Source organism: Populus alba, chromosome 15 (genome assembly GCF_005239225.2).
Source record: "Populus alba chromosome 15, ASM523922v2, whole genome shotgun sequence".
NCBI lineage: Eukaryota > Viridiplantae > Streptophyta > Magnoliopsida > Malpighiales > Salicaceae > Populus > Populus alba.
In genome coordinates, this window is record NC_133298.1 from 15,027,220 (window position 1) to 15,097,709 (window position 70,490).

The window sequence follows — 70,490 nt, forward strand, 5'->3', positions numbered from 1 at the left end:
TTAATTATTTAATTCCTTGAAGAAAAGTAATATATGAGTGGAAAATATTTTAAAATTACACACTAATTAACAAATAGACACTCCTAACTTTAATATTTATTATTAGTAATTAAATTGAAAAAGAAAATAGATAAATTTCTCCAAAAATATAGCTCTATTTTTCATGGATCTAATTTATTTTATATTATTAAGTTACTAATTTTAAATTCTATATTATTATTATTATTATCTTAAATCTTATGATAATATTTTAGGGATTCCTTTAACCAGTACAAGTTTTTATATATGAAAAAAATCTACTGGGACAATTAATCTTATTAATTAATTATCAGTATTTATTATTTATTTTGTAAGAAAAAAAACCATTCTTAAGAGATTAATTACCGAATTAACAAACATTACACTATATTTATTACAGCGTGCATTGGAAAGCAACCACCAATAAATGGTTGGGAAGAAAATCCCATGATTTACGAAACAACCAAGAGCATAATTAAAGGCGTCCCACTAAAAAGGAACGTAATTAGGCAAAGAAAAAAATTAATTTGATAGTGGGTCCATGCCTCTTTGGACCAAGAAAGCAGCACGATAACCTAGACGAGGACCCACCATGCCCCCAATTCTTTGGTAGCCAAGCCAAGTAGCCAACCCTCTCTAACCGCTTCGAATATCCGAATATAATTTGGATTTTTCAAAACGGTAACGTATGGTGTATGTCAGACTCCTTAGCCCTTCAACCTTCCTAGAGTGCTTCCGGCAGAAGTTGCTAATACCTCATGACATCCGTGTAGGTCCCACACTAACCTCAACACACTCCTATTTATACCCTCCGATTTCACCTAGGTTTTGTTTGAGAGACAGAGCAGCAAAAAACTCTCTCACCTTCTCTCTCTCCCTTTTCCCATCTAGAATCCTCTTTCTAACAACCAGCTTTCCTTTTCACTTTCACTCTCCGAAAAAAAGAAGAACATGGTGATGATTGACAGTAAAGCAAACACAAAAACAGAAACTCTCAAGTTTCTATGTAGTTATAGCGGGAAATTGCTTCCTCGTTCCAGTGACGGCGTTCTCCGTTACGTCGGTGGAATGACCAGAGTTCTTGCCGTCGATCGTTCTATATCCTATGCAGGTTTGTTATTTTTTTCACTATTCAACACATAATTTTTAGGTTAATTTTGATTTAGCTCGATGCTGATTCTTTTTTTTTGTACAGAGTTGATGGTGAAGCTAGGCGAATTCTGTGGATTTTCGGTGGAATTAAGGTGTCCATTACCAAACGGAGACTTGGAGACATTGATTTCGGTAAAATCGGACGAGGAATTAGCCAACTTGATTACCGAATACGATAGATCTTGTCCGGGTTCCAAGATTAGAGCTATATTGTTTCCTCCGAAATCGCTCAAGAAAATCTCTCCTCCGACCTCGAATGCTTCCAGCATCGAGTTTCCACCTACCAAATCAGTTTTTAATCATTACCGATCTGGCAGTTTTTCCCCTCCGATCGGACACAAAGGCCGTCGCTACAGTCCAAGCCGTCCACAAGAACTTCTACGTCATAATCATCGGTGTTGCGGTTATGGGCATTAGTACCTGAAGATTATATTAAATTTCCTAAACGCTGGAGTTAGTCAATTAGTTTATTTTTTTTACAGAAAAGAACAATAGATGATGATGACGACGACGACCGAGAAAAAAAGAGAGTAAATTTGTGTGTGTTTGGAATTATATAAATATGAGAATCAAATCTTTTTTTTTTGCCTCCACCACCAAATACTTAGTCGCCGGACAATATTTTATCCATGGCCTTTAAAAGAGAGGGAGGGGGTTCCGTTGTTTCGCCTGTGTGCCGTTTTAGGCACCGCCCGTCCGTCGGCCATTGAGGACAAATTCAATTTCTTAGTGGACCCTTTGACACGTACAGGTTGAGTGTGTTTTGGTTTGGGACCAATTCTTTGGGCTTAGGAAAAAGAGAAGAAGGTGTAAGCTACTTCCATTTTACTGGTCAAAAATACGCTGTTCTAATTAATTTATTCTTGTTTCTTTGAAGATTTGCAGGTCAAGAAAAGATGGTGGGAATCAGAATGTTTGGTAACTTTGATTGCGGAGCAGCTGAAAAATCACAAATCGACACCTGCGGTTCTGTGATTTCTTCCGCGTACGAGACGGGTAAGAGAACAGCTGGCTGGCTGGGTCATGGTTAAACTAAATAATTAAAATAAGAAACCCATGGACTGCCCTTGCTTTAAAATAATTATTATATTAAACCAACGACGAGTGGAGGAACCAGCTGGAAGGCGTGATGAGACGTGGGGTAAAGAGATTCACTCAAACCGAAAAAACGGGAAGCTTCTATTTAGTCCCTAACTAATACCCGTTCTCAATCGGCTCCCAAACTTATAGATTTCATCAATTCGGTCCCACCATATTCTATACTTCTCAATATGGCCCTTTTGTCGATTTCCCCCAACATTTCCCATATAGAGCGCATATTTATGCAGAACATTATGTGGGAAAGTTGATGAGCGTGAACTAAGGGATTTGTTGATAATATTTTAAAAATATCATGACCAAATCCTCAAAATTTATAATATTAAGGTATAATTGAGGATGGATGTATAATCTAGGGACTAAATCGAGGTTTCTAAGAATGTGATAAATTTCTTGGGAAAGTTAATGAACATATCACGTACCTAATTGAGAAATATTTAAGAACCCAGGGATGGAATTGATAGAATCTATTATTTTGCACTTAATCGAGAAAGAATATATAATTTAAAGACTAAACTAAGTTTTCTATAAAAATAAAACATAACCTCCCTTTTAGAGCCTCAAAAGGTGATATAAAAAGGGGTATTTAAGATTATAGTAATGTTTATTTTTTAAAAAGATATTTTTTATTTATAAATATATTAAAATAATATGTTTTTTTGTTTGTTAAAAATTATTTTTGATATTATTATATGAAAATAATCTAAAAACACCAAAAACTATTAATTTAAAATAAAAAATTAAAATTAAAATTAAAATTTTTTAAAAATACAAAAACAAAAAGACAAAGCTATTTTATTAAAAAATATTAATGTGGCCATGTCAGCATATATGCTCAATATAAAAGTCGTGTTGGCCTGTGGTGGTGCATCATCGTAAGCTCACTACGTTACCTTTCTGCCCTCACAAATGATTACCTAATTTAATTAAAGGAAAAGGGTTGCTATTATTTAATTGAGGGATTTTTTATTTATTTCAAGAACATTATTAAATTAGGTTTTTTCCCCTAATAAGTTGCAGGCTAAAAACTAGATCCTATCTAAATATTGTGATATATATATTCTCCTTTTTCTAAGATGAAGAAAAATGAAAATAAAACATGAAATTTATTATGATAATCATAAAACTCATTGGAAATTAGTTTATCATGGGGTTAACTGTTTATACTGTCTTTGTATTACAAGCAATTAATTAACCAAATTCTTGTATCAATCTAAGTAATAATCAAATCTCTTTTCTAAATACTAATAAAGTATTGATCTAGTTATTAAAATATTATTATATTCCTGCAAGAATGGAACACAAATTCAATTCCCAGAAAATATATTTATTGGAAGAAGCAGCCACAAACCACGAATGAAATTAGTTTTATTTTTTAAAAGAATTTAAAAATATCTGGATAAAAACAAAAAAAATCTCCAATTCTAAATTAATTTGCTTAATATGAGTCATTTGTTAATGATTTCACTAAAAGCATCAAGTAAATTGTAAAATCAAACGACTCATGTCTTTTGATTCCTATGACTTAGTTATTTTTTTTTTCAATTCTTTATAACATAAATAACTATTAAGATTATAAAGGAATAAAGAAATGAAAAAAAATAAAAACTACAGGTTAAATATTATAGAAATTCAAAATTTATTTATTTATTTATAATTTTAATAAGTTTTTTCTATAATAAAAAAAGAAAATAATTATTAATAGAGTCAACGAGCATCATGATGAGCTCTCTCGAAAAGCACTTACCTGATTGCAATATTTTCCAGATTTGGCCGACCTTACCTACTTTGTAAGTAATTTATTTTAAGTCTTGGGTTACTGTTTTTTTTTTTTCATGAAAAAATATCGATATCATTTTGGTAGATGTTCTGAATTTTCAATTGATAGAAAAACTTTGGGTACCGGTTTATTATTTCTTTTGAAGATAATATTCTAATATATAAAATAAATTTAATTATATTCATTTTTTACATATACCCATTATCTCATGATATATACTAGATGATTGATTCGTGCTATGTTATGAGCCATATTAAATTTTTCTTGAATATTAAAAAATATTAAATGTTGCTGATTGTTTTTTTTAATAGAAAAAAAAATTGTGTGAGGATTTACTTGATGTAATCTGGTTGGCTTTACTTGTCCAAAAATAATCCATACAACCCATGAAAATAATATTTGACTAAACAAAATTTTAAGATAATATTTTTTTAATATTAAAATAACAATATATTGAATTGACCTATAATAACTTGAGTTAATGTGTCAAATTCATGACTTCAGTTATGAAACTATGATAAATTATGAACCAAAATAGATAGTAAATCAACCTAATATTTAATGATGAAATTGAAAAAAATCAATTAAAAATGACCCGAATTAACATGTCAAACTTGCAATTCGGGTCATAAGACCGAGATAACCACAAATCCAAGAAAAACATAAAGAGAAAGAAGGAAAACAAAACAATAATAAAGAAGAGAATGAGACAACATACAACCAAAACTTTAAACCATTGGATTTTCCCTACCAACATGAGGTGATCGACACCATTGCTAACATTATAAAAAAAAGGAAAGTTTTGAAGTCTACGGGGTAGGTCACATGCCTCTTGCTGCGAACTATATGGATATAAAGATCTATTAACCCACAATGAAATACATAAACAACACAAAAATTCAAGTTGGATAAAAACCTTAACCCAAAGGTAACCATATACCTAATAAACAAAGGTATTGAAAAAAGAACTTTATAGCAAAACATGAACTTGCAGTATGAAAGACACCATAAGTTCAACTATACCTTAATAAGTTAGTAGCTAATTTTTATCCCAACAAAGAAAAAAAACATTGTTTCAAGCAAAACAAAAATTTATTCAAAACATCATGGATGTTGAATCTTTGCAGCAAAGAAAACAATATATAGTCTTCTTAAATAACCTTAATGGACCCTTATTAGGTTCCAAAAAAATAGATCCATGTTAATAATCAACTAACACAAGCCCAAGTCTTAAAACAATTCTAAAACATTGATTTTAGATCAAAACAAATCCAAACCCAAACGCAAGTCATAAACTGAGCGTTAATATCCAAATAATAAAATAAAACAACAAAAAAGCCTTACCCTATCAATCATTTCCAATATGGCTCTCCCTTTTCTATATCATATCCTCCAAATTTCTTATTATCTTATTAATCCTTTCCATTTATTTTTCACGACTTGAATTTAAAAAGCCTAATTTTCAATTGGTGGAGTCGTGTTGGTGTTCTTTGACATCTTTAGATTTGAAAAATACATTATTGATAAATAAAATTTTATTTTTTCATTTATTCCCTTACGTGTTTACACTCCTTATGTATTTCTCTAAATTAGACTTTTCTCTATAAAATTAAACACATGTTGTCTGTTTCAATTTTATTTTTTTAAAAAAGAGTTAAATGACGTGTTGTTTGTATTACCCAATTTCTGGCCAACGTGGTGGCTTGAAAAATAGGGCCGATGGTCTTTATGACCCAAAAACTGAATTTTTAACCCATTTTATTTACCAGAAACACTTAGAAAACATCATAGGGAACTTGATAAACCCATTTGTGGCCTTAAAAAAAAAAAAATAATCTAAAAACACATCCCAAAACTCGAAATCAACCTAAAACCAAAAATCTTGTCAAGATCAAACATGTTTTTCTTGGCAATTTCAAGGTAAAACCCCCGCTGATATGAGTTCCTCTTATAAAAAAAAACAATTTGACACTAATTTCAACTGTTTTGGTGGTTGTAATTAGTGTTAATAGAAATTTTTTCTTTAGCATTGGATTTCGATGACTTCCTGATCTCATCTCCCCATATCAAGGACCAAAAAATAAGAAAAATAAATTTGAGACCAAAATTGACTTTTCCCTTTAATTTTGGAAACTGAAAGGATCCAATATCTATAATTTGTAAAGTATAAGGACTACAATAAACATATTACCTAAACTCTTAAAGCCACTTGTTCCCTACATGTTTTTTATTTTGGTCCCATATATTTCAATCTCACTCTCCCCTAATAAATTGACCTATAATTTGGTTCAATAAGGGCCAAATTAAAAAAAAATGAAAAAAAAATAACATTGTGAATAGTCTATACATAATGTCATGTGAAAAGATTCATTATTTATTTTGCACAATAAATCCCTCATGCATTTTTTTTTTTAGTTAATAATTAATTATAACTAAAAGGGATCAATGTTTTACTATAGAGTGAATTATTGTAAAATATGAATGCTTTCACTGTGGATTGCATTGTTTGGTACTATAAAGTGAATTACTGTAGACTGTGAGGGATTTTACTATGGATTGCACTATTTGGAAGTACTGTAGATTGTGAATGATTTCATTATGGATTGCACTGTTTAGGTTTACTTTTTGCTAAAAGCATTGTGAATTGAAGTGGTTTAATGACAAAGCTATTCTTTTCATAGAGAGTTGTAAAGATTGCATGGGGGTGATGTTGTCTTTTTTGTTGGGAGAAAATTGTTAGTTTGGGTTTGGGTAGGGCTACATGCCCCAATCTGCAGACACTTAGCGTTGGCTACCAGGCCCTGGGCGCTAGGGCCAGACCTACGCGCCTGGTTGCAAACCTAGGTAAGGGGGTTTGAAAACTCGAGCGCCTAGGGCCAGACCTACGCGCCTGGTTGCAAACCTAGGTAAGGGGGTTTGAAAACTCGAGCGCCTAGGGTTTGTAGTACCGTGCGTTGGATCCTGTGTCAGGACCCAAGGCTCTTAGGTTTCTAAATATAATTATTTATATTATAATATAATTATTTTTATTATAATTAAAAGTGTTGATATAAAAAATATTATTAGTTGTCTTATGAATATTATTGTTTTTGTTATAATTAAAAGTGTTGATATAAAAAATATTATTATTTGTATTAGAAATATTATTGTTTTTATTATAATTAAAATAATTAATATAATACTTTTTAAATCTGAAAAAATATTATTAATATTGAAAAAAACATATTTTATTTGAAGGGTATAATTATAATAATAATTATTATTATTAATAATAAATTTGAAAAACTATTATTGCTATTGAAGAAAAATTATAAATTTGATTTAAAGGGATTAAAAACTTTAAAAACTTAGGTCAGACGAGTTTAATAATATTATAAATATTATTATATTATTAAATTTGAAATAAATATTATTACTATAAAAAAAAACATAGAATTGATTTGAAGGAAAAAAATCAATTATTATTATTATTAACTTGGTCAAAAATCCCCTTTCAGACCCAAGAAACTTGGGGTTGGAAAAGGGCGCCCCACCGAAGTTGCTTGGGTGTGGCATGAGCAAAGACTCAAATTCCTTAGATCTTGCAGCCTCGCCTGACCAAAGACTATGTATCATGCGTAAGGATCCAATTCTCATAGGTCCTGTGTCAAGACCCAAATCCCTTGGGTCAATCATTAAGACCCAAATATCTTGGATTTTACAGCCCTACTTGACCCAAGGCTAATTGGTCCTGAAGTCATAACCCAATTCTTTTGGGTCTTGCGTCAGGATTCAATTCTCTTAGGTCAGTCGTCTATTGGGTCTCAAACCCAAGAGAATTGGATCCCGTCGCCGGATATGTTAGCTTAGGACCTAAAACTGGATCCAAGCAAATTGAATCCCCTAACAAGATCCAATTCTCGTAGGTCAGCCTTGAACCTAATTCTCTTGAGTCCTAGTATCAGGATTCAAGCTTAGACAATGTTTGACATTGTGGTTGGAAAGTGTTTTTGAAAATTTTGGATTTTTTTATTTTAAATTAATATGTTTTTTTTATGTGTTCAGATTATTTTTATGTGCTGATGTCAAAAATAAATTTTTTTAAATAAAAAAAATATTATTTTAATATGTTTTGGAATAAAATACACTTTAAAAAATAACCATTATTATATTCTTAAATATGTTTTTTATGAGTATGGTGTCAAGAGCAATTTTTTTAGATTTATTGTAAAATTTAATTTTTTTAGTTCTTAAATTTTTATAATATTTTTTTATAAAAATAGAAAGTAAATTGGCAGCAGCTTAGCCCACGTAACTAGCCCACGTAACTAGTAGATAACTATAACTCGCACAGTAGTACTTGTACGAAACCAGGAGTGATCGAAAAGATTGAGGAAGCACCAAAGAACAACAAAGCTGAGATAACAGTTACGCAAAGGCTAAAGAATGGCTCGTCATCGTCATTGAATTCCAAACCAACCGCCTCTTAAATTTCTGCTTCCAATTTCCTGCATTTCCTCTTTCAATATTCTAACAGGTAAATCGTCTCGTGTCATATATCTCCCATGTCCACGTTTCCCTCAGCCTCGAACCAAATGCCATCTTCACAATATTCCTCCTCTTTTTAATACTAATCTCGCAAAACCAGGACCGAAAATCTTTGCTTCCTTCTTTCAACATTTGGAAACTCAAATCTCTTCAAATCCCATTTCAGTTCTCCACTCTCAAAGGAGGATTGGACTTTTAATTAAAGCCAGCCAGCCATGAGGTTATATGTTTACGTCTTGCAAGGCAAAGACTTGGCTGTGAAGGACACTTACTTTATACTTCAAGTTGGTAAACACAAGTCGAAGACTAGAGTTTTCAGAAACAACTCAAATCCTGTATGGAATGAGGAGTTTGTTTTCAAGGTTAATGGTAATAATGATCATCAAGAGTTGGTTGTCTCTGTCTTTAATCATGATGATGATGATGATTTTGGCAGCTTCTTTAATGGCTCTGGGGATTTAGTGGGTCGGGTTCAGATTCCTGTTTGGTCTGTTGCAGCAGAGCAGAATCAGACCTTGCCACCTACTTGGTTCTCGCTTGAAAAGCCCATGACTGGCAAGTTTATCAATATGGATAGTGGTTAGTGTCGTTACCTCCAGATTTTTATTAAAGTGTTCGTTATTGGAATATTTATTGAAATTGTGTTTGGTTTAAGCAAAAGATGAAACTTGCACTTGCTTGCGTGAGGATGAAATACTGAAATTTTGAGGATCCATTTTTCTTGGTGTTATGAAACAAGTGATGATGTGCATTGATGATGATAAAGAAGAATTTTATTATTTGAGTGAGAATTCCTACTTCAATTACCAACACATTGATTGGATTTTTTTTTTTTTCATTTTTTGGAGAATAATTTGTTGAGCCTGGACCCTTCACATAGGATTTTAGGTTGTTTCGTTCTGTTTTCTTATACATTGACAGAGACTGATTGTAAATTATAATTAAATTCATTTATTGATTCTCCCTAGGATGATTTTCCTTCCCTCCAGTGATTGTTTAACTTCAGATTTACCAGGCAATCAATTCTGTGATAATTTTTGGGTGAACATGATAGGCAATTTTTTCCTTGTATTTCTGTTTAGTCTGTTGAAATTCATCTAGTCTTGACGGTGGTGCATATGTAATTTTAGGTTAAGAATGCATGATTTGTCATGTTAGGTGCAATGGAGGCCTCAATTTTATAAATGACAATTTTCCTACGTGCACAGGGAAAATTCTTCTCGGTCTCTCCCTGAGCAGAAAATGCGACAAATCTTCTACAAACCACTTTGTTTATGAAAACTCAAATGTTAACGAGGACTATAAAGAATCTGAAGGACCATGCATATCATCTCATGGCATGCATGGCTGTAAAGCTCCTCGTGTCAAGATAGCAGAAGGGAAGAAGTTAATGAAGACCATCGTGAGTCGTTTGGAGAGGGTTTTCAATAAGCATGAGGAAAATTCAAGAACTGATGATTCTTCAGAGTTAACTAGTGCTTCTTCTGATTGTGAGGATTGTGATCATTCATCAAGTTGTAGTTTCGTAGAAGGATTGGAGATCATGAGTTCAAGAGATAATGAACAAGAAATGCCTGAAAACCTCCAGGGTGGTATTCTTCTTGATAAAATATATGTTGTCCCCTCGTGGGATCTCAATATGTTTCTTTTTGCACCCAATTCACTGTTTATGAAGGACCTAGAAGAGCTGCAGGGAACAACAGATGCTGAGGAGGGGCCTTGGAAATGGAAATCAGCAGACATGTCTCATTTGACGCGAACTGTTTCCTATACAAAAGCTGCAGCAAAGTTAGTTAAGTCCGTTAAAGCTACCGAGGAGCAAACCTATATAAAAGCAGATGGAAAAGAATTTGCAGTATTGACAAATGTTAGCACTCCAGAAGTTCCATATGGAAATACATTCAACATTGAGTTGCTATACAAGATACTGCCTGGTCCAGAAATATCTTCAGGAGAAGCATCTTCCCGCCTTTTAATATCATGGGGAATTAATTTCTGTAAAAGCACAATGATGAAAGGTATGATTGAAGGAGGAGCGAGGCAGGGACTGAAGGAGAGTTTTGATCAGTTTGCCAACTTGTTGGCTCAGAATTTCGAGACCATGGATTCTATGGATTCATCAAACAAGGACCATATGCTGGCAAAGTTGGAAGCAGCACACCAGTCAGAATGGCAATTGGCATCAGATTACTTTTGGAATTTCACAGCTGTGTCCACCATTTTTATGATTTTATACGTAGTTGTGCATATTTTTTTCTGTGAGCCACGCATAGTCCAAGGTTTGGAATTTAATGGTCTTGATTTACCAGACAGTTTTGGACAGCTCATCACTTGTGCAATTTTAGTCATTCAATTGGAACGAGTTTGTAACATGATGAAACACTTCATACAAGCTAGGATTCAAAGAGGTAAATCTTGTTCTACCTGCTTGTATCTTGTTTCAAACTTTTGTCTAAACCACCCTGAAACTGTTATCACTCATGTAACTCCATCCTAGGATTCGTTTAATTTGTTAACTATTTCATAGGCAGTGACCACGGTGTCAGAGCCCAAGGTGAAGGATGGGTTCTTACTGTGGCATTAATTGAAGGCACCAATTTACCATCCTTGGATTCGACAGGGTTGTCAGATCCTTATGTAGTGTTGACCTGTAATGGTAAAAGAAGAACAAGTTCTATACAGCTTCATGCGAGTGATCCCCAATGGAATGGTAAGGTGTTTTTCTTCTGAGGATTATTTGCGTATGTTTTTTTATAATTACATGTGCAAACCATGTTTGAAGCTACATAATGCAGAAATACTAGAGTTTGATGCAATGGATGAACCACCCTCGGTTCTAGATGTGGAAGTTTTTGATTTTGACGGTCCATTTGACCAGGCCACCTCACTCGGGCATTCTGAGATAATGTTTTTGAAGCACACATCAGCTGAACTAGCAGACATGTGGATTCCCCTTGAGGGAAAGCTCTCGCAGCCTTCACAGTCAAAGCTACACTTGCGAATATTTATAGATAACGACAAAGGTGTTGAGACTGTGAAGGAGTACTTAACAAAGATGGAGAAGGAAGTTGGGAAGAAGGTAAACACCAAAGATATCTGTTGGAATTACTTTTAAAGGGAACTTTCTCATCATCCATGTGTAGTTAACTGCTTCAAACTTGGATTAGAGAGTTTATTATGTCTCCTTGACACCTCATATCTAAAGTTCATAAGATTCTTGAGTCAAAGAGAGAAAAAAAACATGGTATAGGATTGCATTAATGAATCTGCATTCTTATTGCCTTTCATTTCTATTAGAGAAATGTGATCTAAATTATATCTCACATTGTCGCAGTTGAACTTACCATCACCTCACAAGAATTCGACTTTCCAGAAATTGTTTGGGTTGCCACCAGAAGAATTTCTCATCAATGATTTTACATGCCAACTGAAGAGGAAAATGCCTTTGCAGGTGCGAGTTACGGTTTCCATTTCTACTTCTTCACTCTTAAAAGCAATTGATTATTAGGCTATTGTAATTTAATTAGTTCGTTTTGTTTAAATATAATAAATATATAAGTTGGTAGCATGATGTGAAACCACTGTAAGATCGGCAAAACTGCTGATGACCTCTTTACTAAAATCCTAAAACGTTATTTATTTTATAAAATTTTCAAATAACACCTATAATTGCCTAACCTTGCTATTTATAATAGTAACATGTTAGATAAACTTAAAATTTATGCAGAACACATTGGATGATCATGCATACATACTAGGCTTGCTAATTTATTTCCAAAATACCTATGGCTTGATGCTGAGATGTCTCTTAAATGCAGGGAAGGCTTTTTCTGTCTGCAAGAATTCTTGGTTTTTATGCCAATTTGTTTGGACATAAAACAAATTTCTTCATTCTCTGGGAGGATATCGAAGACATCCAAGTGCATCCTCCATCACTATCATCCGTGGGGAGTCCCTTTCTGGTCATAATTCTGCGAATGGGAAGAGGTCTTCATGCAAGACGTTGGGCGAAATCACAAGATGAAGAAGGCAGGCTAAGATACCACTTCCAATCATTTATTTCATTCAACATTGCAAGCAGGTTCGGTGAGACGAATAATCTCTTGACTCGAAATGGTACATTTCTTTTATTGGAGCTGATGTGATTCACCATGTTGTATCAATAGGACAATCATGGCCTTGTGGAAAACAAAAACAATGATCCCTGAGCATAAAACACAACTTGCTGAAGAACAGCCTCGAGATGAAGAAAAACGGTCCATCATGCTTGAAGACTATGGATGCTTTGTGAGTGCTGAAGAAGTAAAGATGCCCAAGATTTTCTCTGCTGAACTTCCTTTTAGTGTAAGAAAACAATTCCTGTCTCATTCACCTCGCCATTTCATTTGTAACTATTGAATCAAGTAGAGGAGCGTTTCATCAGAAATTTGTCTCATGAACTAGCATTAAGACCACAAAACAGATGAGGATTATACATGTGGCTTCTCTTATTATATTTGCTTGCAACTTAAACTATAAGGTTGATACCTAGTGAGACTCGGATTAGGACTCTTCATGTAGAATATTTCTGATATGATGGCTAAGAGTTGACATTCAAGCCTTGTAATGATAATTCTGCATATACCTTTCAGAATCGAGTTAAGATTCAGCATTTATGTTTAGCTACTTGTGATACTGGTGCTGAAGCCTGTGGTGATGTTGCCAGGTAGAATCTCTGATGGAAATGTTTGATGGAGGAAAGATGGAGCACGAAGTCATGGAAAAATCTGGACGTCTTAGCTATGCAACTACACCTTGGGAGTCAGTAAAGCCTGGAGTTTTTGAACGGAAAATCACGTACAGATTCAAACACCATATTTCAATCTTTGGAGGGGAAGTCACCTGCACACAACATAAATCCCCGCTTGAAAATGATGAAGGGTGGACTGTTAATGAGCTCACGGTGATCCATGATGTCCCATTTGCTGACTACTTCCATGTATGATGTCTCCTTAGTATACAGACGTTAACGGCTAACACGAGTCATTTATTTGTTCTGGTTCTCTCCTTGATCTTGGTTTTCGTTCCCTGTCTGCAGGTCAATCTTCGGTACCAGATCGAGAAATCCTCCCTTGCTCATTGTGCATGCAAGTGTGGTGTTTATGTTGGGATCACCTGGTTGAAAAGCACCAAGTTCCAACAAAGAATCACTCGAAACATAACTGATAAATTCACACAGATAATGAAGGAGGTATTTGAATTGATCAAGAGGGAGAAACTTTTTGCGAATCATGATCAACATCCCTTTCGACACGAAGATGCTACAATGCGTATTTGATACTCTCTTTAATATATATTTATACATGGCTCTTTCTTTCTTTTTTTTTCTTTCAACTAGCACCAAATTCAAGGTGGCAAAAGTTGGACCTTGGATCATCTTAAATCCCTCTAGAGCTATGGATATGTCTAATCCAAAACAAGTATTATGAATACGGAATCCTAGAGTATGATGCGTCCTTGTCCTTCATTAATTAGTTTTTTACGTAAGGTTTTATATCAAGTAATAGGCATACTTTATTCGGACTATTTTTTTTCCTTAATCTCTCTCTCTATCGAGAATATCACCTTTTGTTTTTCACTAATACTATATTTATATAAGAGAAATAAATAAGAAAAAGCTACAACATTCGAATTCCCTCAGTTGTCAATCTAAAATAAATTAAATGTACACCTAACTACTTCAAAAAAGTTTGTCACTCATTTTAAATGTTTTTTAAAAACCTCATTGTTTATGTCCAGGGAAAGAACGAAGAAAGAAGTATATATATAATATATTTGTTAGACTTATTAGCGAAAGTGAAAACATTAGTGATGTTACGAACCCGAAGCATATCATTTTTATTTATTTATATTTATACTAAATAGGATCAACTCTAATTAGTTTATTGATATCATTATAATAATATTTAAATAAAAACATCATATCTTATGACATATGATATATGATTTCGCAACTAAGTAAAAACTCTAATTTTTCATTTAAGTTGTCATAATAATTAATTTTTCATTTAAGACACATTCAATGATGAGATATTCTTTGTAATACTAAATCTTTCTTTCAAGACCCAAAGATAGAAATTTTAATGTACTAGTATTTGCACCTATGTTGAACACTTGCTGATACTTAACAACTTTTAATAGTCAAAGAAAAAACACAACTAATGCAAAACCTTAGAGTTATTAATTATTAAACACTTAAATATGCTTTAAACCATGCGGTGAATTGTTCTTCTTGTAATTGAAACAATTGAGCTTTAAAAACATTTAGATTTTGACATAACAAAAATTGATATTACTGCCTTAAAGAAGTTATTGAATTAGTGCAATTATCAATCTTATAATTTAGTATAATTAATGAGAATTCCATATGATTGAAAAACTTACTTATTCAATAAAAAATTTTAATTCATCATAGTTAAGTAATATATAATTATGTGCTTGTCTAAATTCAAAGTATGTCAGCTATCTTCTCCTCACTGATTTTTTTGATAAAGTCATTCATGATGATAAAATATTGATAAATTCTCACTCAAAGACAATTCACTACCACCACAATTTCTGGGAATGCAATTGCTTCTTGTTCTCAAGTAAATCTCAAAATAACACAAGATAAATATAAATCTATTTAAGTTTTGTATATTGAAGCCTCAACATAATCTTTGTTTTTAACTTTTTTCTTAAAGTTGAATAAGTATATGCATAAAATTTATTAAAGATTAATAATTGAATGTTGAAAAAAATAATGGATAATTATTTAGGATGTCATCCATTACCTTTTGAATGGATACATTTATCTATATTACATATGAACTCTTAACTTTGCCTTGTATCATTTTAAGTTTGTAAATGGTCTTAATGAAGTTCATTTCAAGTTGCTCCATGTGTTAGGTATGAAACTTATTAAAAAATATATCTCTAAAAAAATGACTAATCTTAAGAGTGCATCATGTCACTTTGGTAATAAATCCTGAAAAGAAATATGAATAAAAATTTGCATAAACACATGGTAGCCATTAATCTTCATCCCATACAATATGCTTTCCTTATATTCATTAATTTAGAATTTTTTTTGCATAATCATTAGGAAATCACAAACTCTTTAGCCATTTATAGAGAATAAATTGCCTATTATTATCTAAGGTGAATGTGACTTTGGTTTTTACAACATAAAACCCATCATTAATCAACTTCATATTCTCATGATCACAATACGAAGGTAAATCCAATATAACTTTCATCTTGTCATTTTTTTTCACTTTCACTTCTCATGATCATGCTAAAAGTATTGTCAAACACATTCTTTTCAGTATGTATGACATTCAAATTCTGATAGATGATATTAATTTTTCAATAAGAAAGCTCCCAAAAAATATTTCGCTTGATCTAATTATGAGTTATACCAAAACTAGAGAACTTTTGTCTCCTTAAATGAAAAAAAAAAAAACAATGTCTTCATATTTAAAAACTTCATATATAAATAACCAAACACATTAGATACATCAAATATCAAAAACTTATGTAAAGTAAGATTTGGAACTAATAACTTACAAATACTAAAATGATAATAAAATATACCAATAGCAAATTCAACAATTTATTAAAAATAAATCACAATTAACCTACACAAACCAACTAATAATTTACAACATCAACTTAATAATCCATCATCTTTTAAATTCTAAAGTAACTCAATTCTTCCAATGTAGAAAAATATAATTCGTAATCTAATAATTATCAATTATTTTATAAGTTGAAACATACTTAACCCTAATTGTTATCAATTCTAAACAGACTCATTATATCTTTGCATTAAATGCAACTTAAGTTTTATTGATTTGATCTAGCTTTGATTAGGGTAAGTTAGTAGAGATGGGAGGGTGTGTCTTTTGAAATTCATCAGTTTATCTTTCCTTGGTAGGTTTTAATGAAAGAAACATTATGTATAATTCTATATTGTATTAGATTATGTAGTCATACAAACTTATCAAAAGTTATCTGATTTGATCTAAACTCTATATACAACTTGCTACAATCAATAAGAAAAAACAATCATCCAATCTCCATGTAAGACAAAAAAAGTCCTTTTTTTTAGAAAAATTAAAAAAAATACATAGTTTTTTCTCTTACTCATTATCTTCTATGATTTTGTTATTCTTTTCTTGTTTTAGTTGTTCATCTTCTAAAATCTTAGGCTTTTGAGTTTTAGATATATTTCTCTCATCCCTAATTACATCGTCCATTAAGTCTTCAAATGACTTGATACATGATTTTTTTCTCTCTCTCACCATCATTTTTAATTTTATCATCCTCTAGTTACCTTTATTTTCCTTGCTCATCTTTTAAAATATAAGGCTTATGTTTTTCAGATATAGTTTTCCCATCTTTAATTCCATTGTTCATTGAATCTTCAAGTAGCTTTCTCTCTCGAGCCCTTGGCCATATCAACTTGTTGTTTATAGGAATAATAAGTATAATAAAACATATCAAAATTATCATATGCAAGCTTAAACCATATAAACTCTCCATGAATAGAAAATGGATAATCAATAACACATTAGGCAAATAATTTTCCACCCTTACCACTTGCTACCCATCCTATTAAGAAAAGTAATATGTTTTCTAACTTTTTTTAAAAAAATAGAAACCAGGCTTGCTCTAGTTATCTATGCTTTTCCTTATATGTTAAATCTTTTTATTTTTTTCTATTACAATTATATAATATAAATTGTATCCTTATCTTCCTTTTAATATTAGCCTTCATATTTAATCAGCCCAACCAATAAATTTATGAGTGTGGGGATAAAATATATGTAACGGTGAAAATTAGAATAAGAAATTACTCATTAGATATTTTCATTAAATGAAGCTTGAGTCTTATTGATTTGTTATAACTTCGACCAAGATAGGTAAATAGGGATGGAAAAGTGTATCATTTGAAATTCTTCGGTTTATCTTTCCTAATGAAAAAAATCAATTTAAGTTGTTAAACTAAACTTGTGAACAATTCTCTATTATATTAGATTATGTAGTCATGGAGACTTATTAATAGTCATCTAATTTGATCTAAATTATTTATGCAGCCTTTTACTCTCGATAAAAAAAAAAATTTAATCTCTACATAAGGCAGGAAAAAAATTCATAATCCCCCCGTGAAATGGTCAATATAAAAATTAAAAAAATTAAAAAATATCTTTTCAGAAATAAAAAGTTATTAAAAACATCTTGAATCCCTGGTTGGTCGGGTCAATTCGTGATTTAACGTGATCAACCTGAATCTATCCTAAAATGTTGGCATTTCAAGATTTTTTTTTAAAATCAAATGACATTGTTTTGGAAAAAATAAAATAATTTTTTTTTATTTGACTTAATCAAATCTCACCAAATTTGATCGGGTCAATTGAGTCACAGGTTAGCCCTCTAGGTCAATTGGGTTTGACTCTCTAGGTCATGTTTGGCCCTCCAAATTATTTAAGTTTGATATGAGCAACTTTAAACCTTGTTTGAAAGCAAACTCGACACAAGTCAAGCTCTAAGTCAATGAATTGCTAGATCAACCCATAAACTCAGCTAGGTTTGTTAGCTATGTTATTTTTCATGGTTAACATAGTTAATCATAGCTTAAAGACCTAACCTGAGTTATGAGTTAGCAGAGTTAACAAATCAAGCTTAAACTTTATTGTTTTTTTATATATAAAATTCTAGTCCAAAACAAAGTCTTTTTAACACAATTTTCTTCTAAAAATTAAAACGATATTTTCAACAAAAATTTTAAAAAATATTTACCGGGTCTCATCTAAATTATAATAGTGTCACTTGGATCGCCTGGGTTTGCATAGGTAAACTACATGGACGGTCCAAAACAAAGCTCAACCTGGTCTGGATCCCAGGTTGATAGTACTACGGCTTGGGCTGGGCCGGGTTTTAGAATAATGTCCCTCCAGCAGGCTGGTCTGAGAACAATGGTTTGGGCATCTAACGTTGACATGGCAGGACATTATTTGTCCGTGACAATTAAATGTACAAGATGTAATCATTCTAGCCTTGCGGACCCCATACGTTTACGAATTATTTTGTTTTTGTTAAAAAAAAAAAACAGGAAAATAAAAGGAAGAAACGGCAACACCCGTTTTAGGTTTTGGTAGCATTTCACTGATACACAGATAGAACATAAACCCTAAACCTCCAAAGCTCCCCATATTTCTTTCTTTCTTTCTTTTTAATTTTTTTTATATAATAAAAAAATTATAGTAATTAGAAAGAGAAAGAAAAATGCAGCACGATGAGGTCATATGGCAAGTTATCAGGCACAATCACTGCAGTTTTATGGCCAAGTAAAACCATTTTTAAAATCTTTTTAGCATATAGTAATGTTTTGAATTTGAATCTGTTTAGATTATTATTAATTTGATTTTTTTTTTTTTTGGTTTTGTTTTGATGGGTTTGTTGTGCTTTTATTGTAGAATCACAACGGGGAATTTTTGTAGAAACCCATATAACATAACTGGGGTTTGTAATCGGAGCTCTTGCCCTCTTGCTAATAGTCGCTATGCAACTATCCGTGATCACGATGGTATGTTTTTACCTTATGTATTATTATTTTTTCTTTTTTAATTTTCAATTCTCTCAAGTGAATTTTGTTTGTTGGGAGCAATGTAGAGAGGATGAGTGATTATTGATAAATTTTTTTTCCGTTTTGTGTTGAAAATTAGAAATTTATACTGGGTTTTTCGGGGCATGTTGGAATAAGCTATTACTATTTCGGTTTCTGCTTCCCCGATGTTGGATTAGTAACTAATGGCTTGCTAATGAGGATTGAGTTGGTTCTTGTCAATTGCTTAGTTCCGATTTGGAATTGAATCCTGAGTTGGTTTTATGATCCACTTAAAACGGAGTCTTAGGTTCTTGTGGAGGTGTTGATCTTATTTGTAACTAAGCATTGGTTGGTTAGATGTATTATTGGATCTGGCGATGTGATTTATGTAGATACCTATCTAATTTGAGGTCTTGTCTGTTACAATTTAATAATCTTGTCTTTTATGTATATTTGTGAGAATTGGATGATGAATTTGCTTTTGAATTAGATGCTTGTTTGGTTCTGAACAGGTGTCTTTTATTTATATATGAAGACTATTGAGAGAGCTCATAAACCCAATGAGTTATGGGAAAGAGTAAAGTTGCCGAGAAACTACGAGAAAGCACTTGAAATCATAGACAAGCATTTGGTATTCCATTTCTATGTCTTCTGATGTTGGTTGTTTTTACTTATTTCTTGAACCAAAACTTATTTTTAACAACTTTCTATTGCTGATCTGTAAATTCTTTGGAACTTGAAGATGTACTGGCCAAAGTTTCTTGTGCACAAAGCTAAACAGCGCCTGACAAAAATGACTCAGATGCGTATACGTATGAGGAAGCTGGCATTGAAAACTAGGTTTTGCAACTGCCTTTCTTTTGTTCTTCTGTTCTAATATTAATTTATTTTGTGTGACTACTTTCTTGGTTCTAGTAATTATTTACAGTGTTTACTGTAGGATATTTCGTTAGAATTGGTTGCTGTCAAGTTTATTTATGATCTAAATTAGCAAGTTTCTTTCCTTTTTCTTTTTTTATTTTTGATACATTTGTTGGACAGATTCATTAAAATTGCCATGTAGCTTATGGAAGGCTTGACTCATTTGTATCAATCACATCACATTTAGTTTTTGGCCTACTTCTGTCAATAAGGCTTGACTTTGTTAGGCCTGGTTTCTAGTTTCTGTTATTATTTATTTTGCTGAATGAAATTAGTGATGCACATGTGGGTTTAATGTTGGATATCTAAAAGAGAAACAGTGTTCAAAGTGAAAACCATATGATTGGATGTGGTTATTGTGTTTTATCTTCATTATAGATGTTTAACACACCGATGTGAACAAATTCCTAAATGCTGAGATAGAGATATTATGACACTTGCTTAAACAAGACGAGTGCCAACATGTTTCTAACCAAGGTTTTAACCTGATAATTTGTGGAGTTTTTGGTGTTTCCTTGTAATTTTATGGTTATGTTACTGTTTGATGCCATTTTCATTTCCATTTTTCTTTCTGATTTACCCAAATATCAAATTCCAAAGCCCAGAGAGATCTTGTTTACCTCTACAGTTGATTTTGCATTAATTTTTGTTGCTAGGGAGAAGATAATGACTACACCCAGAAAAGAGATAAAGAGAGAATCTAGAAGGGAGAAAAAGGCTGAAACAGCTGCTGAACTGGATAAGGTTAAGATTCCTTTATTTGATATAACTGTCTCAACCATGTTGTGGATTTACATAGTTCTAACTGGTGCTGCTTTCAACAGAGTATTGAGAAAGAGTTGCTTGAAAGACTCAATGGAGGACTTTATGGTGACATACATAATATTCTACCAAACTATTTCAACAAAATTCTTGACGAAAATGAACTGCAAGCTGTCAGCGATGATGATGATGTAGCGGTATGTTTTTCTGGTAATTTTAAGTAGTTCATGTTGTGTGATACAAGAAGGCATTTCTGTTTTGTATACTAAGGAATTTTGTGAATCAGCAGGAACCTGAAATAGAATATGTTCAAGGCTATGATGATCTTGAAGAAGAAGATGATATAGAAGATTTTGGTGGTTTTGCTATTGACGAGTCTCTCAAGAATAATGGTAAAGTATTTTCTTTTTTTATAAAGAGAGTGGTGTGGTGTGGATTTTTCATATCCCCTTTCCCAGTTACTGCACACTCACTGCCATGAGTGCAAGCGCACTGTTTCCTGTACTTGCTATATAAAATTCCATTTATATGGATTGTGTTTGAAGTTTCATATGATGAAAATTTTTCACCTTAAAAGTGAATGCTAATTATGTTGACAATCATTGGTAGATGTGTCAATGCTAATTATGTTGACAATCATTGGTAGAAGTGTGAAGGTTTGATATATCAATTAATTTTTTCGTTTTTGCTGAAAAACAAGATTCAGCTCACTTGAGCATGCGATGTTTTACCATACTGATTCTTGTGATCTCATTCTGTGAATATCAAACCTCAGATTTCAGTAGGCTTATATATACATGAGGCAAAATGTTCAAATTTGAATTATATGTTTATGAAATTTATGCAGATGATACACCTGAGGATGAAGAGGAGATGGATACAGTTGATCATAAGAGGTTAAAGATTAGATCAGAGTCTGCTCGTCGAAAGGTGGAGGAAGATGAACCTAGAAAATTAAAAAAGAAAGCTAGGGTTCTGGTTGAGGTTAGTGATCAAAGATCTCCACTATTTTTTTAGATGTTTTTTTAAATGGGATGGAGAACATCAATTCAAAATTTATTTGATGTGTAAAATCTGAAATTTGTATTGGCATGACATGCAAATCTCTTGTAGTTGAAACACAAATGAAACTTATAGGTTGCATTAGGTAAATGTCTCTGGACAAAAGAGAAAAATACGGAAGGGACAAAAACATGTTTGGTTAGAGGGATGGAGGCATAAAAATAACACCATCTCTGGAACAGTTTTCAGTTAATCTCCTTTCTTTCAAAACAGGAAGGATAGGGGACATGTCCCTTCTATTCTAACTATTTTTGTTCTCCATCTCGAGATAGTAACCAAACACTAACCTTGAAATATCATTGACCTTCCCTCCCTGATGTTTATAAGTTGCATTAGCTGTTGCTGAGCAGTTGCATCTCTGCTTTTGTGTAAACATTGCTCCCCAATTTTAAAGATTCATTTTAGCGCCAAAACGCTAGTCGGATGGGTCCATCAAGTTTTTCTAAACAAGACGAAGTATTGATCTGTGCACAGCTTTCTTAGGGGGGGAAACCCAATATATACCACTAAAAATTTTCTTGCATTAGAAACTATGGTGACTGAGCATTGACATACCTTCACCTTTCAATTGTTTACCTTTTTATATCTGCCGCAAAAGATAAAAATGTGCACTTACTACTGTTTTTGGTGCTTTCTATCAGGTTGAGAATGAAGATGCTTCTGAAAGGCAGAGGGAAACCTTTTGAGAGGGTTTTAAGACATCTGCGTGTAAAATTGTTGTTCTTTACATCAATTTTGTAATTTAGGTTTCATACTTGGGAAGTTAAATCTCTACTAAAAGTTATCTTTTGTTTTGTCTTTTTTTTTTCCTTCTCTACTGTCTCTATTTTCTCTGTTATGAAATAATAACTAAAAACCATCTAAATTTATATATTATGAGAAGAAATTTGAAGTATTTTAAAGAGATTATTATCTGATTGCCAGGGTATAGGTAATAAATAAGGCGGCATTGTAATGGGAGATACTTGTTGCAATTAAATAATATTGTCACACACACATATATATATTGTCACATATAAATAATCTCTTCATTGTAAGCATCTAATTCAGCAATTACCTAGGGAGTGTTTAAAATCATAATATAGATTATTTTTTAAAGTTATTTTTATTTAAAAAATATATTTTTTTTAAAAAAATTATCTTTAACATATTAGAGTACCATAACAATCTAAAAATATAAAAAACTTCATTTGAAAAAAAAGCTTATTTTTTCTAGCTCAATTATTTTTTTGATCCGGGCGGGCACCATGGTGCTATTTTTTATATTCGTTTTAGAAGAAGAAATTTACAGTGTTTTACGACCCTCCAATAGTGCATTGACAAGTCAGTAATTACATCACCCGCATGTAATCTTATCAGATTAAGTACGAGTATCGGGATCCACGACGAAAATCCCCACCTTCTTCCCTGTCACCTCTCTCGTCTATAACAGATTCTAATCATCATCACAACAACTCTCTTACCAAGAGATCCAACAATGGACCCAGACCCGAAAACCCACCCGATTCTCTCTTACGTCATGGCCCGACTTCCCTCTCTCGGACACAAATCCCCTGGCCCCTCATTCGACATCGAGCAACCACCACAGCCATCACAACCACCACCACCACAATCTCTATTCCCTCGATTATCCGACCCGGCCCTCCTATCTTCAATGAGACGGGCTGTTGGCGATGTTGCCCAAACCCGATCGGTGCTCCATACCCTAGGCCCCCGGCCCGACCATGAAACCGTGGACACAGCGAAACTCAAACTCAGTGAAATCGAGTCCAATTTATCGAAGCAATTGGAGGATCTTGTGCTTTCTCAGCGGCCATGTGAGATTGATAGGTTAGAGTGGAGGGCGCATTTGGCTGAGAAAGAGAAGAAGATTCGAGAAGAGGCGGAGAAAGAGATAGGGTTTTATAAAATGGTATTGCAATTGGATGAAATGCACAGGGATTATGAGAAGTTGTTGAAGGAAGCGGAGGATAAGTTGGAGAAAATTTATAGGAAGGCGGAGCGAGGAGTGGAGGAAGATAAGGAGGAGGAAGGAGTGGAGGTGGAGGTGGAGGTGACTGAGGAGGTTGTGGGGGTGTTGAGAGAGGGGAGCTCGAAAGGGATCGAAAGAGTGGATTTGTCGAATCGGAGACTGAGGTTCTTACCTGAGGGATTTGGGAGGGTTGTGGGGTTGAAAGTGCTTAATCTTTCCAATAATCAACTTCAGGTTTTTTTTTAATTATTTAGTGTTTAGAAATGTAGTTAGGTTTCTTGAAATCTTTCATGTGCTGTGAATTAATAAAATCTTTTGTGTGATAATATAGATTTAATGTACGAGTTGATAAGGTTAGAGTGGAGTCATAATCTTTATGGTACTAAGATGAATTAAGAGGTTTGAATTTGTCACCAGTATTGAATAATCGGTACCGTAAAAGGATTTGTGCATATTAAATCTGTCATTAAAAGAAAGCAATGAATCTCAAAGACGTGCTCGAATCGGAATTTGCTAATTGGAAAATGTATCTTACTTGGGTACTAGCTATGCTTCTGATATGGGTTTGGTTTAGTTTAAAGCAGTGCTGGTGCATATGGTTGGTGTGTTTGTATTTTCAGCTGTAGATGAAAATGTTTATTTCAGTTAGATACACGGCATGCCATCTTTCAGAATCATATAGCTACTTGAAGTTACTGGCTGAGTATTCCTTCAATATTTTGCAATAGTTATTGTAGGATTTACATTGCCTGAGGTGGAAAGGAAGGGAAAATTCTCTTTTACACACCATATATAGGTTCTGTTAACGTGGTTAGTTATTACCATGTGGCAGTTCTAATGTCCAAAGCTTTCCCAGTAATGATCATACTGGTGAGAGTTCATAGGTGTAGGTGTGGTGTAGTTTAGGGATAAAACAGCAGTAAATCAGCAGAATTGACGCAAAAAACAAGTAGGGTAGAGGCTGGAACTCTATGTAGAACTTAGTGCTTAGGAAAACCTCAAGTTTGTTAGTTGAAAATAATTATACGATAGCTGTAAATCTGGCCTTAAAATCTTTCCCACTTTATTGTTCATGAATCCTATAATGCTGAGTATGAGATATGCAAATCATTGAGAACCAGCCTGACTTGTTAACTGCAATATGTAACTTCTCATGCTTGTTTTGCTTCGCGGATGGATATTTTTATTATGATAAATAAACATGGTGTTGTTTGTTTGCATTTGTGGTAGTAAAAAGTTTGTTCTTGGTGTAGCCCCAACTGAAATCTTGATGATTAATTTGTCAGTCCAATCCCATTTCTTGAATGGTTATTACTTGTATTATTTTTTCCTAGTAACTGAGTAACCTGTGTGAGTGAAACAGGTCATTCCCGATTCAATAACTGGGTTAGAAATTCTTGAGGAGCTCAATCTTGCTTCAAATCTCTTAGAAGCACTGCCAGATTCAATTGGATTACTGCAAAACTTGAAAATCCTGGATGTCTCTAGCAACAAGATAGAGGTCTTGCCTGACACCATTTGTCATTGCAGGTAATTCTAATTCATTACAAGTTTGTCCTTTGACCAGAAATCCTGTACAGTGGATTTTATTCATCAATGGTTCAGGTCATTGCTGGAATTGGATGTCAGCTTCAACTGCCTGACATACTTGCCGACTAATATTGGACATGAAATGTCAAATCTTCAGAGGCTTTCGATCCAGCTGAACAAGATTTCTTCTCTTCCCACATCTATTGGTGAGATGAGATCTCTGCGCCACCTGGATGCTCATTTCAATGAGCTTCGTGGCCTTCCCCCTGCTATTGGGAAATTGACAAATCTTGAGACCCTCAATTTGAGCAGCAATTTTAGTGACCTGAAAGAGCTCCCTGAAACTTTTGGTGATTTGACAAACCTCAAGGAACTTGATCTCAGCAACAACCAGATTTCTGCCTTGCCTGATTCATTTGGTCGGCTGGATAATTTGACCAAGCTCAACTTGGACCAAAATCCCCTTGTAATTCCGCCGCCAGAAGTTATCAAGGAAGGGGTCGAGGCTGTGAAGATTTATATGGCTAAGAGGTGGATTGATATACTGGTGGAGGAAGAAAGGAAGAGCATGCTTGAAGTACAAGAACAAGCACAGACTGGATGGTTGACGCGCAGCGCCTCATGGTTGAAAACTTATGCTACTGGTGTTTCTGCTACTGTTTCAGGATTCTTAAGTCCGAGAGTTTCTAGAGATCCTTATCTTGATCAACAGCTATGACTTCCCAGTCTCTGATATTTCAAGATCCATTTCTTCTCGACAGCATGTACATTTGATATGATTGATGAGATGGATTTCTTCTGCTTGCAGTTTCTTTTGAAGCTGCAACGATGCCAACTAGAAAGAGCTGCAAGTTCAGCAAATTTTGCTCTTCTTCCACTCAGTCCTATTCTGGTTTTGCCAGACAATAAACAGGTAGATTCTTGGCTACTCTGTTATCAAAATATCTCCTGCATATCGAATTTCACAACAGTTTCTTCTGCTGCTATTAATGTTTGGAAGTTGCTCATAATATCTTAGAACGTTCTTGAAAATGCATATAAGCTTTAGTGGTAGTTCTAGTAATCTCCTGATAACTCTAGCGTGAAGAAATGCACAAATGCCAGTCCTCCTGTGTAAAGACGCTAAGTATTGTAGGCCATTAAGTGAACTTAATGGTTTGGATTTTTGTGTGATAGCATAGACTTCAATGGTTTGGATTGGTCTGTGATGGCATACTTGATGGTTTGGATTACTTGCAGTTTTTGGGTGGACATTTCATTCATCAACACCACTTCACTAATGGAAGATAATGACACACTTGTCTCTCTTTTAACTCGCTTAGAACACATCATGAGCAATATCCACAGGAGTTTTGATGATAATTTGACTAGTATTAATGTATTAAATGCCAACACCACAAGCCAACCTCCTCCTCTCATCTTGCTACAGCTAAGTTCAAGTACGTGTGCTACCTCTGGTCCAGCAACTGTGTCATTAAAAAACAGCTCGGGCAGAGAGCAAGACCCCACCCTCATGCCGGTTTAAAACCCTCAAGGCCTAGATCATTCCTGTGTAGATTAGTGAAAATAGAACAATAAAATTAAGTCCAGAAAATCAAACAATTAAGGTGTTGGTAAACAATACGATTGTATAGATTATTTACTGGAATACTCTTGATAACGAAGGTGGTGTCAACTGTATCTGATCCTGAGGTCGTGTGAAAGAAATTGTAAGTTTGTGAACGTTTGTATGAACAACATGCATGTTATTTGGGTTAAAAAGGATAGGGGGGTAGAAGCAGGTTTGCAACGAAGTTGCAGCATGGAAACTCTAAAATGCATGGTGTTTTCTCGGTAGCAATCCACACTGATTTTTTTATATATATAATTTAGTTCTTAAACTTTATTCTCTCTTTAATTGCATCTTTTTATGTCTAAATTCACGATCAATTTATCAAGAATTGTTAAGGAGGGACCAGAGTATAAAACAAGGAGAAAAGAGGTAGCTGTTTAAAAAATGGGGAAAAAACTCACTTTTGCCCTTTTATATTTTAAATCACAACTTTTCAGTCCCTCAATATTTTAAAATGCCAATTGTGTAATAGAATTTTATTATTTTTACTTTTAAATCCTTGGTTTGAGAGAGAAGAAAGAAATTTGTCAAATTCTGATAATAAAAAGAGAGAATATTGATTGACATCGATTTGATTCATAAAAATTGTTGATCTTGATGTTTTTATTTAATAAGAGGAGCCTCACCTTGGTGTTTTTTAGCCTTTCAATCGTCTATAATAGTAGATTAGAACTTGGGGAGTTTTTTTAGTTTGTTTTTTGGGTTATTGGAGACCTCCACCATGGTTATAATATGGGGAAAAACAAGTGACGCCTTGCCTGGCTTTATTTAAAAAAAAAAAAAACATTTTAGAGTGAACAACATTATTCGTCCCGTTTTGTCTGCCTCGTTTCTAAATTTAAAAAAAAAAAAAATTAAGGGCCCAGGCGTACAGGGTCAATCCTAGCAGTACTTGATTGATTTATTTATTATTAAAATGCAAATACCCCTAAATTAACTTAACATTAACAAAAAAATAAAATAATTATGTTGAAAAGATAAAATAAAAAACCCTCCGTTTTGTTAATTTTGAATCTAATTAAAAATGATTCAAAATGTATAATTAAGTGATTTAACTTAATTAAAAATGTATAAATATATAAAAGCCCCTGGATTTAGCCATCAATCTTTTTAGTTCTCAAAGTATTTAATAATTTAATTGTTTATAAAAATATTAAAAAAACTAATATCCCCTAAATAATTTGAAAATAACATTGAATCACGATTAAAAAAAAAAAAAAAAAAAAACAATCTTGCCTCAAATCCTAGCTCAATGGTTTTTCAAGCTAGGGGCAAAATCATTCTAACACTATGCAATTATTCTTAGTCCAGGGTGTACGCTAATACCTTTTCATGTGCCAGCAAATCTTCTTTTAAACTTTAAACATTTATTAAAATACAAAAATATCCATAAATTAACTTGATACTACTAAAGAAAAAACCAAGTTGAAAAGACCATAAAACTCAGGGGAGATAGTTTTGTTAATTTTAATCCAATGAGTAATTAAATAATTTAACTTTAATTAAAAAAAAAGATATGAAAGCCCCTATATTAAAATTGAAAAAGTCTAATAAATCTTCAAATAATTTGAAAATAACATTGAATTGAAGTATTGTTAAAAAAAACATCTTGCCTCAAATCCTATCTTAGTTCATATATATATATATATATATATATATATATATATATATATATACGGATAAAGTAATAATAATGAAAGGTACGGCAAATTAATTAAAAGAGGGGTGTCTTGCTGATGCGTGTTTTCAAGGATATAGACAACAGACACTGTGCATTCCTCGAAAAGATGAATCATAGAGTACATTGAATGTTGGGCAAGGGACATTAATGTTCAAACCCACCACCATTAGGGAAAGAAGACACGTTATGGGTTGAAACGGTGATTAAATTATGCATCTCCAGCCCACTAATTAAATTAATAATAACTATGCATATATTAAAACAAAACAGTGTTTTGATGTATAAATGGTGAAATTATAGATTTTGCCAATTTTTTTTACTTTAATGATACTGTAGCAGTGGTAAAATATTAGTTTTTGAGTTTTTATTTTTATTTTTATAAAACAAGTTTTTTCATTTAAGTAAATAATGATTTTTTGATTTACGATTATCTTTGTTACTCGATGTAAAAAAAACACGTTAATAATAATCTACACATTAATTCTTTTGTCTTAAAAAAAAAATTATTCAATCTGCAATGAGACGAGTTGAATAGACACGTTAACATTTTGTTTTTTCATTTACTAGCACATATAGTTCTCAGTGTATTAAAATAAATGCATACATATAACTTTTGATTTATAATTAGATTTTTTAAAAAAATATATATTTGAAAAGCTTACATTTTTTTTTTTTATCAAAAACATTATTTGTCCCACAACAAAGTATGGGTCAAATAACTAGTAAATAAACTAAAAGAGATGTCTCATTGTTGATCTATGCACAAAACACTATGAATTTGAACAGTATAATAATAATTTTACCCTTCTCAATAAAAATAATTGGACTGGTTATTGGGGGTAATACAGTTATTTCACAAGGTTCATTAATCATTATCAAATTGTTTGATGACAACTTGATATTTTCATATTTTTACAATACAATAAAATAAAAAATTATCTTTAAAAGAAATTTTTATTTTATTGGTGTCAAGAGGTTTTTTTGGATTTTTATTTTTTAAAAAACACAATAAAATAACTAAATTACTCTCAAAAGCAAAATATTTTTCTGGCATCCAATGGCTTTTTCGTATTTTCACCATGAGTTTTTAGTTATAATCAAGTTGATCAAGGGATAATTTGATATTTTAATAAATATAAAATATTATTTAAATACCAAAACTAGTTAGACCGTAGATTGCATGTGCTAGCATGTGGGTTGTGTCCACACTATTAATGGCGGCACATGAGATATCTGATCTTCCTTTTAAGTTGAAGTATGACAGTAGATGAGTAGCAGTGCAATGACAATTACTTTTTTTGTTTTTTTTCTTTCTTTCCTTTTTTTTTTTCTCCCCATCTTAAAATTCGAGCCAAGTTGGCCAAAATTGAATGATGTTATGTCATTTTGATTTTGTATCAAATTCGATTTTTATTTTTTTTTTTATTTATTTTTATTTTTATTTATTTTTGTTCCATTTTATCCCTTGGTATTTAGTTTCATTTTCTTTTTAAGTCAAATTCGATCCTTATTTTTTTTACTTGTTTTTTTCTTATCATTTTCTTAATTGAATTTGTTTTTCAGTTTCATCACTTAGTATTTAATTTTATTTTTTATGTCAAATTTGGTCATAATTTTTTTGATTGCAAATTATTTTGTTTTGGATCCTTTTTTTATTGATTATTTTTTCAATTTCATCTTTTAATTTTTGGTTAATTGGATGCTTTGCCTTCATGTTTTTTCCAGGTTTGCATTTTATGGAGTAATACAGTCTTATGATCTAGGTCACAGATTTAAAATATTAGATTGAGTTGACTTTGAGGTTTTTTTTTCCTTTCATAAAATTGATTTATTTCAATTTTATTATTCAACATTATACTTGTTTGGGATTGGCCTTCATCATTTTTTTTTCCTATGAGGTTATCTAGATTTAATGTATTGAGTCGTGAGCATTGTAGGTTAGTCCAGATTGACTCAAGTTCTTCTTTTTTTTTTTGTTGATTTTTTTTTTTTAGTTTTGCCCTTCAACGTTAGGTTAGTTTAAGAATTGAGCTTCATAATTGTATTTAATTTTCTCTCCGCGGGGTTATCTCAATCTCACAACCAAGTCATAAAATTTGATAAGTTAACTCAAGTAGCTTCAAAAAAATTTTTTTTGTTTTATTTTAATTTTTTTTTAAAAAAATTATCTTCAACATTTGGTTTACTTGGAATTGAACATTAAATTTTTGTTCATAATTATCTCATTCTCATTTAATTTTTATTTTATTATCAAATAAGATATAAAGACCTTTCAAAATATTTGAATTTATATTTTCATAATATTCACAAGAGATCCCCTTTTGAAATTAAGCATTATCAATTTTCTTGTTTTATTTGCTTTATTTATTGTTAATTTTTTTTAATTATATTATTAAATTAACCAAACTTATTGATTCTAGTTGAACCAATAATCTGAATTTCATATTTTTCCTGCTTGTTTAAATAAAAATATTAGCATCGTCTAAACATTATTTTTTTATTTTTAAAAAAATTAACCTGGCTCACGATTAAGCACATACCATCTATTTATAGCGTGTTTGACAGTGTGGTAGCGGTTGCTTTTTAAATAACCTTTTGTGCCGAAATGCATGCCAATGATTTTTTTCATTTTTTAAAAATTATTTTTGACATCAACACATCAAAACGATCCAAAAGGTACAAACCACATTAAATTTTAGCAAAACAAAAAACTTTTAAATTTTTTTAAAACGCAGTTTCAGCTGTATTCTCAAACGCTACCTAGTCGGAACAATAGAAAAATAGTATTTCCCTGTACAAAGTATCCAACGGCTAGTATTGCCCCCCAAATCAACAATCTGAACCGAAAACAACATCACCATGAATAAAGGAGCAAGGCTGGCACCACCAACCTCCCCATGTGCTCACATGCTTTCCAATTTCTTTCCACTTTCCCATCAATTGATCAAGAAAAAATAATTCTCCAAGAAACTGCCCCTTCTTCTTTCTTCTTGCTTCTCTTTTTTTTGTCTTTTTTTTTTTTTATCAGAGACATGTCCAAGCTGTCTAGAACATCTTCTTCTTCCAAAACAACAACGTTGCTGTTGTTCTTGTTCCTGTTAATGTTGGCTCTCCTGGTTTCCTTCTGTGCTGTGGTGTGCTACTTCTACGCTTGTACTGCTAACCCTAGCAGACTCAACTGGGCTGGTTTCTTTGGGTCGGCCTTGTTGGTTTCCGGGGTCTTATTATTATCAACATTGCTTGTTATTGCTGCCCGTGCCACGGTGCTGACATGGATCACGGTGCTGGTGCTTCTAGCTTTTTCGGGGAAGCGACGCCGGGTGCTTGTTCAACAAGGGAGGAAAATCACTGCTGATGTTGTTATGTTCTTGATTAGAGGGGCTGCTTAGACCCATTAACGAGAAGCAACTCAGGATGTAAAGGGAAACTGCAGTATTTGAAAGATCATCTTTCTCTGTGATCGTCTTTCTCCTTTTTCGTTATGGCCCATGGGGTTTTTGCAGTTCTCACTGTCTTTAATTTGTAAATAAAACTGTCTTGCTGCATATTCTTGGTAAAAATCATGGTGATGCAATGACAACAATGCCTTTTTTCTAATTTGTAAAGGGTTTGCCTCAACAATTGTAGATTCGATCTCATAAACGAATTGATAAGAAATTTTCACTTCTTTAGCCTCCCTCTTTTCGCCATTTCTTTTACCATGATTGTGACGAAAACATACGTCAAGAAGAAATAGGAAAGGCCAGTTATGCTCCAACCCAACTAAAAGCAAACACCGAAGTTATTAATTATATCTCGTCAATATCAATCTTCTTAGTTGTTTTAACTAGCTAGCAACCCCATACAGGAAAAAAAGAAGAAAGATGCATATATTCTTTTTTCCTTTCATAATTTCCCATATAATTCGATTATTAAACGCAATTAAAACAACTGAATTTATTTATATAAGATATAAAATATAAAATCAGGTCTATGAGCTCTTTTCCTTTTTTTTTCTTTTTTTTTTATCAGCAATTAATTTTTTATGACCCATTTGGTGGATTTAATGTAGGGGATTACCGTTACTGAACATAAAAGACAAACAATTGAGACAGGATAGAAATGAAAACGATAACAAAATTATGTTTGATAGTTGTATATAAGATAGAATGATTGTTATTATAATTTATTTGATCATGATAGATAAGAAAAAATAAAATATAAAAAAATTTATTTTATTTTTAGTATGTATCATTATCAAATTTACATATTTTAAAAAGTAATTATATATGTTGAAATTAATAATAATAACCGTAGATATAAGAACTAGACTAACTTAATGGGTCGATCCATGACTTGGAATGATCTGGTTTTAAGAAAAATAATGGAAAGATTAACCTAGCTTAATCTAATCAACAACCCAGGTCAGCTAGTGGTATTGTTGGCCCACAACCCAATTTACCCAGGGTAAAACAAGGGTAAAAAACTTGATTTTTATTATTATTATTATTTTTTTTATCAAAATGAGGTTGTTTTGTTCTTATTAAAAAAAAAAACAAAACTTAGGCTAAACTAACTTGATCCTTCTAATTCGTGACCCGGGCCTTGCTCTAGGTTGACTCTTGAGTCTAGTTTTAAACTATGATAATAATTACTTTTATTTGCATGCTGGTCTAGATCAACCTGGGTGGTTAACTCTCTTGACTAATGACCCAAGTTTTGCTCCATATCGACCCATGAATTGAGTTTTAAAAATATGATAATCACCACTTTTATTTTTTATGATGATTTGGATAAACCTGAAATGATCCTCCCAATATGTGACCCAGGCTTTATCCTAGATCAACTTCCAAGTTAGATTTTAAAACTATGATAACGATAATTTTTATTTTTATATTGACCTGGGTCAACTCAACCCACCTTTATTCTTAAAACTATTAGAATAAGTACTTTTATTATTATGTTGATTTGGATAAACCCGGGTTGACCTCCTGACTGGTGATCCTAGACTTGTCCAGAGTTTACTCCTAAATCAGGTCTTAAAACTATAATAATAACTATTTTTATCTATATATATTCACCCTCTCAACCCGTACTCAGGCCTTGCTCTAAGTCGACCTCTAAGTCAAGTTTAAGACTATGATAATAATTATTTTTATCCTTACATTAACTCAAGAAAATCCTTGTTGACTCTCTTAACCCGTAACATGAGTCTTACTCCGGATTAACCTTTGAGTTAGATTTTAAAATTATAATAATAATAATTTTTATTTTTATATTGACTCGAGTCAATTAAAGTTTATCTTTTCGACCATGAGTATAATCATGGTATTTTTATATGTTTTAATTCAATAATTTTAGAATGAAAATTTCTCCATTAGAATACTTTAGAAATAGAAAATAATAAATTTAGTCTTTGAAAACATGCCCCCACTATACTTTTTATTTTGAAAATAAAGAAATTCACTTCACAATTATACCATAAATAAATTTATTTTTATGTTCTTATTTCTTCAACCAAACACATTTATATATTTATATCTTCATTTTTCTATCATGAAATAATAATCATTTAATAGAATTTTAACAACAAACAACGTCAACACTCTTACCTTTTAGGATGGTATGTTTGATTGGCTCATGGGTATGTTGTATTAAAGTTTGCCTAAGGATTAGTTTGTATTAGTTTTGTAGATTGTTGAAGTTAAATAAATTTTTTTGAAGTAGATTTTTTAAAAAATATTTGATATAGTTATTAAATTTAACCTAATAGATTAACATTGAACTCTTTCAATTTGACTTTTTATTTAATTCTAGTTAAAAATTAATTATATAATAGTTACTTGACATAACTTAGTGAAGTTGTTGAATCTAAAAATAATTTAGATAATCAATAAAAAAATGTGATTTAACTTTTAAAAAATTAAAATATATATATTTTTAATATTAAAATAATAATATATTAAATTAATAAAGGCTGTACGAATTAACTCACTAAACTCATGACTTAAATTATGAACTCTACTAAATTTAATAATTTTATTTTTTAAAACTATATATTTTAATAATATTATAATAAAAATAGATATTTATAAAAATTAAGCATGAACTAAATGCTAGTAATTTTTTTTTTGAGATTATAATAATCTTCTAAAAATTGAAATAAATTGTGGTAATGAATTTAAAATTAATAAAATATTATAAAATGAAAGCGAAAGAAATAAATTTGCAAGTTAATATAGCGTGTAAGAATGAAATTCGGAAAAAATAATAATTTAGATGGGAGACTTTTTTTCTTAAAAAAAAGTTGCGATGATAATCAATTAGTAGAGAGAGAATTAATAGCGTACCTAACTAAGCGATAACTTCTATGTCTCCACTTATCCCCAATTGCACACAATACCACTGAAGTCTTAACTTATCCACCAAGGACTTATACCAACTTAAACAACCAATAAAATAAACCCACGTATGAATTCACAAATTAATACAGTAGTCTCAGTCGTATTAAATCACATCCAATTCAGTTCCTTAATACCATAGGTTTTCTTTTTCAAAAAAAAAAAAAAAAAATAGAACTTATCCAATAAGCCTAAACAAAGAGTATAAATACATATATATATATATATATAGAGAGAGAGAGACATGAGGAAATCAAAGCAAGTTTTATAATCAAAGCAAGTTTTAGCTAGACGGTAAAAGCGGCTAACAGGTACGCTTGGTAAGTGATTGATTCTTCATATTCTCTCTTCTCTTACCGATTTTTATTCTTAATTTGAACCATTCCTCCCTTAATCCTTTCTTTTGTTTTTTAAGGTTTTCTTTTATTGCGCGGCTTACTGGAACGCGATGGATTCTACTATGGTGATCAAGGTTTGTTCTTTGACGTTTTCTCTTATTTGCTTTTGTGTTTTTTGTGAATAAAATATGTACAGTTTGGAAATTGGGGTTTTGTGTTTTGAACAATTTGGTTTTAGATACAGCCGTATATTGCTTCAATGATATGTTTGATCTCTTTGTGTTATGTTTATTGTTTGTTTGCTCTTTGATCAAGTGCTATTGTTTTTTTTTTTGTTGAGTCAAATATGAGATATTTTTTTTTTATGTTTTTCATTTATTATTTTCTCCTTTGTTATAGAGTAGGGTTTGATCCAGGGGGTCTATCGTATTATGATTTGTTTTTTTTAGATTAGGGTGTGTAATGAGGTGCTTAAATCTGTTGGGCTTATTTTAGATGTTGTTTTAATAGTTTGAACTCTGACCTTGGCTGGAAAAAAGAATCTTTTTTGGATTTTGTTTTATTTAGGGTTTTGCCTTCTTTTTCAAAATTGTTATTATATTATGCAGTTTTTGTTGGTCTCAAAGCTGGTGAGATTTCTTCTTTGATGCTTTAAAGGATCTCTGGACCAATTTACTGCACAATTTTGTTTTTTGATCTTATCTTTGCAAAGGATTTGAGTAGGGTTATGTCAAAACAGGGCGAGAACATGTTGTGGTATGAGTTTAGAAAATGTTTTTACAACAAATGGAATTGTATGTTAATTTGAATTTCTTTATGTTCTTTATATTCCAATTGCCTCCACTTTTATTTATTTATATTTGCTCATGTGGATACAGGTTAAATATAGTGATACACTTAGGCGATTTAATGCTCATGTAAAGGAGAATGAGCAACTCGATCTTGACATGACTGAGCTGAGGGAAAAGATCCTTGGTCTGTTTAATTTTCCTCCAGATGCTGATCTCACTCTGACCTATATTGATGAAGATGGGGATGTGGTTACTCTTGCTGATGATGATGATCTGCGTGATGTGATGAGGCAGAACCTGAAGTTTTTGAGGATTGATGTACAGCTTAATAATGATAAGTCTGGTAAATCTAATGCTAGATCTAGTGGTAGTTCTACCCCTATGAGGTCCCCCAGGGTCCAGAGTCCATTACCATGCCTCAACAATGGTTTTGCTGAAGTTTTGAAATCTGTGCCAGAGCCCTTCCGTGAAGTACTCTCAAAGATATCTCTCGACCTGACTTCAAAAGCTGTGGCTTCTAATGCAGTGCTCACTGAGCTTGTTGACTGCTTTTCAAAAATGGGGCAATCCCACCTGAATCCAACCTCACAGTCTCATGATGGTATCGGCACCCAAACTGGAGCTACAGCTCCTACAGTTCTAAATGCTTCCAAGGATGGTGGCTTGAAAGAACACTTGCCGAATTTAAACTCACCTCTCATAACTAGCCAGGAGGAGAGCTTTGAAAATGGTACTAAGACTGCAATGTCACCTCACACAGCTGTCCCTTCTACTGTTAATCTGAATCCTAACCCTCAAATTTCCAATTCGTTTGTGAATTATTCACCCCTTGCATCCTTCGTCCCGGCTTGTGATGATTGGAAGGAAACCAAGAAACGGAATACTGGTCTTCCAACTGGGAAGCCTGGCTGGTTTGGTTTCCCCAGCATTCCTATGAATCATGGCTTTCCTTTACACTCTGACTGTCCATTTAGTGGAATGCCAGTGGCAAATGACTCAGCTTCACGCACTCTCAAAGGTCATGTAATTAAGAGAAACAATTCTCTTAATAATCCCATGGTTGGCATTTTTCATAAGGGTGTTCAATGTGATGGTTGTGGTGTTCATCCAATTACCGGGCCTCGGTACAAGTCCAAAGTGTAAGATATACACTTAAAGCTTTGATGCTGTGCCTATGATTATAAAGATAATGGCTGTTGAATTGATGCTATTTTCTCATATTTATTTAGTGATCCCCTCTCTGCTCTATTTTCTTTCTAGCAGTAAAGAGGATTATGACCTCTGCAGCATCTGCTTCGCTGAAATGGGTAATGAAGCTGATTACATCAAGATGGATAGGCCGATGCCTTATCGTAATCGTTGGTCTTTCAAGGGGTTTAATGATCCTGTATGCAGACTTTGTGCCTAAGATATTTAATATCACATGCAAGTTTTCTCAGTTGATAAAATCATGCTTTATTTTTTTTTTCATTGCTGACTCGTCTTTTTTTATTTTTTTACCAAAAGACACAGAAATCTTGGGCCATCCCACAGCCTCTCTCTAAAGGTTCATATGGAGTAAAAGGAGCTCAACCTAAGCTAGACAGCCGTTTTGTTTTGGATGTCAATGTGTCAGATGGTACCATGATGCCTCCATCTACTTGTTTTACCAAGATTTGGCGAATGCGCAACAATGGTAGTGGCGCATGGCCTCAGGGAGTGCGGCTTGTGTGGATTGGGGGAGACAGGTTCTTCAATACTGATTCTGTTGAGATAGAGGTGGGCTTCTTCAGTTTGTAGTAACATTTAACAATTGCCTTTGCTTTAAGCTATTCATCTGATCTTTCTTCATTTTGTGGTCTCATTGATCCATGCAGATTCCAGTCAATGGTGTGCCTATTGATGGTGAACTTGATGTTGCAGCTGATTTTGTATCTCCTGCATTGCCTGGTAGATACATATCATATTGGAGGATGGCATACCCATCAGGTGGAAAATTTGGGCAGCGTGTTTGGGTTCTTATTGAGGTATTGGCATTCTTGGTGCTCCCTTCGTCGCCTTTTACTTGCACCTTTTCATTACATGCACACACACCAGAAAGTGCACAGTAGTTATTCCTTATTTTTCCTTGCAGGTTGATGCTTCCCTGAAAGATCCATTCTTCAAATATCTGAACTTGAACGAGTCCCCCAATTACAATGGTTCTAAATTCCCTGGTGTTTTAGATATGAATGTCCAGCCTGCTGTGGATGGCTGTTTTCTGGAGCCTCAGAACAATACCTCGCTTTCAGAACCAGCTGTCCCCATGGTTGATGAACAGCCTAAGAGCCAAGAACTAAAATTCCCTATAGATGATGCCTTACTGATTGGCCATGGTGTTTCAGCCTCTCCTCCTCCCCTGGCCATGCCTTCATCTGTTCCCGTTCTTTATCCAATGATAGACATTTCTGAAACAGTTCCAGCTACTACCGAACTCCTTCCTGCTGTGGATGCTTCAACTCCCTCTGAAGAGGTCATCGTTGAAAGTGCTGTTGAGAAGACCCTCCTAAAGGAACTCAATGAAATGGGCTTCAAGGAGGTTGATTTGAATAAGGAGATCTTGAGGCGGAATGAGTATGATCTGGAGCAGTCAGTGGATGATCTTTGTGGCGTTTCTGACTGGGACCCCATTCTCGAGGAGTTGCAAGAGATGGTAAGCCATCTCTGGAGTTCATTTTTAGATCATTTTGTAGCAAGACTAGGATTGTTTTTTGTTTATGTTGTTTATGCACAACACAAGATTACAGAATGTACATTGTATGTTGTGGTTGCAGGGTTTCCGTGACAAGGAAATGAACAAGCTGCTGCTGAAGAAAAACAATGGGAGTATCAAGGGTGTGGTCATGGATATTCTCACCGGAAAGAAGGCATAGTTTTAGAATTTTAATCCTCCTTTACGTTGTCAAGAGGTATTATAAATAAATCTAGGGTTGCTAAGGTTTAATAAGTTGATCTACGGATTCTCTAAGAACTGCTCAGGTTTTGAGCATTTATCGTGTTTGGTGCTCCAACCAAATGCTGGCTGGATATGTCTTTCTATATATATATATATATATATATATATATCAGGTGCACCGTGAATGAATAATTTATCAATATGGTTCCTTCTGATTTTCTGTGTACTTGTGGCTGGTCTACATTCTCGTTATTCTTGTGCCCTTCTGGATGAAAGATTTGTGTGATGCAGTATGTCATCAGACAACGTTTTTGGCATGTTTCTTAAGTTTCCTCATAATTTTTGCCAGCATCATGTTCTTTCTAGGACTTCTGTTAACTGCACTAAAAAGAAAAAGGTTTTTGAAATATCTGCCAGGTTAGGTTTTTAATGTACGGGGATGAAATAAAGGAAGGTTTTTTTTTTTGTTTTTTTTTTTTTTTTTTTCATATAAGCCTGAGCTTACAGATTTTTGCGATGTTGGTCGACTTTTATGACCTTGAGAAAATTAAAAACTGTTTTTCTGCTTTACGGGCAACATTTTCTTTTTACCAAAATGGGGGAGAAAACATAGCAGTGAGGCCCAGAATGCAATTTCTGCTAAATGATATTCTACTGATGCAGAAAAAGCAAAACAAAAGAGAAGCAATTGATATTTTGATGGTCTGGTTATGTGTTTCATTTACCAAGATGGGGATGAGGATCATTGATTCGATTGAAAATGGAAAGGCCGTAGTTCGTCGAAGGGTTTCTAGGCTTTGAAGAGGTGGAAGTGGGCGTTGTGTGGACTTAGTTTAGGCGTTCTGGTTGCTTTACACTTTTGTAAGGTTTGTGTTCTCTTGAAATTACTGGTTATGGGAGTTAGGTTTGGCGGGAATTTGAGAGAGAGAGAGAGGTGGCCATTAATTTTTTCATACTTGTTTATTGAGAATTGGATGCAACGTTACCATCTTCAGAGATTAAAGTTGAAATTTGGGTCTATAAATTTGCAGCTTCTTATGACTAGATCATTGTAAACTGCACAAATGTCTCGAGGTACTGTTTACCAAACTAGGCAACAGCATGGCTGGGACACTACGTCCGATGATTATCATGCCTATATTTCAAGATTATCAAGGATGTCAAGTGTTCTCCATGGTGCTCCCCACTACCCAAGCGTGCACAAGGCCTTCAACAACAAGGTGATTTAAGAGGAAGAGATTATGGAGGCTCGCCAAGATTATGTAATCAACAAGAGGAATCCCACCAAGTCTCCCAAGAAGGTCCAGGTGACGGAGCAAGTGCAAATTATCGAACAAAATGGGAATCATAAATCAGAAGTTACAGAAACTAAACTTCAGAGCAAATTACAAACGATGCTTCGCCTTATTATTATTATCACATCAAGTTCTGAATCCCACAGTTTGTCGATGCTTGAGATTCTCTGAAATACATGCACGATACCTGTTGCCAGAATCAATTATATAGCAGATATACAACATCTTTAACCCGTTAATGTTTTATATGTCCCCTTCTTTCCTTTGAAGTATCCAGGCTTATGCAGATAGTTTAAGAATATGTGAAATAAATAAAAATAAAAATAAAAATCTGAAGTGTATCGGTGAAAACAAAATAATCATGCAAGGCCTGTAGAAATGCTTGGTAGCTCATTAAACTAGGAACTGCTGGAAACTGTTGCTGCTGCTACAAGCCACCTGCCCAATACAATGAATGCCCTTTCTGTCACCATTGCCAATGACTCGTCAAACATATCAAATAAGCTGTCTTTCGATGCAGCTAATTCATGACCTCTGAGTTTCTGACTGCCTGGCTGGTTTTATGTTCAGCTGGCAGATTTGATTATTAAATCATCAACTTTTGGAGGTTATGCTGGAAACAGATGATGAGAGACGGTCTTCAGAACTGGTCCTGCCGGCGTTCATAGAGGTATTAGTCCTGGTATTTTCCAGCAGAAACCTGAACTACAAAGAACTTCTTGTGGCAAATATGTCCATCAATCAACGACAACAGTATCATATAGTCGACACCGGCCTAGAATTAAGTGGGGATTCGGTCATTGTTCCCAATTTAGCGGGAATATTAATCAATAGTTGGACCATGATGAGATCATGTTAGCTTACCTTATTTCAGTACAGTCATCAGGTTGCTGGAGAGCTGCAATCAAATTATGGTGACGTTGTGTGGTCAACAGTTGAAATTCTTTACAGGGAATCTACCATGAAGAGGACCAGACCACAATAATTGAGTAAAGAACAACACACCCTTTCCAATATCTGGTGCAAATAAACTGTTCAATTTGACAGAATCCTGAATTCTATTACAGTATTCCTCATCTGATGTTGACAAATCAAGGATCAAAATTGATTGCTATCATGCAATTTCATCTTTTGCTTGTACTAGTCTCCTTCTCAAGGAAAATAGTTAAAAAAAAAAATCATAACAAATCTGCTGGTTTTAAACTAGCAATGCTCTTCTACATTACAAACTGCTGTTATGAATAATAGCTCTGAAAAAGAGAACATATGTCGATTAGTAGAAAAACACAGAAGTGTTTTGCATTACTGAAAATACATTGTCTGCCAGTACAAGTCTTAGGTTGTTTGTGATGTGGTTTCATGACAAGGCAAATACTTGTAGCAAGACATTTCCATGTCACTAAAAGCACAGCATATGAATTTGATTTTAATTTTCCTCTTAGGCTAAAGTGTGAAATCAACCTGCAAAACAAAACTTGAATTTTCATGTCAGGTTTTTTTCAATGAAGATTGCACTATTTAGCATTCTTCACTGCAAAACCTGGAGATAGAACTGACATAAGCTGGAAGTCAAGAACAAGACAGGACTAGTAAAAATGCAACATCAAAATTGATTGTTATCCTCACGAGGAACTTCAGCCTCATTGAATCTCCTCGAAGACATGAGATTAAACAAATTTCTAAGACTTTTCTTACTCTCTCTTTTCTTACTATACACCCTTCTGTGAGTATCTAGCCCGCTAAATGGATCTTCCAAAACAAGCTCTCTCTCCAACCTCTTCGACACATTCACAATCTCATAGGAATCCCACAGTGATTGCTTGAAATCCCAACTTACACTCTCAACCCTCTTGGCTGATGACTTGTTCATTGCTTCTAGCTTGAACCGAGAAGGCTTGCTTTGAAAATTTTGGCGATATGCATCGTATTCATTGGTAGACCTTGAGCTTCCAGAATGACCATGCCATGCCTGTGCCACAGCCTTGAGTATTTCAAGATCACGCTTATGTTCATCTTCTTCATGCTCTGTCTTCTTCTTCATACTTTATGGTATCTTCTACAACAAGGTTTACTGTTCCGGGCCATGTTATCTTGGCTAAACTAGAGCCTCACAGTATTGCTGCTAAAATTGATAGATAAGCTTTTTTGTGTCGTTATGCTTTCTGCCATGAAAGTTTGTTATCTTCTTTCTTGATTGAATTATGGCCTCATGGACAGATAAGATATTGATAAATGGTAAATTTTTTAATTTCTTTATGGATTAGAAATATTTCCCATCCTTTTGAGAAGTGGTTAGTTTGTGTCCATTGATAAGTACACAATTACACAGATATTCAATGTCTTTTTTTTTTTTTTTTTCATTTAACGTGTGGACCATTTATAAATTCTTATAAGTATTTTTAATATCTGTGTTCTCCTAGGAACACGATGAAAAATATGTTCCACAAAATTATTTTTTTATTAAAAATTTTTTTTTTATGTATTTTAGATAGTTTTAATGCTATAATGTTAAAAATAATTTTTAAAAAATAAAAAAATAATAACATTTTGATATATTTCAGCATAAAAAATACTTTAAAAAATAATTATAACCATTAACAAGCAAGCTCTTAAAATTGAACTCTCGTTCATCTTAAACCATTTTATATATATATATATACACCTTTCATGACAATCGATGCCATCATCTAATTCTTTAGCATGATGATTCTTTTATTGGGTTTTTGAAAATAAAAATATAAATCACGTTGTATGCAATTTTCCAAGTTTCAAAATTTCAGTAATCCATGACAAAAAAAACTTTTAAACTTAGATTTCTTTGATATCATTTCCGTTTTCTATATTCTATTATTAAAAATAAAAAAAATTTATTTATTAATTTTAAACAACATAAAAAAATAACAACTAATTGTCCAAAAATGGTGATATTGTGGGGGTTTTTTTAAGACAATCAAGATTTTGCTTTTGTTCCAAAAACAAGTTAAAAACAAAATTAAGGAAGAAAAGCTTTAAATGATACTTAACTACTTTTTAATTAATTACATGGGGGTGACGTGGGTTAGTATTCACTAGGTTATTTCCTGCACTATGGTGTGGTTTAGAAAAAAATTGAATTAAAAAAAATAATATTTAGGTTGTAGAAAACTTTTTGATAGTGATATTAAACCTGATATAATTAGTCAAGTTTGAAAACTCCAAACTTGATTCTTTATTTAGTTTATATTTTAAATTAAATTATGTGTAATTATCTTTGAGATGACATTTTTAATTTTACAAGAGTAAAAAAAAAAAAATCTAAAGAAAGAAAAAGACATTCCAATTTAACTCTGGATCCATCTGCTAAATAAATGACCTGGGAATTGGATTCTAGTACATTCAATTAAATTTTTTATTTTATTATATGATAAAAAATACAAAAAACCTATTCAAAATCATCAAATATTAAAGGGGAAATTAGATAAATTTTTTTAAATAAAAACCCAACATTAAACAAAGAAATTAAAAAAAAAAAAAAAAAACTCAAGCAAGTGGGCCAATCATTATTTTTTTTTTAAAGAAGGATGACAAATTATTCACCCCTTATTCTTTAAAAAAATAAAATAAAAAAACAGGTAATGCATTGCTTGTTGAGTCAGATAACGCGTCATCTTCTGAGTTACTATCTAAATTCCAGCTATTATTGTGATGTCCGGAAAAAATATAAGAGGAATTTTTTTGGTTAAAATCTATTTTCAACTTATTTACATCTTAAATACCTTCAAAATACCATAAAAACCTTTCCATACCATCCAAAAAAACACTAAAAACTACCCGAAACACAATAATTAATCGAATAAAAAAAATCTCTAAACCAAGCACAATCTCTTTTCTCAAGAAAGTTTAAAGAAAAAAAAAAAAAACTATCATTGAACTCTTCTGATTAAATAAAACCCATTAACATAACAAACAACGAGTTTTTCATTGAAAAATAACCCAACGAAATCGCCAACCAGTCTGCCGTAGAGTTGAAAGTGTGTTGAACTTGACCTTCCAATATCTAGTCAAAAGCGTACACTCTCTAACAACCAAAGTATAATTATTGTCTGTTTTCTCAACCTGCTTTATAAGGAAAATCACTACCAGGAGAGAGTCTGACTCCAGAATAAGATGATATATTCCAAGCTCTGATGCAAGTTCAAGAACGGTGATACATGCTAGTCTTAATCCTTATTATACACCTTATTTAATTAATGAATGCATGCACCTTCTAAGCCTCATCAGTCTGTTCATCGCCAATGTTTTGTCAAACATATATTAGACCAGATACCTTTTCTTTTCTCATAACTCCGCGTTCCATGGAACATACTTTATATTGTACTGTAGGTTTGAACTTCATGAATCGACCTGGAAGCTGAGCTCTGATAAATTTATGATCCTTGTCTTCGAGGGCTGTTTAATATGCATAAACATTGTCTCATCGAGAGAAAATGCATGCATAAACTTAGTTAGCTTCACTAATCAGAGTCTCATTTTTCATTTTAATATGCACTCCATCTTAATCATAAAGTTATTGTTCTCCCATCCCCTGAAATCTCTCCTTACTGATGTCAACCCGATTTCTAGTTCTGAATCCAAGAATCTCAAGTAGTTTTAGCTAGAATTTCGAGGTTCAGATCATTTTTTGGGCGACAGATGATGATTTGTTGCTTCGGTAGGATATAGATGCTTCTTTATTTAGGAAATGGACAATATGAAGCCATGCCAGTTTTCCTTGGCCAGCTTAGTGTACAATTAAGCTTTAATTCTTGCAGTTTGATTGAAAATATAGCTAACAGACGTCAGGAAAGACAAAACATGATTTGCTTAGAATTACCAGAACGTTTTCCATCCTCAACAACGTGTATACATGCAACGAAAAAAACAGGCAAAGGGAATGCCGGCTAACATTCTTTCCATATAGCTTTCCTTTGATTGATACTATCAAATTCAATGTCCCAAATATTGGATTATTTGTCCAGGTAGATGTGCAGATCGATATACATGACAGTGCAAACGTACTCTTGTGATATGAATCAAAATCAAAGCAGCTCTCTCTCTCTCTCTCTCGGCCATGATGATGATGGATAGGAGATTTAGCAGGGAGTCCTCGAGAGAAAGCAAAGGGTCTATAACCCTGCAAAAGAAAATTGTTGAGAGTCAGAGACCAAACAAAACCAAGAATGTACCAGACCTCACAGATTTCATGAATGACATGTTCTTTGGAACCGTGGACAATGACAAGAGATCCTATGACTTAACTGGGGGCCATTCGGAAGACGAAGAAGAAAGTTTCGATGACAGTACAAGGAGCCACAGCAGTAAGTTAACTCAGGAGTGGCTAGAAGAAGCTATACGTATGGTGGCGTCATCTCCTTCGAGGTGTGAATCCCCTTCTAGACTAGTTGGATCACCGAGGTTTGCAGCCGTTCCTGGCAGGCTGTCGTCAGCCTCTATACTTGATAGGAGGGACCTACTCTCCAGGTCTGCTAGAAAGTAAGAGATGAATTGCAGTTAATTCATGTGCTGCGAGATGAAGGAAATGCAATTCAGTACTGTGGTATGCTAATGCAATGTTACATTTCCTGTGACACAATTATTCTCGTCTCTTCAGGCACAGATCAATGGAAGCCTTCAGTGGAGAAATACTAACCAAATCAGCAAAAAACATAGCCGTAATAAATCAGAATCATTAGTCGAGACTCCTGCAGAGCCATCCCCAGCATCACAATTCCAAGGGTGGTTCTCCAACATCCTCAAACCACCCTCTAATTTCAATGCCCCAGTTCCAGACCCCAGCAGCCCCCACCAATCTAACGACCGTTCCTCCCCACTCTTGGATCCACCGGCCCTGAATCTGCCACCTCGGCAGTCATCATACCGAAAGTCCCGGTTCCAAACTGAGCCCCCGGCGACCACCCCTCGGCAGTTATAGAAGTTACTCACTTTGTGCTTGGCATTTGGTGCAGGTAGATTTGGAGAGTCTAATGATGGAAGGGAAATTAAAACATTCTTGTTGTTGGGCAAGATATCCTCAGAACTAACGGCGAGGTCAGTCCACAACAATCAATATGATAAGATGAGTATAAGATGTTGGAATTATTCTGATTTTCTGTGTTAATGAGTGGTTTAAGTCATCACTAATTATCTGTACTTAATGCTACTGGTTCTCTGCATAGGTTGGATCACAGTGCACTATTCTTACCGATAACTACTGTGAAGATGCCTATGATCTACTTCAAGCTCCAGTGCTGAAAAAGCTTTTGGTAAATTACTAAATTATGTATTAACAGCTCAAGTATAGCAACGCAGTTAAAATCACTTGTTTTTCTTGGTTTGAGTTCTCGACAGTTTCCTCTGCTACAGCTACCTGTTCTATGACAAGAGATGCAGAGGCAGTTCAGTTGCTTCTAGTTGGCTCAACCCCAAAATATAGAAATGCCCTTTTCGATCAATGTATGGTTTTTCATACGCATTCAAACCATCAGGAAATAAGTTTCAAGTTATTCTTGTCTCGTGGTTTATTTCCTTTCTTTTTGGTTCTCTATTGGTGATGCAAGATCAAAGAGACAGCTCCTTTATTTGAGCATTAAGGCACAACTATGGAAAGCCCCCCAGTGAGAGTAAGCAGCTACCTTTACTTATTGTATTTATCTACTTGATGTCTCTTAGGATTGTTGATGTAGAACAAGAGTCGAAACAAAATTCTAGATAATCACCATGCAGATGACACTGGACTTCTAATTTTATAGAAATGCTTAGCAAGTACTTTGAATTGAATTGAAGTTGATCATTGTGGTGCATGAATCCATGTCCTTCTTTCCTTTTCTTACACTTTTTCTGTCAACGTACAAAGGCAGTTCATACTTTGTTTCTCTATTTTTGCTGCTGAACATATAGGTGGTCGTGATAATGGAGCACAAATGGACCATAGAGGAACAGAGAGCAGGCCAACCCCTGTCTCTCGACATGAAGCCATCCCACAGAATTCAGATAAAAATTCTAATAATGTGAGAAATGGGAAACCTAACAATACAACAAAAGCAGGTATTTAGTTCTTCTGATAATCTCTGTTGCTTCGAACTCCAACTCCAAGCTCTAATTTTGTTTTATTTTTTAATCCCACTAATATTCATTCTTCAAACTCTAATATTACTGTTTACAATCATTTTAATGACCTTGCAGCTCCTGCAGCAGCACCGACAGAAGCACTTCCTGGCAAAGTGGATTGGTTTTGGTAAATAAAGATCATAAAAACGTTGATTTGTGACGAGATTAGATTTTTTTTAGTGGACAGCTAGTTTCCCTGAAGAAAAATCTGTTATGCCTAATTTATTATAATTTTTTTTTGTTTTTTCTGGTGTGAAAGAATAACGATGGAAGGCACTGAATAGCCATTGGCAACATCATCTCATTGTAGCAATCGTTGTTGATGGCGGCAATCTTGTTGTTTACAAATAATTGTTTCCACTTGCTAGTCCAGCAAAAGCAAGTATTTTGTCGCCCATATTCTTCAGCACAAATACAATTATTATTATTATTACACCTTAATTTAGACATGATCCTGTAATTATTTATGTTTATTGCTGCATCATTCTATAATGACAAGCTACTGCTCAGAAATAGTATATGAAAAGGGAAAAAGGGAGGAGTAAACAAAGCAAGTGAAAAAGGTTATATATGCACAAAAACTTGCATGTGCTCTGCGTCATCCATAGCCCCTCTATATCCTCCCCTATGCCCATCATCACATGCATTTGCATTGTTTTGCCGGATACAGACATTCAGTAGCCTCCTGAAAACATGTCGTCATATAGCTTTTTTCCTGTATATAAAATTAAGACACTCCACATACTACACATAATTTGAAAGCAAACTTCTCATATTTCAAGACCAGATCAAGTGAAAGAGAGATAAACGAAAAGATAATTTTGGAGAAAAGTGAACATGAAGATGCCTCTAGATGTGAAATAATATTGGCCATGTTATCTGATACAATCTGTCTTGTCCAATTATGCCCACTTGTTCATCCCCAGCTGTAACTAACTCCCAGCCTCTCTCTTGGATCCCATTTCTTTCTCAACCCAATCATCTGTCACTCTCTTAACCCAATCTGTATCCTCACCACCCCATGCTGCTGGCCCCTCCCATGGAGACCCCATATTTCCTTTCCTTTTTACAACCTTATTCTTTTGGATGTTGATGACGATGGAGCATTGGCGCTACTGTCATTCAACTTTCCAAGCATAGAGAAACAAGCAGAAATCAGATGATCCGCCACCTGCATTTAGCCCCCCTAGTGAACCAGAACCTCCTGTCTGGGAGGACACTGGTGTCGATGTCGATGAAGATAGTGTAGGTGATGAAGATGAAGTTGATAGTAATGATAGAGATGTGCATGACATTATTGGCTTAAAGATAAACAAAGCATGCCTTAAACCAGGACTAAATAGCCAGTCATGGACATCCCAGTATACCTCCACTCTTAGTTTACGAAGGTTAATATACTCGTTACCTCTAAATTTCCATTGAAGATGCTTCACATGAATGACCAAATGCCCATCTATCCTTATCTCCATTTCTGGTTCATCCCCATTAATAGAATTGCCATTGCTAACAATATTGCCACTATTACTTCCGTTCTTGCACTCTATTGAGATCTCATGAAACCGACCTTTATCATGGAACTTGATTCTTGTAGCGAACTTCTTCTTGCCAAATATGTGCTCCTTTCTTGAAACCAAAATGGGGTCAATAAGAGCAGGCCTACACCCAGTTTTCCTGTAAGCATCTTTCTTTAGATCACCAAGAAGAAGCACAACCTCTTCGTCGCAAACAACAGCAACATAATACTCAGAATTAGGCTCAGTTTCACCATTGAATTTAGCAGCCTTGAGGTCCCAGAAGATATCCACAGCTTTACCCTCCACTACAAACCGTTTCGAGCCTTGTTTCCTCCAAAAATACCAAGGCTTCAGCTCCACTTTGCAGGTGTACTGACTCTCTCCTTCAGGACCTTCTACTGATACTGATAGACCATGGAGTAACAGATTCTTGCACCATGTTATTGTGATCAAACGACACTGATCGGCAATCTTCGTACGATAAGCAGACATGAAAACACTCTGCCCTGACCTGGTTACTGTGGCAGGATCATCAGCTACCTTCTCACCGGATGTAAAGCAAGCAGGAATCCCGATTGGATGGTCTTGCATTGCAATTAGCTTGAAAACCTGCTCTCTTTCAATTAACTACAGTAAGCGGGGGGGGGGGGAGCCTAGTTTAGAGCTGCAGGAAGTGAACAGCGAATAGAAGTGAGACAACAAGATGAGAATTAAAGAGAGAGTTGGAAAAAAAAAACAACTGATTTTGCTTGCATAATTAAGGAAAGAGAGGCAGGTAGATAGAGAGATCTTAGTGGTTGCAAGATGTATTGTATCAACGCACAGATGGTGCCAGAGGTTTCCTTGGCAGCATTAATGGAAATAAAGAAATACTATCTAAGTGGCAAATAGATGGCGGTGAGTGGACTGTGAAGAAGAACACCCCTTTTTATATTCAATCACCCAGTTGTTCTCTTACCTGGATTTTCTATTTTATAAACTTGTTTTTGTTTCCTTCGTTTTCATGACCTTTTTTCTCATCTTTTCCCTCTAGCAAGACAACTTTAATGAATCCAAGGTGTTTTTGCTTTTCTATACATAAGCTTAAAATACTTACTCCCATACATGTGTAGAATCCTCAGTAGCATGACAGCACACGAGATGGGAAGAGGTAAGAGATGACCAGTCAAAACTTTAAAAAACTGAATCATCAAGAAGTTGGCTTTCCAATGTGGGTCTTCCAGGATTTTTTTATCATTTGATAATTGGTTTAAGTTCCAGCATTTTTTTGGTGTAGGAAAAGGAATCTTGGGATGGTATAGTAGCTGAAAAGGCTTATGAAATCTACGGTTGCTGTTGCTGATCGGGTCCAGCTCCATTTTGGGTTTAAGGACAGAGGTTTTACAGTCTTTATGATCCAGCAAGCCTGGTGTTTGCAGTTTGACAGAGAGGACGAGGGAAAAAAAAAGTACAGCAGAAATTTATGGCTTGAAATCTTAGATGTGGTCAGTGGTTGACCCAGTCTGAGGAAGGTATCGATAATCATCACATAATTACGTTAATTAATGCATTTGAAGTATAGTATAAGACTCCTTGAAATTAAAGTGCATTTAATGTTACTGCATATCTATTAATTCTTAGTCAAATCCCTGTCATAATAGATTCCATTACAACAGTAACCACGATACACTGCAGGCTTGATTTTTTTTTTTTTTTTTGACTTGGGTTAATGGTATTAGGTACCATAGGATTAAATAACATAGTTTTGATTTAATTAGATGATAAAAAATTAAATAATAATAGTAGATAAATTAAATTTAAAAAATTATGACAACATGGAAAAAAATATTTTTTAAAAGAAGATAAATGATGTAACTCAATTCTCAGCCCATTAAATATATAATAACAAAGTTTGGTAAAAAATGTACTTAAAAAACTTAGGCCAAATTAACTCGAATTAACATGTTAAACTTGTAACTCTGGTAATCATGGTCGAAGCCAACTCAGGTTATCCAACCAGATCCGCAACCCAAGTCACGAGATTGAAAAGAAAATGAAGAAAGTCACAAACCTTTTTTTTTTAAAAAAAAAAAAAAAGCTCAGTGTCAACCCATGTTAACTTTTTAAAAGTATGAACCAAGTCATTAGTTTGAAAGCACTCTATCTAGAAAAAGCATAAAACTTAATTCTTCGATTCATCAAATATTAAATAATGAAATTGAAAAAATAATTTTAATTAGACAAAAGGATTAGAAAACAAAAAATATAATGATCAAGATTAAAATACAAATTAAATTTTATAAGGGTGAAATTGAAAAGAAAAAAATAATTTAAGAATGAGGATCAAGATTGAAATAAAAAATACAAATAATTTTTTTTATCGAATGGTGAAATTGAAAAGAAAAATTAATTTAATGGTGAAATTAATTTCATTATTATAAAAATTAATTGAAAAGAAAAAAACAATCAAAAGAATGATGACCAAATTGAAAAAAAAAACATATCACAAATTGGGATTGAATAATGAAATTAAAAAATAATCAAAGTTTTACAAAAAGGGAAAAATATAAAAATTAGAAATCAAAAGAATAAAGACTAAAGTGTAAAACCCCTATAAATCATATGACAACTTTGAAATTTTGCATTGCCGGTATGAATTTTGTGGGGAGAAAAGAAGGGGGGTAAAGAAAGCATTGTCGGTGACAAACTATGACAACATTGGCCACACATGCTGTCTCAAAAGGAAGAAAACACAACTTTGTTTCCAATGACACAACAAAATGGGTATTTTTGTTGCCTAGAGATGCCTCTCACATGCTTTAACTACTTTTTTTATTATTATTTTATATATTTATGCAAATATTAAGTTTCCTCTCCTTTGACCTAATAATAATAATAATAAATCATTATGAAAATATAAAACAACCTATTGAGGCCAATTTTAATATTTTTCTCCAAACACATTTTGGTTGTTTTGTTATGCTTTAATTTTTTAATATTTTTTTATATTATGAAAATATCAAATTGTCCTTCAGATGACCTGATAATAACAACAACAAAAAAATCATTATGAAAAAAACAAAAAAAAGTCCTTGGAATCCAGTTTTAAAATTTTGGCTTTTAAATAATTTTAACCGTTTCACTTTGTTTTTGAAATAAAAAAAGACTTATTTATCCTCAATCAATTTGGTGGTGACTAATACGCCTTGTAAAAAGACCACATTGCATCTAATAACGAGTTCAATATTTTTTGGTTTAAATAGCAAAGATTTCATTACACTATTCTGGTGAACAATACAAATGGGATTGTGTCTATAGTGCTTTTCCAATGTTGATTAGGTTTTGTTAATAATAAAAATCATTTTACACTAAAAAATGTTTTCTAATCAAGCAAGAATTGTAGGCAGATTTACTCATCAAGTTCCCATTGAAATAGGATCCACACAAGAAAATACATTTTCCATTTGTTGGTTATTAGGAGCATCCCAAAAACATTCGGGTTGAATTATAGTTTTCAAATTAAGTTTTGGATATGTGGATGCTACTACAGAGAGTGACGATGACATACACAAAAATAAATAGACTTATAGAATGACATGGGAAAATAGAGCTTATGTATATTTTCATTAATCAATGAACAAGATCTATATGTATATAAACATATAGACTCATGGAGCCATAGATGTTAATGAACCTTTATGAACCTCTATAATACCTATTATACCATGAACAATGCTCCAATTAGACCTATACATATGAAAATTACAATAACTAAATGGTGATGTGCAATATTAGTTAATCATGGATCTTTAGTTATTGGGTCTAATCCTTCATGAAAAGTAAGAAATTTGAATTTTTTTTTTTTACCAGTTCAAAGTGAAAAATAGGATTGCGTACTCAACAAAATTAAAATAAAGTTGAGCCAATATTAATTTGTTTTCATAAAATTTTAAAAATATACCTTTCACATCAACTAAATACATTAAAAAAATTAAACGAGTTTTTTTTTAAAAAAATCAAACATCTTATATGATCAATCTCTTAGAATTAAATAAAAAATCACATTAATGTACTAGTTAAAAAGTTGGAAGGCATTTTTTTGCTTTTTAACGAATGCAAGAAACTTTCTTATATATTTGGATAATTAAAGACTAATTGCTATTCTAATTAAGCTAAAATCTAATCACAACTTATCTTAATTTCAGCTTCATATATTGATTCTTCATGAGTGTTTGTTTTTGGTGTTATAACTTGTTTTTTAAAGTGTTTTTTCATCATAAAAGTATTAAATTGATATTTTTATATTTTTTTAATGATTTTGATATACGGATATCAAAAATAAAAAAATCTAGAAAAATATGATTTTGATACATTTTAAATTAAAAAAATATTTTTAAAAAGCATTCAACACCACAATACTAAATAAACACATGCATCAATCACTACTTTAACTGATTATAAGATTTAATAGGTGAGCTATATATAAATATGTGAGAATAGGTTATTGTCTTGGTGAGTTTTTTTATCATACTAAGATGTTATTGCTAGCTTCCTAGCTAAAGAGCAATGTATTATTTATGGTTTGGAAAAATAACTTTGTTTTTATACCTTGTTGGTCAACTCATTCCTTGGTATTTTAATCATAAAACCCTTAATATATAGTCATATCAATTTCATCTTTTAAGTACCTTTTATTTTGATTTTATCATTTTCTTGATTAAATCATCTTATAAAAGTTAATCTAACACAATATAATGGTGGACAACTAATCTCTCAAATATAAGTTGAGGAAAAAAAGTTTTAGAAGCTATATATTTTATTATATAGCAAACCTTCTATACTAGTTTTTGTAAGACATTTTGACTCCATAAAATTTTTTATTTACTATTTTCTCATTGTAATAGAATGTTAAGTTCGACATCAACCTTACCATTTAAACAAAAAAAGTTGGTGTCAATCATTTCACTTATCAAGGTTTTTCTTTCATGACTTCAAATTACTATTATTTCAGTTAGAATTGATTTGTTTTTAGTAACTTAATATGTAAATATAAGTCATTTATATTTTCTTTTTCGTAACAATATAAAATGAAGTCCCATAATAACTTAAAATCTATAACAACCATCTATTATTTACCAGTAAGACTTTATGAGAAGACTTTATGGTATTGAAACTATAACTAGTGACATTATATTAGTTACTCAATGAGATTCATTATAAAAAAAAGAGACAAATACAAGTGAGAGAAAGAATAAAATTTATGATCTATCAAAAGTAATAAGAATATTTTCACCTAGTTTTTCTCTCTCCTACTTATATCTATCTATTTCATCTAATTGAGTAATTAATAGAATGTCATTAGTTACAACTTGACCACCATAAAATTTTTCAATTTCATGTAATTGATCAAAGGGATATTAGACAAAAAGGGGAAAAAAAACCCAGAGATGTTACATAATATTAAGATATTTAGGAAATCTAAAAAAAAATATAATATTTAGAGATCAAGAATAAGATGTTTGTTATGTGATCAGAAGATAACCATTAGTTAGTAATATATTACTTATGGTAAACTACATAACATGCAAGCTCTTTGTTTTTTATATTAAACTATCTAGCATTATAGTGTTCAAGAAAAAAAAGAAAGTAAAAGGAGGATCAAGAAAAATTAAAGAAACTCAGTTCAAGATCTTTGAAGTACTTGTTATATATATACAAGTGACAATAACATATAATTAGGAATTAATAAATAGGTATCTAGGATAAAAGAATATTATTTTTACAAATATTTAAATGTTTTTTTTTGATCAAATAAGAAAATAAAAATATGTTTGCATATAGAGATGTTGGAGAATAATATAAATCATATCTTGGGGCTCATCTAAGAGCTTAAGCTGTTGGATGAGATGGTTCTTTGGCATAATATCATAACCTTATTGACCAAGTGGTCACGAATTTAAATCTCATTACCTTCATTTTATTTGATAAAAATTAACCAAGAGGTAGTTTGAGTCTGTGCAAGTTTTAAGCTGAATGAGCTTTTCCTTGAATATAAATCATATCTTGAAGCATCATCTAATAACTTAAGTTTTTAGGTGAAATGTTTCTTTGACAGGAGATAAGCAATTTAGCATACAAGGAATGCAACTCAAGAAAGTAAGATTAGAGCACCATTAAACCACTAAATCTACATAAGCAATGACATTTCAAAGAGATATATATATATATATATATATATATATATATATATAATAATCAAATGCATCCATGCATTTATGTAAAGGCATTTTATAACTTTTAAATAACCTATAAAACTTTGATGAACAAGTAGATGAAGTATAGAAAAACTCAGGAAAAGTGATGGCCTTATAACTCAATAATATAAATAAAAAAAATTAAACATACAAGTAAAGGAAGCAAATAAGTTACCAATTTTTGGATATTGGTGTTGGTTATGTATTTAAGTTACCGTTGATGGATATGAATCTTTGATCAATAAGGCTTGATAGTGTAATATATTCCCCATTGATTTATGGTGACTTAAACTTATTTGTAAGCATGAGAGGCTATAAGTTTTATGTAAAAGACAATATAAGTTTGAGAGTTTCAAATAAATAAAAATATTGATTGTTACTTAGAAGGCTAGTTTTCATTGTTGCTTTCGTCAAGGTCTTTTTTTAAAAAGTAAGATTTAAGTTGAGTTTTATCTTTTATACATATGTAATGTAAAAATATTGATGTATTTATGCCTCTTCTAGTATTAGTGAAATATGATGTTTCATTTAAAGTTATTTTTATCTACTCCTAAAACATTACTTTCTTAGTCACACTCAAAGAAACTTTTTTATGTAAAATAACTAGTTTAGGGAAGACTCATTTAATTAAAAAAGTTTCGGGTTCAATTGTCAATATTATCTTATTCTAGAAATGACATGTGTGTGTGTATTAATAAAGTATTATTTATAAAAGTAATTAATAAAACTTGAACTATGGGATAAGTATTGTTCAACTGACACTATGGACCCTCTCACATCTTAGTGTAGACATATTGTTTTCATTTTTCTTTTTTAATTTGGTCATTAAATTTGTTTCTTGTATAATTGCATCATTTTAGGGCCAAATTCAAGAGAAATTGAATCAAATTCTTTGATTAGAGATAAAATTAAAAGATAGAGGACCAGAGTAGAAAATGCATCACAAATGGATGATGATTTCAAAGTTCACATAAAAAGTTTCATTTAATCCTTATACTTTAAAAATTATACATATTTGGTACCTCAATATTTTTTTCAATTCAATTTTGGTAAAAAATTTCTTTTTTTTAGTTTTTAATTTCTCTTGTCATAGAGGAGAGAGAGTGGTCATTGAATTCTAATGATAGAGAGAGAGAGAGAAAGAGAGAGAGAGAAATGTTGTTTACAACGATTTAGGCCACCAAAATGACCAATGTTTGTGTCAAATGATTTTATTTGACAAAGAAAGTTCATATTATGTGTTTTTTTGCCTTTAAAGATTATGAAAAAACATATCTGAGCTCGAGAAAATTTTTAGTTTCGAATTGATTTTAGTTTTTGAGAGGGTGTTTTGGGTTTTTTGAGGCCATAAATAAATTTATCATGGTTCCTATAGTGTTTTCTAGGTATTTTGGGTTAAAATAAGTTGAAAAATAATTTTTCAGGTTAAAAACCTTAAGCCTCGATTTTCTAGCCACCATAGTGGCTAGAATCTGAGCAAAATTAGATAACATATTGCTTGCCTAAATTTAAAAAATGATTCCAAGCAAAAACTAGCAATTACAAGAATAAAAATCAAGTTTGAAAGATAAAAAAAATTTAAAAGGGATGGAATTGAAAATGCATATTAATTTTATAAATTATTCAAGATAAAAAAAAAAACCATAATAAAAATAAAAGGAACCAAATATGAAGAATCAACAAATTAAAGGGTTGTTCTTGAATTTTAAAGGGCTTGCTAAAAAATCTAAGTTGGGAGAGAGAAAAGGAGGAAAAAAAATGAAAAGGTCATGGGTGTTAAACTGCCATAAATCTTGGGCTAAGTACCACCTTATCAAGTCGGGGGTGTCGAGAACTTTGAAACATTATCCAAAACAGCGACATTTGATTATCAGACAGCCCCTCATACGTCACCCTAAAAGCACGAGGACATCCACATGCATGATGGTTTGTCCTTAGCACACATTAGCCAGTTCTTTTAATTATATTTAATAAATTTAATTTATGACAATGCCCTTGAATACCCTTGAAATTTACTATAAAAACAATGCAAAATGATAAAAAAAAAAAAAAAAACACTATTGAGTGAAAGTTTTGTTAGTTGTCTCCATCAAAATAACTACACTATTCTAAAAAATATAAAATATAAAAATATCATTGAGAAGGAAGCATTAAATTATTTTATTTTAGGATTAAATTAGTAATTTAACTATAAAAAAAAAAATCAATTTAAGCCTATACAAGTTGTAAAAAACAATTGTTTTATGATAAAAAAACCACCTTATCCCTAGTTGAAAGTTTAAATGATAAAAGATAATTTAGTAATTATTCTATTATAATAATAACTTTCGTTCAACTTTTAGTTTTTTTTAATGAATAAATATATTTTTCTCAATCCCCAGATTCCATTTCTCAGTCACTTGAATAGTTGGTTGATATGGACTCTGTATGATATGTCGGCCGTCAACCCCATTGAATCGTCGGTGGTTATTACTGTTAACAAGACGACACAACACACCCCACATCCACAATCATCACCAGTTATTAAATTAAAATTTTGTTCAAATTTTAAAAAATAAAATAAATTAATATAGTCGTAAAATTAAAGAAAAAAATTGAGAAGACTTATTAATTTTAGAATACGGAAACTCTTGAGGATACCCTTTTATTAAGAAGAAGAGTTAAAGAAAAATTGAGATTTTTGCTTTTTAAAAAATTATTTTTCAGAAAAAAGAAAAGTTGAGAACTTTTGAAGCTTGACACGTGCAGTGACCCCCAGCTTAAGTGACAACATCTAAGATCTCTGCCACTTGTGTTCTGTGCCATGTAATGAGGGCTCCTGTTTGAAAAATATTTTTGTAAAATTTATTTATTTTTACTTTTAAATTATTTTTATATATTAATATTAAAAAATAAATATTTTTTTCAATTTAAATAATTTTTTGATTTTTTTAACACACCTGTATACAGCAACTAATTAAGTCTAAGAGAAATCAATTCAAGATGACGATGAAAAAAAAAGTGAAGGCAATTAATACGAGGGGTCATAGCTTCTTCTACTGGATGAAAAACAACTCACCCTTCCCTCAACGCTCTTCTTTTTTTAATGCTCTTTCTATTACACTTCTTCCATTTCCATTTCTATTTCTGCCATTTTCTCCTAGTCTCAGAACAATAACACTATTGCTCTTTGAGTTTGATCTATCTTGGTAGACATAAAATAAATTTTAAAAAAAAGTTTCTGTTTTTTTTTTGGGGAAGCTGAGGATGCCACATGAATCCTCGTCCGAGCCAGACCCCGATGATTCTGATGCTGAATTCGTCGAGATTGACCCCTCTGGTCGTTATGGTCGGGTCTGTATCTGTGCTTCTTCATTCCTCATGTAATTTGAGATTTTGATTGAACTTTCCATTTTTGCCTTTTGTTGATCAAAGTTGAATTAGCCCATGATAGAAATAAATGATATTGTTGCAATGTCTCTTTCTCAGCTCAATGCTATGTATTTTGTTAGTTACTCTGGCATTTTGATTAATGGATTCTTTTATTGTCTTTCTTGCAGTATAAAGAGGTTTTAGGCAGGGGTGCTTTCAAGAAAGTGTATCCTTTTCTTTTTATACATCTTTGTCACTTTACAAAGGAAACAACTTTTGCATGAATAATGAAAGTGGCTGTTAGTATTGTTTCTTTGTGTGCGTGATATGCATGCAAGGTTTAATGGGTTTGAAATTATATATTGTTCTGGTCCTTGATTGAATTATGGGGGCTTAGATATAGAGCATTTGATGAATTGGAAGGGATAGAAGTAGCTTGGAATCAAGTTAAAGTGGCAGATCTATTGCGTAATTCGGTGGATTTGGATCGTTTATTTTCTGAAGTTCATTTGCTGAAGACTTTGAAGCATAAAAACATTATCAAGTTTTACAATTCGTGGGCCGATACCAAAAATGAGAATATCAACTTCATCACTGAGATTTTCACTTCAGGCACATTGCGGAAGTAAGCCTCTGAATTCTACTATGAAAACATCTCTTGTTTTTGGATTTTGTTTGATTGTGCTCTTGGTTGAGTTGAGGAGCGTGTTTGCTTGCTATCTAGATATCGGCAGAAGCATAAGCATGTTGATCTGAGAGCATTGAAGAAATGGTCTAAGCAGATTTTAGAGGGACTTTTATATCTTCATAGTCATGATCCACCAGTTATTCACAGAGACTTAAAATGTGACAACATCTTTGTTAATGGAAACCAAGGTGAGGTGAAAATTGGTGACTTGGGTTTGGCTGCCATTCTTCAGCAAGCTCGGTCAGCTCATAGTGTTATTGGTGAGGACTGCTTTCCGGTGATTTGCATGGTATTTTGTTTTATTTTACTTTTTACATGGAAGTTGTTCTGTACACAATGATAATGGTATTGTTAACGCGAAATTAGGTACACCAGAGTTTATGGCACCAGAGCTTTATGAGGAGGAATACAATGAGCTTGTTGACATTTATGCCTTTGGCATGTGCTTGCTGGAGTTGGTGACTGTTGAATATCCATATGTCGAATGCTCCAATGCTGCTCAAATATATAAGAAAGTGACATCAGTAAGGGATTCATCATCCTTGCTCAAATTTAAATTTATTTAACAAATTACTTCTGCAAGTTATATTCTTGCTACGTGTCTTATGTCATAGAGTCTAGACTATTTTTAACACAATTCAAAATATGCAGTTCTGCCTTTGTAGCTTAATATCTTGCTGCATCTTTAAACTTTTAAACACTGTGGTCTTGATAGTTTAGTTTGTCAAATTGTATTGGAAGTTGATTTTCTTTGTCTATTTTTTCTAGAAATTTCTCACCATTACTAGGTGTTAATCTCGGTTCTCTTTCTCCATCCATTCCTGACCACATGATTCACCGGGTATCAGATTTCTTACGATCTTGATTTTATATGGAAGTTGTAAAGTGAAAACCCTGGATTAATCTTGTGGAGTTTCTGTTCTCAATAGACTTTATGATTCTCATGATAGTTTATGATATGAGCTTCAGTTCACTTATTGTTGAAAGAATGTGGCACTAATATGATGTTCAGTTCTTTAGTTATTACATGACATAGTAGGGTAGATATCATTGAACCCCTCAGCTTCTGGACATGATATAGTTCCCCAATACACTTGAATACTGTGCTGGCATGCGTACGTTGTATTCCTCCTTAATGTTTACTGACTTTACCTCAGATGTCACATTCCTCCTCCTTGCAACATGTTTTCTTGCCATCATGGATCAGGCAGTATCTTCAGTAGGATAGAGTTTGAATCTGTACAGTAGAAGTTTTTAGACTTTTCTGCAGAGCATACCTTTAATAATAGCCAACTAGTTTGCGTTAGGAAAATTTCTACTACATAGAGTTTTGATGAATGGAGAAAAGGGAGCCTATCCACTTGTTGTGTTCCCATGCTTTTGTTGTCAGATTAGATCAGACACCAAAGCTTTTAGACCTTCATGCATTCATTAATGTCTTCTTTCCTTGACAAGTCTTTTCTGAATCAAAGCTTGTCCAGCTTTTAACACCCTGCTCCCATCCCAATTCATGCACAGCCAGTGTGGCTCCCAGCACATTATCATTTTTTCATTGTGTGTTACATTATGGTTCTAAGCTGCCATCGTGGTTTTTTTTTTTTTTGAAAGGGAATTAAACCGGCATCATTAGCAAAGGTGAAAGATCCTGCTGTTAAAGCATTTATAGAAAAATGTATTGCAAAGGTCTCTGACCGATTGCCAGCAAAGGAACTTTTGATGGATCCCTTTCTTCGATCAGATGAGGAAAATGTAAGTGGAGGTTACTCTTTACGACCCAAAGCCCATTCTTCAGGTAAACTTAAATAGCTTCCAAATTCTATGGTATTCAAATGTTTTTTACGCTCTGTTTGGTACTTGACAAAAATCATGGATAGAGAAAATGAGAGTAAAGGGAAATATATTTTCTTTTCTTTTTGTCTATCTATGAAAAACAACAATAAAAGTTCTCAAGTCCTTAAATCTGCACCAATTTGATGGGAACACACAATTCACAACTAGTACAAAGGTTCCCAGCTTGCTTGCCTCCTTTTTCTTTCATTTTATCAACCAAATTAGAGAAACATGATTCCTCGCAAATTTCCCCTTTCCCCCTTACTATTCTGTAAGCCAACCACATCATTAATTTTTCGGCTTGGACACCTTGCTTAAATTTGCAGGTGGTAGTTCTGATCAGCTTGATGTTAATGAAAGTGCCATGGATTCTGCTGCTGAACCAAGTAGAGATTTCTATGTACAAGGTCAGAGGAAAGACATTAAGACAATATTTCTGAAACTAAGGATAGCTGATTCCACAGGTTCTCTCTCTCTCCAGTAAAGGTTTTGTCCATCAGCATCCACAAATAATTCTAATTAAAAGTTGTTTCCATGCTTCAAGGTCATTTCCGCAATATCCACTTCCCTTTTGATGTTGAAGTAGATACAGCAATTGCAGTTGCTAGTGAAATGGTAGAAGAGTTGGATGTGACTGATCAAGACGTTTCAACAATTGCTGCTATGATTGATTCAGAAATTCGGTCCCATATTCCTGATTGGGATTCCAACAATGTTTCACCAGAAAATTTAGCTGCTGAGGACTCAGAACCTCCTTTGGAAACTAAGGATGACAGTTCACCTTTGTCAAATGAATCTAGTCTCTCTCCTGGCAGTCTTGTATTAGAAAAATTGTCTTCAGGCCGCAAGTATTGGCTTGACTCACCCAAGGATGTTGATGAAAACTCTCCAAGCAAGCTTGGATGTTCTAACTTGTCTTTTCACGGGTCTTCTCCAAGGAGTCCAAATGATGCTCAGTCACCTGAACAGTTGGAGGCTGGGAGCATGTCTGATGGTGATGATGGCAGTGGAAAAAATGGAAGTCATAGATCTGATAATTTGCATTTTGCTGATAGAAACAGTATGTCTGTCAAGATAATTGCTGAGAAACTCGAGAATCTTCTGGTAATGCAGCAACATGAACTAGAGGAAGTAGAGAGGAAGCACAAAGTAGCCATATCAGACCTTCTGAATGAAGTTTCTCCAGAAATCTGCGTGGAAGTTTTAAGTATATGTAAACTGAAAATACCTGGTTATGAAATCCGGTGACGGAGTGTGCATTGAGCGCGGTACAGACATGGGCTACCCTATAGAATTCGAGGTGTCTTGCATTGCAAATATTCAGCTTGACAATGGATTAGTAAGTCTGTAATTAGACGAACTCTGAAAGGTTTTCTACCAATCACGATGGATCAAGACATCTACGAGACTCAAGGATCTTCATTGCAGAAAGCCTGCTGCTTGACATGACTTGAAAGACATGATGATCAAGCCACAAGAGACGAAAGAGCAGAATCATAGCAAGAAGATATAGGTGGTGATCAACTCAAAATGTGCCAGAAACAGACGCAGCACAATATTTATCATACATTAATCTTTTTAATTAAGCACTAGAGAGGAGGCACAGTTCAGAAAGTCTGTATTTTTGTAATATTAGCTCACCTAAAAATTTTTCACCACACACACAGTTTTATCTCCCCATTGTTTGTTCTTTCTTCACTCTGATATGGGTCATCAAGATTTTGTTGAATGTATACTTGTACATTTGTTTCATTTGATTGAATTACACGTGAAGCCTTGCTGGTTCAAAATTGTTGTTGGAGTGATTGTATTATCCTTGTCAAACTCATCAAGCTAGGCAATGCTATGAAGGGTGTGAATTTTACCAAGACTGAAAGCAGTTTTTCGCTATTTGTGCCTTTTATTTTTTGGTTTTTATTTTTATTTTTATTATTTGTTATTCTTGCCACATGCTAGTATTATTGGGATGTGAAAATGCTTTTAGTTCGTTGCTAATGCTGGCAGACTAGTTTCTGGAGAAAGTAGCAAGGACAGAGTAATAAAACCTAGGAGATTGTCTCTCTCTGTTTTTGTTTTCTTTTTTCGTGGCATTTCTTGTGTCCAAATACTTCTATTTAGCTGGTAGCGATTTCATGTTAGCCATCTTTAGGGTAAAGATAGTTAGCTGTGGTTTGTAGCTCTCTCTTGCTAGGCAAGGAAAGGGAAAAATAATAATAATAATAATAATAATCTCTTGGGATTTTTTTGGTTTTTGTGTTTTAATTTTTTTTTAATTTAAATTTAATTTTTTTTTTCAAATTAATGTATTTTTTGTGTTTTTTAAATTATTTTGATGCATTGATTTTAAAAATAATTTTTTTTAAAAAAATATTTTTTTAATATATTTTTAAATGAAAATTATTTTAAAAAATAATATAAATATATTTTTAAATATATTATTTCTATATATTTCTGAATAAAAAATATATTGAAAAATAATTAAAATATATGCTATAAAAAACAGATTTAGGCCTTCTTCAGCTTTGTTATGATTTTGAAACGTGCCATCACTGTTAAACTAATTGAGATCAAACACAAAACGGAGGCTAGAATACTGAATAATCTGTTTATTATGAATGCATAGTCTTAACTTAAATACAAATAGAGTATATATAGGTTAAACTGAAAGTACTATTCTACCCTTAATAAATAAATCAACAAAAATATTATTTAACACATGCGTAGATCTTGATACTCGGAAGCCCCCCCCCTTTTTTTTTTTTTTTTTATTGATAGCATCTTGCTTTGCACCCAACAAATCCGGAACAAAAGCATTGATATCATTACTTCTCGTGTGGTGGATCACGAAACTTCGTGGATGCCCCCGTCCCTGATTTTTCCCTTTACAGCTAGTTGAGATTCAGAGGGAATCAATGGTGTTTGAAGCAGAACAATTGACGAATATGCTGCACCTTTAGCAAATATTATTCCAAGTATTAAGACCAGAAAAGGCTTGTTTCTAATTGGTCAACATGTATAACCATCAAGGCTTCTCCAATTACCAACAAAAATCACTTTTTGATTTTGAAAAATTTATTCTTCACACTATCATATTAAAATATTTTAAAATCATAAAAAAATTAATTAAAAAAAAAACAAATTTAAAAATAATTTTTAAATATAAAAAAATATATATACTTAGATTATTGTTGTAAACATGTTGCATGAAGTTATTTGTATGATAAACAATGTTGTAAAACCTATTTTCCAACTAGAAGTTTAGGGGTTTTTGATAATATAATAATGATTGTTTTTCAAATATTTTTTATTTGGAAATGTATTAAAATAATATTTTTTTTATTTTGTAAAAATAATTTTTGATATCAACACATTAAAATAATCTAAAAACAATAAAAAAATTAATTTAATTTTTTTTAAATACTTTTAAAACACAAAAATAAATACACCTTATCCATATTCTACATGTTACTCTAAAATATATACTAAAGAACAAGATTCTCCGTAACACCATTTATTCACAAGGTCAAATTTTTTAGCTTATAGCTAAAAAATCTGACTGCATTCAATAAAAAAAATTAATTGAACTAAAGAATAAGATTCTCCGTAACACCATTTATTCACAAGGTCAAAGTTTTTAGCTTACAGCTAAAAAATCTGACTGCATTCAATAAAAAAAATTAATTGAAAAAAAGGAAAGAAGATCAATCAAATACCTGAGCATCATCGTACATTACAAGGCCAGCATTAACCACAGTGAATTGGTAGAAGGGGATTGATTAGCATGTATGAATTCACAAGATTACATGGCTGGCAAAAAGAAAATAGAAACATAAAGAAAATGCAATGGCAGCAAGGGTGCCTGTCTCTAGACCTCTCAATGGAGATAATTATTCAACCTGGTGTCGAGCTATGACCATCTCTGTACCAAATCCAAGCTGGGCTTCATGAACGGTACAATCAAAATACCATATCTGAAAAACAAACCAGATGATTATGCGTTATGGACAGGATGCAATGATATGATCCTCTCTTGAATTCTCAATTCACTTGCACTAGACCTGGCAGATTGTGTCATATATTTGACCACAGCCCAAGAAACCTGGCAAGACCTTACATATTGTTTTTGTCTAAGTAATGTTCCTCGCATCTTTCAAATCGAGAGGGACATAGCTTGTCTCACTCAAGATCACATGACTGCTGCAGCTTGCTATACAAAATTGAAAGGATTGAGGGATGAGCTGGGATTCTATAATGACACTGTTTGTTCTCGTGTAGTATTCCATAAGTGTAAGATTTTTTATGGAAATGAGTGTTCAGAGTTAGGACTTTATAAATGCATGCTTATCTTAACTAATAAGATGTGTTTTGGAGTCATATGTGGCTGCAAAGAATAAAACCGTGATGAAGACCTGGATGGAAGCCATGGAATTGGGTGGACTGGGAGGTCCAAAGCTGACAATATCTTGCTAGTAAGGTAGGGTGTTACATTTGATATCAGAGCTGAGGATGACTCGTCTTAAGTTGGGGAGATTGTAAGATTTCATATCGGAAGCGAGCGTCCAAAGCCAGGGCTTTATAAGTGCATGCTCACCTTAACTAATAAGACGCGTTTTGGGGTCATGCGTGGCTGCCAAGAACAAAACCGTGAGGGAGACCTAGGTGAAAGCCCTGGATTTGGGTGGAACTCCTGGATTTCAGTGGACTGAGAGGCCCAAAACAAACAATATTTTGCTAGTGAGGTGGGGTGTTATAATAAGAGACATAGATTGATTCAATTTATTATGGGACTATGAGTCCTACAGTGCAATTAGAGAACAAGTTCTTTTTATGAATCCGCTGCCTAGTGTCACAGAGGCCTATTCTTCCATAGCGCAAGAAGAAAAGCAGCGAGGTTTGGGTGATGCACGAAAGATGACAGAAACTGCAGCAACAACGGTACAGAGGAACGAGCATGCAATATTAGGAGTAATTCGGCAAGGTTATTCATCCCACTCCAACTCTTCTAATCGCAAAATATTAAGTTGTTCTTGTTGTGATCAGGATCATCATGTGCGAGAGAAATGCTGGAGATTTAATGGATATCCACCGGGACACCCAGAACAAAAACCAAATCAAAGGGGATATCGTTTTAAAAACAACAACATCATTCATCCTTTTGCTAATCAGTCTTCATTTACTAATATGAAAGAGGTTCCAATGATGCAAGAAATGCGATCCATTATGAATGGTCTCAACAAGTTTTTATATGATTTAAAACAAGCTTCTTGTCTATGATTTGTCAAGTGTTCTACATCTATTCAAGTTGTTGGTTTTGCTCAATCCAAAACTGATTATTAATTATTCATCGTTCACATATCAAATCCAAAACTGATATTCATTATTCATTATTCACATATCAAAGAAGAAAATCTTTTATAGGTTTGTTGATCTATATTGATGATATATTTATTACAGGTAACGACTCTATTGCTATATCTAACTCTTAAGAAATTTCTATAGTGATTTTGAAATAAAAAATTTGAGAGATTTGAGTATTTTCAGGGTATTAAAGTATCTCAACTGAAGAAAAACATTTTTATCTCACAATAAAAATAAACTTTGGAAGGTACAACAAAAATACACTTTGGTTCTTAATAATACATAAGCCTTTTACAGCAAAGTGTCTTCTTTTATTTCTTTACAACAATTTCTTGTTAATGTTTTCAGCTATAAAATGAAAAATGAGACCTTTTTTCTTCACATGGAAATTTCAACAACAGTTTGCATGCAACACTCCATATACTTGGTTTCCCACATTAAATCTCAAATTTTGCAAGCTAACCATGTCCAAAACACCCTAAAATAGCTCATATTCTCAACGAAACCTAACTCTCCAATAAATCATTGTTGAACTCCGCAAATCAATCCAACCCACTTAAAAGGAAAGAATCAACAAAATTAACCGAAAAACGTGTTGCAAAATTGACATTCAAACAGGTACACATATACTAGAAAAGAAACTTACCAAGATGATGAGAAGCGGGATCAATTCAAAGAAATTGATCAAGCAAGGTTATTGAATTCTGGAGATAAATGGAGGGGACATGTTTAGATTTCTAAAAAAGAAAGAATTGAATTCTTAATTTATAATCTTTGCCATGAAAATCCTTAACAGAGAAAGATACTATTGTTTTTACCGTGGGAAATGCCCAACGGTTATATAGTTCTTTTACCAAAACATCTTTGAATCTGACAGGAGTTTTGGCTTTCCATGTCCCTATCCCGATGGAGACCAAAATTTCAATAATAGAGAGCTAATCTTGCAGTTAATGCAAGGCTTTCCATATCCCTTCTTCTCCGTTGGAGATGCTCCAAGGATTTATTATATACACTGAACTGCAGATTTTCTAGCATTCATCAATCTCTTTAGCAGCGATATTTTCCTAGGAGCTACCTTACTCCAAACATATACTATCAACAACACGAAAAAACCGTATCCCTCAAGGCAGCATCAATGGTTACTAGGTGCTCAAATAACCAGTAATGCGACTCTTTCGGCTTCTAAAATCTCTTAGCTCACAGGACATGAGCAAGAGCCACGCACAAGCATTCATACCTGCTAGACACATAACGAACCCTCAGTTGTTTGCCTTTTCATTGCCCAAATATAGGTATTTGGAGAAATTAACTTTGTTGGGTTTGGCAGTGGGATAAACCTTCCATGGCCAATTTTGTATATCAGCCTTTTGCAATTTTGCATTTTCGTTGGAGAAATTTGTAGTCCACTAGCTTTCTCAGGAGTGCTTCAGATTATGCCTGCGATTTCTTGCACAACTCATGGCATCAACTAAGTAATATCCATGATTCAAGGCAGACACAAGCTAGGTCAAACAGGAAAAAGATACACTCACTAATTACCCCTTTTGCAGAAAATGTAATGGCATAGGCTCTCTACAGCAAGTAATATACTTAGCAAAAGGATTCTGGGTGAGTGTCATTTCCTGCAGGGAATTCTAGGTATGAACTATTAAAAACATAACCAAAAGCTTCAGCAGAAACGGTACTTTCAGTACAAAGAACCATCGAAAATAACATTGATTTTTCAGAGCAGATTTGTGATGCACAAAAACAGGTCCCATAGCAGCACCGATAAGAAATATGACCATATACAAAAGAAAACTAGAGCCACGACAGAGCAAAGATCCCTCATTTAGAATCTTCTCAGAGTTTCTCCAATTCTCTTCCAAGTCTACCAAAGTAGATAACCTATTGCATTCTAGCAAGTACAAATGATAATCGAAGTGTATAAAGATTGTCCATTTCCTCGTTAATTCAATCAAAATCCATTGCTTCCCCATACTAACCAGACAGACCATCTCCTTCATCCTTGATCATATTTTAAGAGCAGAAAAATTAACTAATACAACATCATAACAACAAATAAGCAAAGCCCACAACAAGAATTTGAAGAAACACGTTCAATAAAAAAGAAATCAAATCATCTCTACTTAACAAAAAGAGAGCAGATGCTCCGCATAGTCTGACAGTTGAGATCAACAACTAAAAGCAGTAGTATTGTAGAAAAGAAAAACAACATAGTTCATCCAAAATCCATGAAAGTTTCTTCATCTCCTCATTCTCTCAAGCTTTACTTCTCAGATGAATTGGGCCCTCTCTTCTTGCCAAATCCCACAACTGTAATAATTATAAAAAAATCATTATTTTTGGTTCGGCTACAAAAAACAAAGAGCATTCAAATATTTAAATAAATAAATGGCAAAGAGAGACTACCGGCTGTGACAAAACGACGGTTGTATTGCATCCTCTTGTGGGCACGGCCACGGGGCTTCTTTTTCTTGTCCTGCTTTGCCACCTTGGGAGTTTGGCCTCTCACCTTACCAGCGCGAGCTAAAGAACCATGAACTTTGCCTGCAAATCATATCCAACGTTAGGAAAAATAAGATTGAAAAAAAAAATGAAATATGTCAAAGAGATGATTCTCAGGATGTAGAGCATTACCCATGACTTGCTGCTGCTGTTGTTTTTGTCCCTTCTAAGCGGCGAGAAGATGGTTTAGCTTCAAGAATCAGCTAGGGTTTGCTTTAAAAGCCGAACTCTTAAATATATGACGTTAATGAATGGGTTTGCTTCATACTGGGCTTTGTCTCCGACCCATATGTGTTAGAGATTTAAAACTAAAGTTATTAAACTGGTTTCGCTTAGATGTAATTTTATTTTTATTTAAAAAAAGAAGTTAAAAAGACTTTATTCATTGAAAAATCAAAATTTTAACTAGTTTATATTTTGATTTGTTGCACGGATCAAGTCATACAGGATCAATTTTTATATAATTTCTTTAATAATTTCATGTTATTTTTCTTTATATTTTATATTTTTATTCTTCAAAAAATCAATTTAATAATATGTTTTATTAGAGTCGTGGTAATTCCAATTTTTTTCAAATATAAAAAAAATTGGCTCTTATTTAGTTTCAATTTGAAACATACGTGTAGATAATACTAAATAGGTGGCTTTCTTGTAACATGAAAAAACAATGCTTAAATACTGGTAGTGTGTTTTAAAAGAAAAAAAAAATCAATGACTCCAGCTATATACCTTAATGAGTCCAATAAAATAGTTTTATTTAGTAAAAGGACCAAATTTTTTTAAAAAAAGATGATAACGTAAGATAACTAGAAGAAAAGGGGTGCTTGTTAAAAAGAGAAAAATTACAAAGTTAAGTTCCAAGATAACCCAATGTTAAAAGATAAAATAAAAAAATAATAAAAATTACCCCAATAAATACTTGGGTTACCTGGCCAAACCTACTGCCCAGATAATGAGATTATAATAAACTTGATCAAAATAAAACCGAATAAAATAATGAACCCATTTTTCAAAATGAACAACATTGAATGATGAAATAAAAAAAAAGTGCAAAAAAAAAAAAGATGACACCTTGTGTTAGCTTTTCAAAATTTATGAATCGAGTCACTAAACATAAAGTACGCCATTTGAAAAAACCACGAGTCCTAACCTCTAATACATTAAATGTTAAATGATAAAATAAAATAAAAATCAATTATACAAAAGGATAAAAAAAAACAAAATATTAAAATTAAAAAAAATAGGAAAATAATATGAAATAAAAATTAAATGAGAGGACTACCTAGAATTTTCAATTGAAAATAAAAATTAAATTCATAAAAGAATCCAAAAAAAATGAGGACTATATTTTAAAAGTTAACAAATTTAAATTATGGATCTAATGATTGCATTGAAAGCAAATTGATATTTGATAAGAGAT

General features: G+C 32.8%; 9 protein-coding genes across 12 annotated transcripts; 6 read left to right on the top strand and 3 right to left on the bottom strand.

Moving 5' to 3' along the window:
- Positions 1-840: 840 nt before the first annotated feature.
- LOC118057437 (RAF-like serine/threonine-protein kinase PRAF) lies at positions 841-1,754 on the top strand. The gene is made up of 2 exons (XM_035070012.2): positions 841-1,129; positions 1,214-1,754. The coding sequence occupies exons 1-2, from the start codon at positions 970-972 to the stop codon at positions 1,585-1,587; spliced, it is 534 nt and encodes a 177-aa protein (XP_034925903.1). The 5' UTR covers positions 841-969; the 3' UTR covers positions 1,588-1,754.
- Positions 1,755-8,392: 6,638 nt separating this feature from the next.
- On the top strand, positions 8,393-13,937 carry LOC118057436 (C2 and GRAM domain-containing protein At5g50170). Its single transcript, XM_035070011.2, has 9 exons — positions 8,393-9,154; positions 9,784-10,983; positions 11,103-11,285; positions 11,371-11,654; positions 11,910-12,026; positions 12,394-12,656; positions 12,742-12,919; positions 13,281-13,553; positions 13,653-13,937. Exons 1-9 carry the CDS (start codon positions 8,791-8,793, stop codon positions 13,890-13,892), a joined length of 3,102 nt encoding a protein of 1,033 aa, XP_034925902.1. The 5' UTR covers positions 8,393-8,790; the 3' UTR covers positions 13,893-13,937.
- Positions 13,938-18,721: 4,784 nt separating this feature from the next.
- LOC118057435 (uncharacterized) lies at positions 18,722-22,751 on the top strand. The gene is made up of 9 exons (XM_035070010.2): positions 18,722-18,945; positions 19,075-19,184; positions 19,718-19,836; positions 19,948-20,045; positions 20,783-20,870; positions 20,951-21,085; positions 21,178-21,280; positions 21,736-21,872; positions 22,592-22,751. Exons 1-9 carry the CDS (start codon positions 18,884-18,886, stop codon positions 22,634-22,636), a joined length of 897 nt encoding a protein of 298 aa, XP_034925901.1. The 5' UTR covers positions 18,722-18,883; the 3' UTR covers positions 22,637-22,751.
- Positions 22,752-23,317: 566 nt separating this feature from the next.
- On the top strand, positions 23,318-27,342 carry LOC118057434 (plant intracellular Ras-group-related LRR protein 9). 2 transcript variants are annotated; one of them, XM_073404821.1, is made up of 4 exons: positions 23,318-24,156; positions 25,286-25,452; positions 25,528-26,365; positions 26,692-27,342. In XM_073404821.1, exons 1-3 carry the CDS (start codon positions 23,428-23,430, stop codon positions 26,168-26,170), a joined length of 1,539 nt encoding a protein of 512 aa, XP_073260922.1. In that variant the 5' UTR covers positions 23,318-23,427; the 3' UTR covers positions 26,171-26,365; positions 26,692-27,342. The 2 variants fall into 2 exon arrangements, with proteins under 2 accessions (XP_073260922.1, XP_073260923.1); XM_073404822.1 differs by having other exon boundaries at positions 26,882-27,342.
- An 8,003-nt stretch (positions 27,343-35,345) lies between these two features.
- LOC118057431 (protein NBR1 homolog) lies at positions 35,346-39,394 on the top strand. 3 transcript variants are annotated; one of them, XM_035070002.2, is made up of 8 exons: positions 35,346-35,445; positions 35,541-35,597; positions 36,342-37,393; positions 37,515-37,641; positions 37,761-38,012; positions 38,111-38,260; positions 38,368-38,925; positions 39,047-39,394. In XM_035070002.2, exons 2-8 carry the CDS (start codon positions 35,574-35,576, stop codon positions 39,143-39,145), a joined length of 2,262 nt encoding a protein of 753 aa, XP_034925893.1. In that variant the 5' UTR covers positions 35,346-35,445; positions 35,541-35,573; the 3' UTR covers positions 39,146-39,394. The 3 variants fall into 3 exon arrangements, with proteins under 3 accessions (XP_034925893.1, XP_034925895.1, XP_034925894.1); XM_035070004.2 differs by having other exon boundaries at positions 37,518-37,641; XM_035070003.2 differs by having other exon boundaries at positions 35,352-35,436.
- Positions 39,395-41,921: 2,527 nt separating this feature from the next.
- Positions 41,922-42,678, bottom strand: LOC118057432 (uncharacterized). Its single transcript, XM_035070006.2, has one exon. The coding sequence runs from the start codon at positions 42,502-42,504 to the stop codon at positions 42,067-42,069; it is 438 nt and encodes a 145-aa protein (XP_034925897.1). The 5' UTR covers positions 42,505-42,678; the 3' UTR covers positions 41,922-42,066.
- Positions 42,679-48,130: 5,452 nt separating this feature from the next.
- LOC118057429 (uncharacterized) lies at positions 48,131-49,693 on the bottom strand. Its single transcript, XM_035069999.2, has one exon. It carries the CDS (start codon positions 49,691-49,693, stop codon positions 48,707-48,709), a length of 987 nt encoding a protein of 328 aa, XP_034925890.1. The 3' UTR covers positions 48,131-48,706.
- Positions 49,694-58,322: 8,629 nt separating this feature from the next.
- LOC118057428 (probable serine/threonine-protein kinase WNK3) lies at positions 58,323-62,996 on the top strand. Its single transcript, XM_035069998.2, has 8 exons — positions 58,323-58,668; positions 58,875-58,912; positions 59,084-59,311; positions 59,411-59,634; positions 59,741-59,898; positions 60,983-61,166; positions 61,531-61,668; positions 61,749-62,996. Exons 1-8 carry the CDS (start codon positions 58,582-58,584, stop codon positions 62,450-62,452), a joined length of 1,761 nt encoding a protein of 586 aa, XP_034925889.1. The 5' UTR covers positions 58,323-58,581; the 3' UTR covers positions 62,453-62,996.
- A 5,669-nt stretch (positions 62,997-68,665) lies between these two features.
- On the bottom strand, positions 68,666-69,342 carry LOC118057427 (small ribosomal subunit protein eS30z/eS30y/eS30x). The gene is made up of 3 exons (XM_035069997.2): positions 69,203-69,342; positions 68,975-69,112; positions 68,666-68,878 (listed from the first exon to the last, which is right to left on the bottom strand). Exons 1-3 carry the CDS (start codon positions 69,204-69,206, stop codon positions 68,832-68,834), a joined length of 189 nt encoding a protein of 62 aa, XP_034925888.1. The 5' UTR covers positions 69,207-69,342; the 3' UTR covers positions 68,666-68,831.
- Between the last annotated feature and the right edge of the window lie 1,148 nt (positions 69,343-70,490).

Excerpts from the sequence above, each read along its gene's own strand:
- LOC118057428 (XM_035069998.2), top strand. The coding sequence starts at position 58,582 with ATGCCACATGAATCCTCGTCCGAGCCAGACCCCGATGATTCTGATGCT. Across the intron at positions 59,899-60,982 it reads TATATAAGAAAGTGACATCA|GGAATTAAACCGGCATCATT; the intron begins GTAAGGGATTCA and ends TTTTTTTGAAAG. Across the intron at positions 61,669-61,748 it reads AAGGATAGCTGATTCCACAG|GTCATTTCCGCAATATCCAC; the intron begins GTTCTCTCTCTC and ends CCATGCTTCAAG.
- LOC118057427 (XM_035069997.2), bottom strand. Across the intron at positions 68,879-68,974 it reads CCGTCGTTTTGTCACAGCCG|TTGTGGGATTTGGCAAGAAG; the intron begins GTAGTCTCTCTT and ends TAATTATTACAG.
- LOC118057429 (XM_035069999.2), bottom strand. The coding sequence starts at position 49,693 with ATGCAAGACCATCCAATCGGGATTCCTGCTTGCTTTACATCCGGTGAG.
- LOC118057434 (XM_073404821.1), top strand. The coding sequence starts at position 23,428 with ATGGACCCAGACCCGAAAACCCACCCGATTCTCTCTTACGTCATGGCC. Across the intron at positions 24,157-25,285 it reads TTTCCAATAATCAACTTCAG|GTCATTCCCGATTCAATAAC; the intron begins GTTTTTTTTTAA and ends TGAGTGAAACAG. Across the intron at positions 25,453-25,527 it reads GACACCATTTGTCATTGCAG|GTCATTGCTGGAATTGGATG; the intron begins GTAATTCTAATT and ends TCAATGGTTCAG.
- LOC118057437 (XM_035070012.2), top strand. The coding sequence starts at position 970 with ATGGTGATGATTGACAGTAAAGCAAACACAAAAACAGAAACTCTCAAG. Across the intron at positions 1,130-1,213 it reads TCGTTCTATATCCTATGCAG|AGTTGATGGTGAAGCTAGGC; the intron begins GTTTGTTATTTT and ends TTTTTTGTACAG.
- LOC118057436 (XM_035070011.2), top strand. The coding sequence starts at position 8,791 with ATGAGGTTATATGTTTACGTCTTGCAAGGCAAAGACTTGGCTGTGAAG. Across the intron at positions 11,655-11,909 it reads AGAAGGAAGTTGGGAAGAAG|TTGAACTTACCATCACCTCA; the intron begins GTAAACACCAAA and ends ACATTGTCGCAG. Across the intron at positions 13,554-13,652 it reads CATTTGCTGACTACTTCCAT|GTCAATCTTCGGTACCAGAT; the intron begins GTATGATGTCTC and ends CCCTGTCTGCAG.
- LOC118057431 (XM_035070002.2), top strand. The coding sequence starts at position 35,574 with ATGGATTCTACTATGGTGATCAAG. Across the intron at positions 35,598-36,341 it reads ATTCTACTATGGTGATCAAG|GTTAAATATAGTGATACACT; the intron begins GTTTGTTCTTTG and ends ATGTGGATACAG. Across the intron at positions 38,013-38,110 it reads CTGATTCTGTTGAGATAGAG|ATTCCAGTCAATGGTGTGCC; the intron begins GTGGGCTTCTTC and ends TGATCCATGCAG.
- LOC118057432 (XM_035070006.2), bottom strand. The coding sequence starts at position 42,504 with ATGAAGAAGAAGACAGAGCATGAAGAAGATGAACATAAGCGTGATCTT.
- LOC118057435 (XM_035070010.2), top strand. The coding sequence starts at position 18,884 with ATGCAGCACGATGAGGTCATATGGCAAGTTATCAGGCACAATCACTGC. Across the intron at positions 19,185-19,717 it reads AACTATCCGTGATCACGATG|GTGTCTTTTATTTATATATG; the intron begins GTATGTTTTTAC and ends GGTTCTGAACAG. Across the intron at positions 21,281-21,735 it reads CGAGTCTCTCAAGAATAATG|ATGATACACCTGAGGATGAA; the intron begins GTAAAGTATTTT and ends AAATTTATGCAG.